Here is a 71001-nt window from a genome sequence, read left to right as displayed (position 1 = left end):
CGCTAGAGGTAGGTCGCCAGGTAGGCACCAGAGGTAGGTCTCCGGGTCAGCGCCAGAGGCAGGTCGCCAGGTCGGCACTAGAAGTAGGTCGCCAGGTCAGCACCAGAGGCAGGTCGCCAGGTCGGCGCTAGAGGCAGGTTGCCAGGTCGACGCCAGTGCCAGGTCGCTAGCTGGGACTCCATCAATTTGGCTAAGGCAAGTTGTCGCCTAGGTGGTTTTGGGTGTCACCCAATTGTTCCGAGATGCCATGTGTCATGATATTAGTGGAGGGCCAAATCTGTCCTCATCAATTTCCCCCCACTCCCGAGTTGAGATCAGCTCAGTGAAGGGAGTAGATTTGTGCTTCGTTGTAGGTCCTTATGCCTGTTGCCAACATATTTTGAGGTCGGCATAGGGGTCCTTGATGCTGAAGGCAGTTTGGCTTCCCCTTGTGATATGTGCATCGATGTTGGAATTTAAATAGCGGGTCGGTGCCACAACTGCATTGTATCAGTCCTTTAAGGTGTTAGTCGTCCACTTCTACGATATGCCACAAGGAGCTCAACCTGTGGGGGCAACTTTACAAACTGCAAGTCGCCAGCTCGCATGGGAACCTTGAAAGGCTCAACCCACAAGGGCGATTTTAGTCTGTTGGTCGCTGACTCCTACAGAAGCCACAAAGGGCTCGACCTATAGAGGCGACCTTGCGAACAGGGCTAACAAGGCTCATCCAGGCTGATTACGTGTGTCGCCAGGTTGGCGAAAGGAGGTCGCCAGTTCGGCGAAAGCAGGTCGCCAGTTCGGAGGCAAGTCTCTAGGTCGCCAAGGTGTCAGAATTTTGTCAGTCTAGTTTTCTTCTCAGCACCTCAGCCTACAGACACCTCGTCACCTCGGTAGGACTGACCTTCGAGGGCGGCTCCACAACCTGCTGGCTATCAGCTCCCACATAAAGCATGGAGGGCTCGATTTGAAGCGCGACCTCACAGTTTGTTGGCTATCAACTCCCACGGGAACCACAGAGGGCTTAACCTGTGGGATGGCCTCACAGTCTATTGGCCATCAACTCTCGCATAGAGCACATAGAGCTCGACATATGGGGGTGGCCTCACAGTTAGGGAGATTCTGTTAGGGCAAGACTACGCGGACTCGTCTGGGTTAATCATTTTGCTTCTGCCCCCCTAGGGGGTTCTTTCGATCAAGCGCTGTTGTTGTTATTACTTGAGGCTCAGAGAATCGGGTGGGAAAATAGCCTTTTTATAGCGTATTCCACAGACGACGCCAATTGATGATGCACATTTCGGCAGCTCCCGACTGGCAGGTGACTCGGATGCTTGGCTGAATAATCCCTACCTGGAATGTGGCTTGGATACCTAGCTGAAAGGTTCCTACCTGGAAGATGGCTTGGACGCCTAGCTAAATGGTGACGAGTTGGAGAGGTGGCTCTGACGCCTAACTGAATGGTGACGAGCTAGAGAGGTGGCTCTGATGTCTAGCTGAGTGGTGATGAGCTGGAGAGGTGGCTTTAATGTCTAGTTGAGTGGTGATGAGCTGGAGAGGTGGCTCTGATGTGACCTGCAAGGACATAGTGTCAGAGTGCCCGGGTCGCCTTACCCGGGGTGGGCACTCTGATGCTTAAATTAGCGAATCAGATATTTTAAGATAGCTAAATGTGAGAGAACTGGAGAGCTACGAGAACTAAATTGCGCATCTCTCCCCTGGAGTTGGAGGTAAGGCCTTTATATAGGCATTGTTTGGCGTGAGCATCACGCAACACGTCCGGGATCTCTAGGAGGACATGCTTAACTGCTCTGAAGTCCTCAGAGGTAGTCGTGCACGTAGGCCAATCTTTGCGCCTTACTTGGTTTCTCCCAAAACATTCGGTGTGAGAGCTGATTTCCGAGAGACCCAGGAGTGATGGGATGCATGCAGAAATCGACGACGAGCATGTCTCGTAGGTCGCCAGCTGGACCTCAATCAGGTCGGCAAGCCCTCGAGGGAGGTCGCTCTCCACGTCGATGTCGCTTCAGCCAATACTGACGAGGTACCACAGGTCGGCCCTAGACAAGGTGCTGCTAGCCGCCTTGAGTCGTGGACAAGGTCACTAGCTAGGTTTCTACTAGGTTGTGGGTGGCGGCAGGTCAGCAGGTCGGCAAGTCGGCGGTGGAGGCAGGTCGCCAAGTCGGCAACAGGGGCAGGTCACCAGGTCGGTGCTAGAAGTAGGTCGCCAGGTCGGCACCAAAGGCAGGTCGCTAGGTCGGTGCTAGAGGCAGGTCACTAGATCGGCACCAGAGGCAGGTCGCCTGGTCGGCGACAGTGCCAGGTCGGCGACAGTGCCAGGTCGCTAGCTGGGACTCCATCATTTTGACTAAGACAAGTTGTCGCTTAGGTGATTCTGGGTGTCACCCAGTTGTTCCGACATGCCATGTGTCATGATGTTAGTAGAGGGCTAAATCTACCCTCATCAAAATCCATATCTATTGTTAAATTATTAATACTTAAATCATTTCTTATCATTTCTACTTATTCATCATTAGGGCTCTCCACTCACATAAGCCTCATATGATAGTAATCTTGGGTGGCATGGGCCCAAAGGTTCTCAAAAGCTATCCTCAATAATACTGGACATCGATCTCAATACCTAGGCTTTCCCAGCATATAACCCTTGTTAGACAAGAAGTCGGTACCTTGGTTTCCTATACAATATCTTTGGGAGACCTTAACTTCTATGCCATTTGCAGTTATAATGTTGCATCCAAGACTGCCAGTCTTAGTCAGCAAGTCCCTTTCGCTAAGGCAATCTACCATAAACTTGGAAATTGGAATCTCCTTTGAGCCAAATATAGGTGAAAGGACAAGTTTATGGTGATGGCAAATGATGCAAGAAAAATCTGAGAAAAGCTACCTATCCCCGATGAGACTCTTGATCTGCTGCAAATACACTACAGACGTGTTCCATACACATGGGACGCACTCTTGATCTGCTGCAAATACACTACAGACGTGTTCCATACACATGGGACGCACTCTTGATCTGCTAAATACACTACAGACGTGTTCCATACACATGGGACGCACTCTTGATCTGCTGCAAATACACGTGTATAATGAACCTGCATCTGTTGTAGACGTACACAGCTAATGACTTTGTTGTAAACCCAATGACTGATCGCCACAAGTTCTTTGCACGGTCTTCTCATGTGTGGTTTACTTAACAGAGTCCACCGTTAGGTTAACAGTGATATTAATTTACTTTTTGTTATTTCTCTTTTAATTTGTCTAGCGCAAAATTCTAGAGTTGTATGTTTTTTTCTTTCCATCCCATTTTCACTCTTCATCTCTTACTTCCCCCAAAACCTAATCCACTGGTTTTCTTCTATAGGAACTCAACCAAAACAACGAAGAACACTTTAATTAATAGAATCCAATCCCATCAATTCCATAGAAAGTCAGAGATCCATACTGATTAACAGTTGAGATGTTTTTACTTCTAATTGGGTTTCTAATCTTTATCTAATTGGATTTCTAGGCTGTTGTATAATCTTGTTTGGAATGTAACCTGAAGATAGACATTTGTTATACATTGATTCATTACATAAACACTTAGAACGTAGATATCTGTATTGGGTAAGTATTCATTGGATTTATTTGATTTCTAGGTTGTCGTATACATTGATTCAACCAAAGCAACCAGAACACCTTGAATATAGATATCTACATTGGGTAAGTGTTCATTCTACTTTGAATACTGGCATATTTCAACAATATAAGTTAAATGGATTATTTGAATATGATTTTCCCCTCTTTTGGCCCCTTTTGTTCCTGACAAATAATTATTACAAGTTTATTAAGACATAATTATTATATTATTGTGTTAAGACGCCTTTGTAGAGTAGCAGAGATCACCTATATAATCACAAACATACAAGGGGGGAGACGAATATCAATATCTGTATTCAAAGTGTTTTGGTTGAATTCGTACAAAAGAAAACCAGTAGATTAGGTTTTGACGGAAAGAAGATAGGACGCGGAAGAGATGAGTGAAAATATGATGGGAAGAAAAAAAAAACGTACAATTATGGGATTCTTGGGCTATACAAATTAAAAAATAAATAACAAAATTGTAATTCTAACAATGGGCTCTATTAAGTAAACCACACATGAGAAGACCACCAACTATGCAAAGAAGAAGTGGGCTATAAAAATAGATTGTATGAAAAGAAGTTCAAAAGTGCATCTTCTACAAAATTATCCACTTACTGTACATACCTAAATTTTACCAACTAGGTTATCGCCATTTTTTCTGAATGTGAACGGTATGGGTACCAAACTTCTCTTCGTCTAATGTGAAGTCAAGTTGTTTCTCCACAGACTTGAAAATAGCAGTTCGTTTTGACCTTAAACAGTATAGGGGAGAGACGTTAAAGTCCTTCCCATTATACATCCCAGTGGTGTCACTACCATCACATGAAGGAATATCAAACAAGCTTCCATTTGGAGACTCAGTCTGCTCCATAATTTTCTTCTCTTTCTCTTCTGGAGAACATAAACTGTTATTGTTCCTTACCGCATCTGTTTGCACAATTCTAGCATGGAGCAATGCAGCATTTGCTTCTCTCTTTCTTCTTCTTAGTATGGAAGGAGTATTTGGAAAGCTCTTGGCAGCATTCCTTAGTATGGATTCTGGGCTTTGACCATCCAAACCAGTACCTTTCACACAAGGTGGAGTGAAGAAATTGATAGGTGACATGACTGGACTAGAGTTGTATGCCTGTTGATTTGAACCGAAGGTGTTTAACATAGGATTTAAGGTAATACCACAGTTTTCCAGCTTTGGTGGTTCATAGTATAAACCAAAGGATGGAACCTCAAACTGCAACATATTTACATCCTTGTTGTCTTGGTCAATTTCATTATTGCTTCTATATTTCTCAAATTTGGGTATGAAATCAGATGCGACACAGCACATATCTAATTTTGATGCCATTGCCTTGCTTTCAGATTCATCAGAATCAGTATGCCTAGCTACTGATATACTTATTGAACTATCTGTACATGGGAATCTTTGTCTTGATGACTCCACATGATCCTTGCAATCCTTCAATTTACAAATAATTTCGTTTCCTGGGGAAGCTTCAACTGTCGAGCCCAGTCTTTTATTAGAACAAGCAGCAGGTTTTCCTGTATTTGATGGTTTAGATAAATCTTTGGCACCATTTTGGAGGCCATTCTTTGGAGCTGTTGGAAGTTTTCCAGTAGCCAAATAGAAATCCAACTTCTTCTTCAAGGAACTGTTCCAGTGGTTCTTTATTGAATTATCAGTCCTGGACGAGAAAAAGGCAGTGGTTAACATACAAGGTCCAGCTGATATTTTAATGAAGCCAAAAACTCCTGATTATCATTCAATTTTGTAAACCAAAATAATTGTGCATTCAGAAATTACCGAGTAAAATTAATCAGGGTGGTTAAAACGGTAGCATGTAAAAAACAAGAACTTAGAAATAAAAGGTAGAAAATATAAGAAGTTTTTAGGTTGTTGCATAAAAAATATTTTGGAAAAAAATGCTAAATACCCATTAAATCAATCAACCAATAGCATGAAACCATTTGATGTTGCTGAAACTCTCGTGTTATTTGATTGCAAAGCACCAAGAAAATGTAATTTATTGTGTTTGCTTATGTACCCTAGTTTAAGGTTTATATTTGTCTATGATTATCTCCACTGATAGGAAGTTGTTGAACAAATTATATGACAAGAAACCATTTGAAAAAAACTCTAGGTTCTCTCTTTTTCTCCCTTTTTTTCTTCAGAAAAAAAAAACTGTGAAAATACCATTTAAATAATATTTTCTCACTATCCAGAAAAAGTGTAGACAATTGAACGGCTGGACCTTGAGAATGATTTTATGTATAGAATGGCAGATCTCCTAGGGTAGTTGTATTGCTAGAACATAGAGATAGGCCATCATCACAGTACCTTATATTCCCTTTACTGAAGAGCATCATTATAGGTTTAGAAATACTACCTGCCAGGTAAGAGTTTGGCTATTTCTGCCCATTTATTCCCATGTATTCGGTGAGCATTCATGAGTGCAAGTTCCTCTTCCAAGGTCCAAGCATCTTTTTTTATCATTGGGTCTAAATGATTGTGCCACCTGAAAATGGTTCAAATAATTAGTTTTTCATTTTGTTGAGTACAAGCAGCAAGCTATAGATGAACCCAAGTGGTCACAGTGATGAAAGAAGCCCTAGTTTCTTATCATCCTTATTCTATTGTACAATCACATAAATCAATAACAATCTGAATTAACTGAAGTTCAAAAATCTTGAGATAAGAATTAAAATGTATAAGAACAATCAAAACCACATTCAGCTGAAAAACTAACCTCTCCCGACATTGTTTTCCTATACGACCTGGCAAGGATTTTGCTATAATAGACCACTTTGTAGGCCCATACTTCGATACCAGTTCAATGATCTTATCATCTTCCTGTGAATCAAATAAGGAACAAAAATTTAATACCCGACTTGCAACTTCATAATAATTGGGAATAGTGGGAGTGAAATCGGAAACAGACCTCCTGGGTCCATGGGCCTTTAATAAGCTCTGGATTAAGAACCTTTTGCCATCGATGCAGACATTGCACCTCTGATCTATCAGGAAAAAATTCAGCTGCATAAACATGAATAGTTAGTTAATCACAAAACAAACTCCCACTACATACATGTGTATAAACAAAACATTACAAGTTTTGATATGGCCACAGGATATGTGTTATATATGAAAATGCCAAGCAACCAAATTATCTTACAGAGATATCCTATACTACATGATTTTTGTGGATATTTCCATATTTCAGTTTGTTTTTGTTAGTGCATCATGTCAGCAACCATGAACAAGCATTAGGTACTATGCCTGCCGGCCCTGCCCGAGATTTCTCCTTGTTTTTTAGTGTTGCATTGATTTTGAGTTGTTCATAAAGCTGCTACTTGTCAGCTTATCTTTCTCTTGCATCCGTAGTTCAAACAGCTGTCAACTATCATGTGTCTTCCTCATTTTCAAGGTTTTCACAGGAATATTTATGAAAGATTTCAGGTTGTATGAGTTTTCCAAGTAAAATACAGATATCCATTAGCTACTCATTTATGAAGAATTTATAGGCACATTAACACACACACACTAACTGATGTTACAAAGTGTGACTATCATGCCAACTTGTCTACCGAGGATATGAGTGCTTGCACAACACAATATGCTATAAGATTAATTGAACTGAACTCTAATGTCAATGCCATGATGCATGTATGAAATTGTAAAATACCAAAAGAATTGGAGTGCCCATCTGCTTGTTATCAACAAGGACAAATTAACCCTATAACTGGTAAGGGATTGAAATAATCAGCAAGGAGATACAAAAGAGAGCCACTAAGAAGAAAAGAAAAGAAAAAAAAGGACATCCAATGTCAGGTTTGTAAATGTCATTAAACAGGAAGGGGTCCAACCTAAATAATGAATGAAGTCAAGCAAAGTTAAATAAATCCTAACTTAAACAAGTCAGCAATCAAGATTAGTCAAAACAACTAAACAGATGGTGGAAATCATAGAGAAGAATAGAACAAACCTATTCTCTTCCAACACTTCCCTTTAAAAGATTCAACAGCTTTTCTTAACGTCTCATCCTGTAGTGCATGAAGAAATAAGGAACAAAGTCTATGATTCAGAAGATAACAATGAATGCACAAGTGGCCCAGTGGAAGGCATTAGCATGAATATATAAAGACATCTAAAGCAAACTTAAACAAGTGATTAATTCATCCATATAGTGAAGAACTGATCTGGACCTGCCTCACCATAGGCTGTGTTTGGTTTGATAGAAAAAGAAAGTTGAATGAAAGTTCTGAAGGGTTCCACAAAATTTCTTAACTTCCCCTCAAATTTCAGTTTCTCTCTTATTTTCTATCAAACCAAAGACAATCATACTGAATCAAACTAAGAGGAATGATTGTGCCATCAATTATATCAAGCAAGGAGGAAAGTTCTAATAATTATGTGGTAGAAACTTCTAGCTGGCCTGTGGCGCAGAACAGTTTACATGTCAAGATAAACTGCTCACCTCCTCTGTAGTCCACCCACCTTTTGCTCGCCTTATAGGGCCAGTTGTCCTCCTGCATGCAATGTTAATTCATAACTCATAGAAATCACAAAGTTTCTGGAATTTGTAAAAGATGCATTAATTGCTAAAAAGTTTTTGAATACAGTATCAGCACATGATGTTATAATAAACCATAGAGGAGGATCGTTCCTAATAAGAGAAAAGGAACAAAAACCATTATTATTTAATGCTATTTATTGTTTCCAGTCAACTAAATCGATTTCTAAGGACATGTATGATGTGCTTGAAATGATATACAGTGATGTAAAAATGTTTTTCCAGCTTGAAATGAATGACTTAATTGAATCAAAGATAGCCAGGTTAGTTAGTGTTTCATTTTTTTTTACTTGAGCCCATGACACTAATTGACGATGGGCAAACTACTGTCAATTTGTCTATCAATAAAAAACTATAGTCAATTTTGTTTGATTTTAAATAAAACCTAACAGACAAATATTAACAGTAATTGAGGAAGAAAAGTAGTCATTTCTGATAGTAAAGAGAACAAAGAACACTACCGATGCGATGGCGACGTTGAAGCAGGGCTGCAAATCCCCGGAGACTTCGGAGCGATGTTACAGCTACCCTCAGAAACAGAAGAGTTCGAAGCAGCAGTTGACTGCTTGTTCTGAAGACAAAACTGCTCATTTTTCACCTCAATCATCATCTTCTACGTCTCTCCAAAACCCAACATCCTAATAAAGATCAAAACCGAAAAGACAGCATTTAAGACTATTGAAACTTTACCAGCAGAATTCTCATGTTAATAAAGTCCACTTAGTTCCCAGAATCCCTACCATGAGCAATACATCCTAAATCTCAATCGCCAACCAACAAAAAGGACACAGATCTTAAACTAAAGCAGATCAAACAGAAGAGCAGACACATGAAAAGGATAAAGAACAGAGAATTATAGTGTTTTAGATCAAGCAACAACAGAAGAACGGTCAAACTACAGACAAATCAAAGCTACTTGAATTTAACAAAAAATTGCTGTGAAATGATCCAAAACAGCCAAATCTTGAGAAGAAGAATCAGTAAAAAGAATTAAGACAACCGAGAACTAAGTTACCTCCGGTTGCAGAAGAATGGCGGGAACCGAATCTGTGCTCATCGAGAGACAGAAAGAGGAAAAAAAAAGTTCGAACCCTCGAAGAAAAGAAAACTGTGAAAGCTTTCTTTCAAAAATCCTCGCCCGTTGAAAGAGAGAGAGAAGAAGGAACTAAAACGATTTTTATTAAAAAGAAAGAAAAGAAAAAACAGACTGACCGACGTTTCCGTTTTCCTCCGTTAACGAAACCTCGAGCCGAGCAGGCGAGCACGAGCACGGCCCCGGCCCCTTTACATCACGTTTTTCTACTAACGGCTCTCGACGATTCTTGTTAATGTTAAAGGTTTGAAGCTCAAACGGGTCGGATCGTTTAACTGGTCGAGGGTGCTGTGCATTAATGAGGAACACATGTGAATACATTGTTTTGGACGGCTCCGATTCTTTCCCAATTTTAATCTGGTCCTTGGATCAGGAGATTATTTGTTCTGGTAAAAAGTGCACAAGTAAAAAATAAAATGTGAAAAAAATCTACTCAGTTTGAATAGTTGAGACTTGACAGCTACTAATTACGATCGTTGATGGCGTCAAAATAAATTATGACCGTCGAGAAGAGATTTGTTAATGATCCAGGATCATCAAGACTCCATTTCTTCATCAACGGCGTACATTGAGTCGTTGACGGGAGCGCCTCTTGTACGGTCCATACAGTTTCTAGCTTCTTTTCTTTCACGTAATCGGACAAACTTGAATCTCGGGTCCCCAGTCCCCACGATCCAAGAAGTGGTCTGGAGCCGCCATAGTCCATACTCCATAGCTCATTGCGCGGCCCATGTTCGGAGGATCTGGCCCAATATTCTTCCATGAGTCCAATGCGGAAAAAATAGTGCACTATTGGCCCATTTCGTTTGAGGTCCATCCAACGGTAAGTCCACTTCCAAAAAGTAAGGTGGCAAATATCGCGGGTCCTAGAAGGTAACCATTGGGCCTAATGGCCTATAATAGCCTAACCGGAGAGGTTCTCTGACAACATAAACAAGCATCCAATGGTTTAATGCATAATTTATTTCAGAAAGGGATGGAATATCTTTTCAAATTAAAATTGAGCTATGGACATTGTACAAACTCATGTGGACAAAATCAAGAAGGAAAACCAGCTTCATTGGGTGCTTCTGATTAACAAATAAATAGATTATGTTTTGGAGAATATCATTTTGGCTGGTAAAAAGTCATTCAATCTTCTAGTTGGTTAGTTTATCCAATTACTCGCCAGGCCAGACCCGAAAATAAATACATAATATTATATATTATTTTAAATGAGTATATAATTTTAGTAGACCTAAATGCCTGACCCAGGCCCGGCCCCGCCCATAATCACTCCCAGTGCTGAACTGCTGAGCAAGGTTTAAGTAATAATGTTGCCATTTTTAGGCTGTCCACATTTTTTTGTTTTTGATTTTTGTTTTGTATTACATATTACACATTACAGGAAATTAAAGGGTGGAGTAAGGATTAAAATGTTAAACCTTTTACGTATGGATATTTTGATATTGAACGATTTTAAAATGTTAAACCTTTCAGATGATAGTCTCCATCCCACCATCTTAATACTCATCCATACCTAATTTTGGATATTAGGAATTTTAATATTTTAATCCTTGAATGGACCATGGAAGACAAAGTAGGATACACTACATGAGGTCCACCTCATTTACCGCGGAAAAACTTGCAGTTGCATGGGTTTTGTTCCATGCCTCCATATTCAAAGGGATAACCTGATGATCATCTCAGCTAGTAGGTTACCCATTGGCACATTACGAGTTACAAAAGTTTTGGTGCCATTTTTCATGTGCTGGAGACAGAGAAGAAGACATGAGGACGGGAGGGTCGGATGTAGTAGGCACGTTAGGTAAGTACAATGAGTGTATGTCACAGTTAATGTGACTTTCATTCAAATGTTTTTATTTTGTTAGACAGAAAATTATCTATTATTTTATTATCTTGGTCAAAATAATTAAAAATAAAAAACAATGAAAAGAAAAATGTAAATGAGTCCCAATTCCCAATACGTATAAGTTATCATTTTTTATTGTTTTTATTTTTAATTATTTTGACAAAGATAATAAAATAATGGATAATTTTTGTCTAACGGAGCAAAAATGTTTGGATGAAAGACACATTAACTGGGGCATGTGTCACACAGCTATTACGTGCTCACTCATTGTACTTACCTAATGTGCCTACTACATCCGGACCCCCAGTGTGACACATGTCCTACTTAATGTGCCTTTTATCCAAACGTTTTTGTTCCGTTAGACAAAAATTATACATTATTTTATTATCTTTGTCAAAATCATTAAAAATAAAAACAATGAAAAAGGAAAACCTAAACGTGTTGGGAGTTGGGACTCATTTACGTTTTCCTTTTTCATTGTTTTTTATTTTTAATTATTTTGACAAAGATAATAAAATAATAGATAATTTCTATCTAATTGAGTAAAAACGTTTAGATGAAAGGTCCATTAACTGGGACATGTGTCATACAGCTATTACATGCTCACTCATTATGCTTACCTAACGTGCCTACTACATCCGGACCTCGGGAGGACCACTGACCTTATCACAGAGAATTTGGAATCACACGGATTTGATCCTACATCTCCATATTTGTTGAATGACCATCTTAGCTACAGGTACATTGGAATTACCAAGTTTCGGTATCATTTCTCTATGTCCATCTTTGCAATGCTTGTGTGAAAGATGGACTGAAAAACCACTTTTACTTGAACTTGTAAGTCAACATTTCAAAAATGAATAGAATTTGAAATGCATGGTGATTGATAAACTGGCTTCATTCTGTGTTTAAAATGAATATATAGGCTGCGTTTGGAAACGATGCAAGTGGAGTGTAAATCTCCATTCAGGGTAAATTTGTACTCTGGTTTACTTTTGCCTGTATTTGGCAACATTATGCATTGACAAATGACAGATTAACGCATATTTACATTGATAATAAGATGTAAAAATACATCAATAAAAAAGAAGAAAATTTGCATTCAAGTGGGCTTTTGATTAAAAAGTAAAAAGCATTTGCTTTATTGAAATTCATTCTTGCATCCAGTATAGCTAAAAGTCTGTTTGGTAAGAAGATAAATTTGTCAGTACAAAACTAACTCAACTTTATAATTTATGTAAACCTTTTGACACTCGATATATTTGCATTCACATTTATTTGCTTTGTTTCCAAACACAATTAAAATTTAAAACATCAATTTTAACTTTTAAAAATTTTCCAATGATACATACGAAAAGCCGAGAAAAGAAACAAATTTTATCAAAGCTCTACCTCCTACCAGCTTAGAGTGCAGACTTCTAAAGGGTTTCTCCCTCTTTCCTTTTTCCAAAACGATAATATCTCTTGGGACTGCAAAACAAATCAAAACGATAATCAGATTCTCTGCTTTCAAATGTCGTAAGTTGCTAAAGAAATGTAGTCAAAAAATTATAATACAACCAAAGTTTCAAAACTTAAGAAATACATAAAAGGAAAAAAAAATCCCAAGAAAAGGAAGCCAACTCTGGAAACTTTGACTCGACTGGGTTAGACTTGGGTATGGTAGTGAGGATGAGTATGTGTAGTCACAGAAATAATTGCTTGAGTTGACCAAAGACGGCTAAACGATTGCAAGCTATTCACCTTCATTTTCTTCAATTCTTTTAAGACATAATTGGTTAAAAGTCCTTTTTGTAGAAAATGTTTATGTACAATTTATACTAATTAATACTTTGGCAATACTCCTCCAAAGTTGAACTAGGTGTTTTTAGTTCTAGAACATTATGCTTGAATTCAGTATCATTGCCACTTCCACTTCAAGTAGAGAGAGTAAATGGTATTCTATGTCCAACACAAGCATGATTAATAGACAGCATTTAAGTTTTTAACAGTCATTAATAGATAATAGTCACCTAATTTAAATTTGTGGCAGACTGGCAGTATAAAAAGCTGCTTTATGGATATTAACACCTATGCATGGTGGCACTCCATCATCTATAAAAAGGGTATTAATCAAGATGTTTTTTGCATGATTTTACATAAAATTCTCTTATTTCTTTCAATTTAAATTAATTTACTACTTTGTAGAATGTTTCTTTTCAGAATCCTCAACTTTATTAGTTGTAGTTATTCACGTGAGGTTCTTTTATATTTTGGAAACAAATTTGCATGCAATCCAATAAAAAATTTAGTGGCATTAATAGAAAGTGTAAGATTTTTGTGGTTAACCACTTGATTTTTTGAAGTGTAATGCAAAAATCGGCTTGGAGAATTGGCATGGACTTTGACTGGTTTAATCATGTAGAGATCACATTGGCGCCTCACAAAGGGCGCCTCACAAGTGCCCCTCAGCATCCCCATGGGCCCCACCTGTGTATTGGGAACATCTTCCCATGTTAAGTATAGGAGATGTTCCCAATGCATGCTGAGATGTGCATGTGGAGCACCAATGTGATCTCCGTTGTAGAGTTGGGTTCACATTGTATATGATATGTTTGGGTTATGGTTGAATTGCCCCCGGGTGTCACATGTCACCTCCGCGGCTGTCTTATCACTTTGGCCACGTCGGCACCACGTCATATGGATAAAGCGCATGGATGAGGATAATTCCGCTAGGATTAGGTTTTATCTCGAAGACCTCGATGGGCAACTTCATTCCAACAACCCCGGTAGCCTCATCCGACCAAGACACGAATCTTTGGCTATAAAAATGTATTTTCTACTCAAGGTAAGAGACCCAACTTTTGACTTCCATACTGTCCAATATTCTCGATTGACTTGAGCGTTGGAGTACCAATTCGGGAATAACTCCTCGGGCCTCTGACTACTTTCTTGGTTTCAGATCTTGGAGTGCGGTTTCATCTTTCCACCTTGACTCCACCCAATTGGTAGGATCATCTGACTATGATCTCGATTCAAAAACTACTTCGAATCATCATGTTAGATAAACAATCTAGGTCATTAATTTTTCTGGGTTATCGTAGGGTCACTTTTGGTTGTAGGATTTTCCATCATTACACATATAAGAAAGTTGACCCTTGCATGCTAAATACGCCGCTTGATTTTGGTTTCTATTTATATAGACAAAGTAAAGATGTTCACAAGATAACATAAGTGACAAGTCTTGGCAAGTAAGTCTGGTGCAGCTATTAGTGTCAATGGACCGGTTTTGGATTGGAATCCATCCAGTCCAAAATTAATTTGGACGGATTGGACAGACTAGCAAGATATATTGGATTGAATTAATTCGGTCCAAAATATTTATGAAATTGGATTGAACCTGATCCGTCCATAATAAATTTATATTGGATTGGATTGGATTAAGCCAATATATAGTCCATTGAATAGGATAAGAATATAGGTGCGAATTTGAATAGATTAGATGATCCATTCATTGAATTGGGCCGGTCTAAGATATTCATTGCATTGTTTGGACCTGATCATTTATAATGGACTCACATTAGACTAATTGGATCGAACTAAAATTCAATCCAATTGACACCCTTAGGTGCAGCTGCTTCGTTTAATTTGTTGAGTTGACTTCTGTTGTTCAAAAAATCAATCAGCTGAAGAGAGTTACCATAAATAATGAGCTTTCTAGCATTGTTCTAGATAACTGCATTTAAGCCTTGAATTTCTGCATCATAGCTTTTGATGGCTCAACAGGGATCTCCTTCAGCAATTGTTGGACCTCCACTGGAGCATTAGAGGATGAAAGTTAGTTTTAGCTGCATGACTTGAATTCAAATAATATATGAGCCATCTATTTGGAAGATGGATAAATCCTTGGCAATGGGATTTGTGAGGGGATATGCTTCTTTCTCGTTTCCATGAGAGTGATACTTCCACATACCGGTAACAATATCTTTGGGAGCGGTAGTGGAGTGTTCCAACATAATTTTATTTTGAGTCCTCATAGAATGTATAACACGGTGCAGCCTTTGCCAAAGTAGTATTTAGCCTTGTGTGTGGATAATCTTGCTTTTAGATTTCTCCTCCACCAATCAGATAAGATTTTGTTTAAGCTCTTGGAGAGTTTTATGTGCTTGGCACCACCAATAAGATGATATATATATTATTTGGTTTGGCATTGAGAGGGCTTTCGTTTAGAAAGTATTTCGGTTTAATGGTGCGGCTCCATAAGGTGTGGGGGGAAGAGATGAGTCTCCAAACTTACTACCAAATATTGCTTTATTCATGATCATACTTTGGCTAAAACCTAATCCGCAGACTGATTTGTGTTGACAAACCCTACTCCATTGAATGGTGTGTTGTGTTTATTCGTGTCTTGATTGCCACCATAATTTCTTCACATTCTTATAAATCTGTGAGTGAATGCTTTGTGGCAATTTTATTGTCTGCATGGAGTATATAGGGATGGCTTGCAAAATTGATTGAACCAAGCTAGTTCAACCTGTCTGTAGAGTAATATGGAGTTCCATGAAATAACTTTTGCTGAGATTCGATCAAATATGTGTTGATGTGTGGATATTCTATCATCTCGTACCCCAATTTGAGCTCCAAGATATTTTATGCTTTATAGTGGCTTACGAATCTTGAGGATATGAGAGAAGAATTTTGGTGTTGCCTTGAGACATTATTACTAAACATGGATATCAACTTCACTCAATGCTCACACCGTTCCAACAGCCTTTCTCTAACTTTGTATTGTGAATATCTTCTATGAAATAAAGAACATAAGTACCGAAATACTTCTAATGCAAGGCTGTAAAGGGTGTTCCAATACTGACTGAAGTTGAACTCTTAGGGGGCATTCTTTTTTTGGATTTTGAGAGGGGGGAAAGTTGTTTAATGGGATTTTGGTTCTCATTGACCAAGAATCTCATGTTCTTTTTTTAAATTTATGTGGGTACCTAGAAAAGTTTATTTTCATGGGTATCATCCTAGATGGATAACTAATTTTCTTATTTAGGGGAAAAGTTGCCAACACTTGAATGAGACAAAAATGCTCATTTTAATAATGAATTTTTATGGCTAAAATGGATAAAAAAACATGAATAAATACACTTACCCATATAAATGTTTCCCAGAAAAAAGTTACCCAAATAATTATATTTACTTGAATATATAATTTATAAAAAAAGGAACGGAGCTTAAAAGGGGGATTTCTTATAATTGACTTATTGACCTGATAATTGCTCAAAAAAGTGAGAATTCGGCTTAATGCTTTGACTTGTATACATTTGTCCGCAAATAGTAAATGCGTGATGCTCATGCCATTACTATAGATTATAGCACCCTCTATGAAATCCATCATTCTGCTGCTAAAAGTTGAATAAGCACTTCCATATGATAAGAGAGGATCCGTGTATAAGCCCCTATAATGACCATAGCAATTTCCCCCAAATTTGACATAAAAAATGGGGTGGAGATTATTAATCGATTTGGAAGGGAATGGCTATAGGTATGTATCAATTTGGTTTGTTAAATTTGTCAATCTACCTGGAATAATCAAAGGAAATTATATTCTAAAAAGTTATTATTTTATCATTTAATTGAATCCAAAAAAAAAAGACAATATCTTTGAATATGATTCGAAGCTTCAACTCAAAATTCTTAACTACATCTCTAAACACGTCCATGCGTATGCTAATTTTATCTCGATATGTATCCAAATATCCATGCGTTTTCCATAATCCATACTCAGAACCTTGATAGATTTGTGGACATTTTTGTCACTGCTCTCCCGAATTGGCCCGGCCGCGCAAACAAGTGCAGCAGTCCGGACTAACATAAACTAATGGGTCCTGTATACGATGCAACCAGTTGTAATGCAGCAGACGAGATAACCAAGACACTACGGCCTACCTGGATAGATATCATCATCTCAATACGGGTATGAATGATTTGACTTCCTCCCAGTTCCCACTTTGACTTGAATTCCATAGGATCAAGTTTTTTACTTTACTAGAAAAAGTGAAAAACTCATTTTGCCGATTGCTGATGCCATGACAGTTGGCTGCGAGCGTCGCATGTCTCTCTGCTTTTCTGGATTGCTTTGCTCGGTGGTCTGTAACGCGTAGCTGTGCTGTGCTGTAAATTCACGCCTTTCCTTTTGGTAAAATAATAATAATAATATAATCTTACTAAAACACCCCTTGACATGAGCAGGGCCCACTGCTTTCTGCATCACGTACTTCCCAGAAAAAATTGGATATTTTAGTCATTTGAACACGCGCAGATTGTCATCCACTGGCCTCCGCTGCATTGCACAAAAAAACAAAAAAAAAAAAGAACCGCGTAGGCGTAGCTTACTGTAATAAGCACCTTTTGGCTTTTGCCATTTAACATCTTACACGTTCCCAAGACCGAATCCAACAAGACACAACGACACGGCTTTAATATGATCTATAGCCGCACATCTCCAACACGGTTGGTAGCAGAAGCGTCACGTGTAAGAATTTCCCTCCACCAACATTCAAAGTGGAAGGATCCAAGTCCCAAGTTCCAACCCACGTATGCTATGGTCAACGTAGTCCACGAAATGGCAATTCCGCTCCTTTTCTACTTTCCTTGAGTAATCAAATCGAACGGACGACATTACCGTCATTTCTCATCTCTTTCATCCATTTAACAAACAAAACCCACCCCTGAGGGCCCTGATCCCCTTTACCCCATTACTCCCCAGTCTCCATTACTGCAATCTTTTCGCTAGCTCCTCCCTTACTCCCCACTTCCCCAGACAACCTGCAACCAAACCCTATCTGCTCGCCCTTAACTACACCAAATTCTGGTTCCTTTTGTTGTAATTTTTCCCTCCGAACTTCGAACATGACGAACCTTGCTAAAAATCCATCTAAGCTATGGCTGTTCCTTCTATTTCTTGTTGTCTCTGGCTTTCTCATAGGAGACGCTACCGCTGATTACTCCATCGGTGTAAACTATGGAACCCTTGCTAACGATCTTCCACTTCCCTCCCAAGTCGCGGCCTTTCTCAAACAGAGCACCACCATCGACAAAGTCAAGATCTTCGACACCAACCCAGATGTTCTCCAGGCTTTCGCTAACACCGGAATTGCCATCACTGTTTCCGTTGGTAATGGCGACATCCCTGCATTGTCGAAACTTCCTGCTGCTCAAGACTGGGTCGCCACTCACATTTCCCCGTTCCACCCACAAACCAAAATCAACCGGATCGCCGTTGGGAACGAAATCGTGGCCACCTCTGACAAAAACCTCATAGCCCATCTACTCCCAGCTATGAGATCCCTCCACGCCGCTCTCGTAAAAGCTGGAATCAAAGACATTCAGGTGTCCACACCTCACTCTCTCGGCATTCTTTCAACATCCGAGCCACCGAGTACGGGCCGATTTCGACGTGGCTACGATCGAGTTATCTTCGCTCCAATGCTCCAGTTCCACAGGGAAACAAAATCGCCGTTCATGATAAACCCATATCCATACTTCGGCTTCTCCCAGAAGACGTTAAACTACGCACTCTTCAAACCCAACCCCGGCATTCACGACAACTTTACGGGGATAACGTACACTAACATGTTCGACGCCCAGATGGATGCCGTTTATTCGGCGATGAAGAGATTGGGTTACGGCGACGTCGATATCGTGGTGGCGGAGACAGGATGGCCATCCCTTGGGGACACGAACCAGCCGGACGTCAACCTCGAGAACGCCATCTCGTATAATGGGAACCTCATCAAGCACGTGAACACCGGCAAAGGGACGCCGTTGATGCCTAACCGGAATTTCGAGACATACATTTTCTCGTTGTTCAACGAGAATCTTAAACCAGGTTCGACCGCCGAGAGAAACTTTGGGCTGTTCCGACCTGATTTGACACCGGTTTACAACGTCGGGATCATGCGTGGACAGGTTAGTCGGTGACTATCCTTTTACTTTAGATTTTTGCTTCAGCCGTTTCTTTTTCTTTTTAGCCGTCAGATTGGGATACATAGGGAAAATTTCCAATTAGAATCCTGTACAGCTGTACTTTGTGCCTAGTGTCATTCTGCTTTGGTTGTCGAACTTAAAATCCGACAATCAGTATAAATAGCATTTGAAAAAGACAGTAAGTCATTTAATTTTCTTTATAAACCATCTAAACGTCAAAATGACATCCGCCGTGTACTGGTAACATCTCCCGATTTTCTGATGATATCATCGAGAGATGTTCTCAATACACGGCGTGGATGTGCTGTGGGGACTGATTTGAACTCTTAACTAACTAGTTACACGTTGGATGTTGAATTTTCGCATTTTAAAGTTCGAATACCAAAATGACAAGGGCAATATATAGGTACTAATTGAGAATTTTCCCTATATAACGGTAGCTCACCTTGCACGGTTACCACCAATGTGATATCATCAATAATCCTCCGTTAACTTTAAACGTGGCGAGTTTGTCGCCGAATATCTGCAATAGTATTTCTCCTCTTCGTTTTGTCGTTTTGAAGCTGACTATTAATAAGAGCTAATACCTAATAAAAAACCCCAATAATAAATCAGTACCTGCTGAGTTGAGCTGGTATCACGTGATTCATCGTGCATGTGAGCCCGACGACCAATGTCTTCAGGTGTTCAAAAGTTCAAAACAATCTGTATCGTACACGTTTCATTGAATGGGAGAGCGGTTTATGTTTTTATGTACACGTTTTTAAAAAATGTTGCCACTTGGCGTTCTATTTAGGCAAACCATTGACCAAGTGTGGTTTAATTGGTGCAGTCAGGAGGTCCGACGCCAACAACACCGTCGGGTTCGGGAAAGAAGTGGTGTGTGCCGAAAGCGGACGCGAGCGATGGAGCGCTGCAGGCGAACATCGATTACGTCTGCAGCTTGGGAGTGGATTGCAGGCCTATCCAGGCTGGTGGTGATTGCTTCAACCCCAACACCATCAGGTCTCATGCATCCTACGCCATGAATGCTTACTACCAGACCTCCGGTCGTCACGATTTCAACTGCGATTTTGCCCACACCGGTGTTATCACCTCCTTGGATCCCAGTACGTTTTATTATTTATTTTTTCGTTACCTAAGTGTTCGTTCTCTCTATTTTTCTCCTCCTTATATGGTAATCTGTGGTTGCAGGTCACGATACTTGTCGATATATGTATTGAGGTAGGAAGGGAGATGGATCCTATTGACTATTGTCGGGAAAAAGGTTTTGAATTTTGATAGCTAAAGTATTAATTTAAGTTAGATGCTTTGTTTTTGTCATTTGTGTTGTTATACATACATGACTTGACTTCCCCTGTTTTAGGGGGGGAGTGTGGATAAACAACGCAGCATTTAGCAACGGCAAGGCTACCATATGTTATTTAATATGAAAAAATTGAAGGGAAAGTGACCTATCAGTATCACTGCTAGTTTTATAAGTTGATGGTAGTGCGCTGCCTTTGAGTTTTATTACTAGCTAGAACTTAGTAGTTTGGCTTGCTTTTTTTAATTCATTAAAAAAGAGTTAACTTGCTTCTTTGGCCTGTCGTCAATTAAAATTGATTTGCGGAGAGTAAAACTTGAAGTTCTAATCTCTTATAGTGAGTGTGCTTTTGTTTCTTACCTTTGTCATCTTGATTTTAACTAGACTACAAGACTATGCTGATGCAGAGTTTAATCTCTCTCTCTCTCTCTCTCTCTCGCACACACACAGACGCATAATTATGTTTGTGTATTATATTGGCTGATCAAACAGGTAATAATCTTCAACAAATATAATTTAACTCCCTCTCCTTGTTCCTCCACATTGGTTTGGTTAGAAATTAGGTTTTCTTCGTTTTAACGTGTATACATATCAGCAACTAAAACCATTTCTCATCAGGGTGTCTTCATTCTTCAACCCAGCAGTCAGACTGACTGCTCTAGCTTTGAGTTCGCATCTGCACTCCCTTCCCTTGCGATCCCTCCACATGGGCAAACCAGCAATGGAAATTTAAAAGCAGTTTAGGTGATGTAAAGAAAGAATTTTTTTTCTTATTGTTTGACCAGTGACAAGGGCGTGCTGCGACCATCGCTCCATAGGTTCCCTCAATGGGTTGATCGTCTGTGGGAACTGGAGGATATTGGGTAGAGGGAATGAGGTGTTAGAATGTGGAGGATTCTGATTCGATGAGTCGGCTGCTAGATTAGTTTTTGCTTACACCCAGCGGTCAGGTGTTAGTCTTCAACCCAGCCGGCTGACCGATTGCCACTACAGTTGCAGCAGACATGCTCTAGCTTTACGCAATCCGTCCGTCTATGGGTTGTTGATTCTCAGCGGAAAACTAGAGGATATTGGGCAAATCATGATTTATAGATATTGATATTACAAATAGAATGTGGAGGATTCTGGTTCGACCAGGATGGGAGCATATCCAGATTGTTCTACCAGGATCTGTTGAAATTATTTCTTAGAAACTATTATTCTGCTCCAACAACAACAGATCGCGGCTTCAGTCAGTGCAAGTCCGTTTCGAATGGGGCTTGCACTGACTTCCTATCTCCATTATCTTTCGTATAAAATGGGAACCACTTCAATTTATTTCCTATTTGTTTTTCACAAAAAAAAATAAAAATAAAAATAAAACCACACTGCAACAAACTGAGCCTTGTATTTAAATCAGAATATGTAAGTTTGCTGGAGGTTAGAGGTGTAAAAACACTTTGCCTAAGCATGAAGGTGTATTTCCACATGCAACTTTATCTAATGTGACTTGTAGGCAATGGGACACAACTATAGGGGAAACCCCCATGGTGTAATGGCAGCTATATACTATGATCTCCATGATTGTAATGGTGGTTCGTTTTCTCCGGTAAAGAAATTGGGTGAGTTCTGTCATTATACAAACATGCATTAGCAGGTCGTGTGTGGATTTCATTGTTGTTGTGCAACGACACACCTAATATCTGAAACCGATTGGCAAATAGAAAAATCGAAAGAAAAAAAAAAAGAGAGAGAGAGAGAAATCCAAAGAACGCATAGAGATTTATGTGGTTTGACCTTATTGCTGTTTAAGGGAGAAGGAGAACAAATCCACTCTAACAGACAAAGTACAAGAATGAACAACCTTGCTCAAACCCTAGTGTCTTTTACAGCCAAAACCCTCTTTCTTGATCTGTCTTTTCCTTGTTGTCAACCTTCAGGAACAAGATACATTATATATACAGTACCCAAATACATAACAATTGCATTGGTTCCATTACTATGCTTATTAATGGACATAAATCACTAGCTGCAATTTTAACCTGGAATTGGATTTTCTAGTTAGGCATTGGCATTATACTTTGCCTGTTTTGCATATTGATTCTGCAGGTCATTTTGATCTTCTAACAGGGGCACTTGGTGTAATTGTAAAAATCTCAGGCTGTCAAAGCGTGAGGCAAAAAAAAGAAAATGCCAAAGGTTAGGGCAATATCCAACCCACCCCTCCTTGAGATAGTTGGGACAAATATTGGGTAATGGCCTTACAGCTTTTTGATCTTGTGATTTATGTTTTGCATTTAATGATGTTTTACTAATAATCAGAATGATTTTTGCCTAATTCAGTTAAAATGATTGCTGGAGTGATCTATCTCATAATGGTTATAACTAGGGGTGGATTCGAGCCGAGCAAAATAGTATAAGGCTCGAGCTTGGCTCACCAAGGTTGTACAAGGCTCGAACTCGAGTTTGATTTGAGAAAAAAAGGTTTTATAAAAACAAAAAATTATATATAAAAAATAATTTTTATTTGATATTTAAAAAATTATGAATTATAATATATATATATATATATATATTTGAACTTGGCTCGTTTATTAATCGAGCCTGTAAATTGGGTTTGAGTTCGGTTTGAAGTTCGGTTGAAATTAAGCCGAGCTGAGCTCGAGTAGCTCGTGGACACCCCTAGTTATAACATGAACATAATAACAATTTGAAGAGAACAAAGAAAATTTAATAATGATACAAGTTCTATTTAAAGTATTAAATAAGAAGTTAATCAACAAAGGCAAAAAAGGCAACTAAACAAACACAAAATTTAAAAAAAAAAGCTATTAAAATAGAATATATATATATATATATATATATATATATATATATGAAAACCTAACCTGCCAAGAGAATATCAGAAAACCACTTAGTTATGGTATTTCTCAAAATTTGTTATTATTATGTTTGCTATTCTTTTCTGTATTTTTAACCATTGATACAATGAATCTCTCTTGCACATAAATTTTTTCAAAGAAACATGTACAAACTGCAATCCACATTGCTTAGATGTGCATGGTGGCTATTCTTGCATAAGATCAGATAGTAAAGATATTATCATTGAACTAGTTGTTGATCTATAAAGCATTCTAAGAGATCATGTAGGTCCAAACTACAGTTGCTTAGATGTATAAACTGCAATCCACATTGCTTAGATGTGCAGAGGGCTATGAGGTCACATTGCCCTCCTTGATCTTGCTTAGTGCCTCCACTTTTATATTCAGAAAAACAAAAGAAAAAGAAAAGAAGCAGACCATCTGAAGGACATTATACATCTAAATGCGTTTGGTTGGTTTTCTTAAGAATGTCTTTACCAACATGGTTGATTTTAGTTTCGGTCATTTCAGAAACCAAAATCAACTATAATCTCCAAAACTTGAACCATGGGTTCCAGAAATTGTTATGGAACCTGAGGCTTTTCAAAATTGAAAATTGAAGCTCCCTAAATTTGGAAACGAATTTCCATCTTGGTGGGTCTTACTATGTCTCTGCTGATGTAATTTGTGGACCTGTTTGAGAAAAAGAAGAATAAATTCTATTTAATTAAATTTAATGAATAACCAAACTCTGGAATTAAGCGTGGGCTCCAGATTTCATAATTAAAATGGCTTAATGACACCCCAAGTATCACTCAACTTGGGAAAAAAAAGTACCCTAATAGCTTTGGAATTCTTTACAAACACTGTTGAATTAGGGCTAGTGTGCCTTTTAAAGGAAATAACTTTAACCTGACGGAAGACTAATGGGTTGTCATATGAGGTAAGACAACCTCATCTATCCCAACTAGAGAAGACCACTTGTTTGTTTCTTTGACAAACTTCCACTTAGATGGCCAATTGGCCACGCCAGGTGGGTCACCCATCTGCAGCCCAAGTTGTCCTGCTCATTCACATTATAACTGGAGTTTTATAGACCATAATTAATTTGTGCAGATCAAACCAATTAATTAATTAGATGGATTGTAATTGTGTTGTCTACAAACATCTAATAGTTATATATATATACTCGGGAGAAATTTGATTGAATCTTGACCTGGGTAGTTTTGTAGAAGGGCTAAAGCGGTCGGTCCCAATCCGAATCAAGTTAATCGTCTGTATCATTTACATCTGTATGGAATTAAACTAATGAACTCATCTTCCAAATTCCAATAGCATCACGCTATTCCTTTGTTCTTTGATTTATCTAGTATGGCATTGCAAGTTTGCAACAGTACTGAGTTTGGAGGAAAACCAAGAATCAAGGAGCTTATGCAACTCCTGTCTTCTTTACACTACCTCTCTCTCTCTATAACCAAGACAAAGGTGGTGGACATGTCTTTTCATGTGATTTCCCCTTCTCTCTAACGCGAAGAAAATCAAGAGTTGTATAAATTAAACCCGATTGTTTAGCAGCAGCAGCAGCAGAAGCAGTCCTGTGGAGTTGGTATTTGATCACAATCTGAAAGTGCCTAGGCCCCCACCTGGGCTGAATAAGATTGCACCATCCTTTCAAAAGAGGACTTGCATTGACAATTAATGTAACACTTTTGGGGTCACCCCAAGAATCATGGTCATCATCTGTTAAATGGGTATGTGCATATGCACATGATGATATGAATAACCAAATGCATGATGGACATAGCTTATAGTTGGATACTTGGATGCACATGGACATAAGTTAAAAATAAATATGAATTGGTAGCAACATCATCATTAGGCTTTTCTATTTAATAACCTTACACAAAAAGAAGCAATTGGCAATTAGTTGCTTAGACTGTGGTTGAATGCAAATAAATTAATTTGTGCTGATGCAAAACTATGGCAGTGCAAATGATTTGAGTTTAAATTTTGATCTATTTTTGTTTCAAATTTTAGCTTATTTTGTTTGATTTCAGTATAAATGAAGTAAATTAAGACATAAAGCAGAATAAAGTAAAACCCAAAAAGCAAAATTAAATGAGAATTTGCATTTTTTTCATTTGCAGTTCTATGCATTTGTACTAATGCAAATAAAATTGCATTGCAACCAAACACAGCCTTTTATGGATAACTTTGCTCGTCCAATTTAGCAGTACAATTAATTATTGATTCTCAATATTTTTGTTCAGGCCTACATTGTTTTCAATGCAATTTCATTTGCATTGGTGCAAAATTGAAGTATATATGAGAATGCAAATGAATTGACTGCAAATTTTGACTTATTATTATTTTAAGTTTTGTGCTGTTTGTTTGCATTGTAAATGAAGTAAAATGTAACTTGAAGCAAAGTAAAAGTAAAGCCCCAAGCAAAAGTAACTAGAATGTACAGTACTCTGCTATACATTTGTATTTAATGCAAATTAAATCAATTCAAACAAATGGAGCCTTAAGAAAATAGTGCATCAAATAACATTGCCTAATTTATTAATAATATAATAATTAATATTTCGTTTTGCATGTTTATGTTACAATTTTGCAAAGTAATTTTGTATTTAATATGGTTGTATGTAGCATTTTTCATCGCTTGTCCTTAAAATTCTGAACCCCCCCGCCCCCCTTCTGCTATACTGATCACTATGATTTAGTGCTTAAATTAAAAAAAAAAAAAAAAACAAAGTATTATGAGGACTTCCAAATTCCAATTAGCACCTAGGGTTTAATACATATGTTCTTTAAAGTATATAAGGTACAGGTATTTTATTAAAATACACTGGTACTCAAGAATGCCAGACTACACTTTCTTTTTGGTAAAAGAATGCCAGCTGACTAAATTAAGTTATTTCAACTTTTCAAATCTTAGTTTTAATGACAGAAAGAACATACAGAACAAACAAATAAGTAGAACACAAAAACCCAGATCTTTGATCAACAAAACAGCAGCACCCATACCAGACTATCCATCACCAATGCCAAAGAAAATGAATAAAGAAAAGTAGAAAACAAATCCACATAAAGTAGATTAGCCTTACCTTTGACCATAACTTCTCATTACAAAGGAGAGAAACAGCATGCACCCACCAAATAATATATCACCAAAAGCCTTAGTTGGTGTGTCATCAAACAAAACAAAGACATCCATGGCTACCCGACATGCTATTTCATAGAAATTAGAAAGTAGAAACGTCAACTACCCAGCATGGAAGAGAAAGAGAAAAAGAAACAGAAACAGAAACACTCAAACAAATCCTCGTCGGAGCCTGCTTTCAAGCCGAGCTCCGACGTCAAAGGACTCCGTTTTGGCGGTCAATTCATCGTCAAATCCTTCACTGTCCGACGGGCCTCACCTCTTGAGCTCCTGCGCCTCCTTGCTCTCCCACCGCCCAACCAGTACTACCAGAACCACCAGCGCAACCACAATCACAGCAAGCCCATCAGCACCAGCCACTCCTTTCCGTCAACCACAGCCTTTTTGCCTACCAACTTCACCATCTTAGCACACCATGCGTGGCACACCCTCACGCTTGGCCTCGGTACAAAGAAGTCTAAAGTAATAGTCTTTGTTTTTGAATCCGTGAGCCTGAAATCCGGGGTTGACCGTATTTGGCCGCCTGAGATTCCCCTCGGAGAAGTGAACCGGAAGCTGATAAGGGGCCTTGCTGGGTGTGAGATGGCTCGGTTCAAGTTTAGAAAAGGATGCATTACCTTCTATGTATACGCAGTGCGACAAGTGGGTAGCACAGGGTTCTCATGTGCAGATGATCTCAGAACAATTATAGAGGCGGTAGTTGCACTTCAAGATTTCTTGGATCACACTGCTATGCTTGCATTACCGAAGCAGAGGAGCATCAATTACCCGCCTCAGGTTGCCATGGCTCACTAAGGATTCTTCTTTCCCTGTATATCTTTTCTTCTTCTTATTTCTTCACTTTTTCCTTCAAGAAATTTCATCCCATTTTCTTTCTTTCATGGAGCGGTGGGGGATAGGTTTATTTTTTGTGTTCTTTAATTAATTTTTCTTCTTGGTATTAATTGGAGTCTGTATGGTGGATAGAGAGAGAGAGAGTACTTCATGTTGATGAACAGTTAATTATATCAGATTTTTTTTTTTTCTTTTGGTCTTTCCTTTTCTTTTCCCTTTCCACGTTTGAGTGTGTCTAACAGCTCATTTGCAGCATCTATGCGCTTGACAAGCCAGGCCAGGGACCTCCATCTTTAATGTTTAAAGGCGACGGTAGTAATGTGGTTTTGCTCGTCGTGAAGGGTATGGCTGGATTCAGTGCATTACTGAAACCTTCTCTGTTTTCTGATTTTTAATTTGATCGACAAGAGTGTCACGATGAGTTTCAAATTTTATACATGTTATCACTTCATCCATCAAATGGAAATGGGGGCCTTCTGGGTGTCTCCAAAATGATCCAGCCCCTCTGATTCAATATGCTTTTCTTTTATTATCTGGATAATCAAAGATTTTATAGCATTCAGTACACGTGGCCACATATCAAGAGTACAGACCACCCAACCTCGAGCAGCGAGTGAGCTTGCACAAAACTTTGAAGTTCTTCGGAATTTGTAGCCGTATTCTTTACCAACTAATGACTTGTTGTGCATTTTACACATCTTTCTTTTATTAATTAAATGTATTGATTATACTTGAGGGACCAGGGTGGGATCTCACTCTGAAATCAAGATATGTCAAGATTATCGATCGCCTTTCCTTCTATTAATTTATTTGTGTATTGTATGTAAGTTTCGCATATGTTATATGTCAGAAGCTCCATCAATGTCGTCAGATAATGTCGTCTGATGAACTCCAGGAGCCGTTTTCAGTTGATCCTGTTGCTATGCATCTACAGGGCGGTCCATAGTCTCCTGATGATGAAGTCTCTATTTCTTGACACAGAAGAAGAAAGGTGTAGAGACGATGGTGATGGATGGGGGAGATAGGACTACTCTCATGGGGGTATATGATATGATGACATGGTGAGGAAAGCTGTCTCGCATTATGCAAAGATAAAGGAGAAGGGGGCCAACCCTTCCCCCATCTGGCTTGAAAGCTTTAAGGACTTTATATGGTCTACAAAATGAAAAGAGAGGGAAGAGCTTTCTCCTATTTCCCCCGCTTTAATCATTCAATTTAAGTGGGGGCCTCAGTCTTATGCCTGCTTTGAATCATGGCCATCTCCCCTTCCTCTAATTTGCATTCAAGTCTTCATGCATGAATATGTATGTATGGGGGTGTGTATGCATAATGCATCATCCCCAACACCAGTGAATTGGTACAGCTAACAGCTAGCCTTGCTTTGTTTGCCATTGTTTCCATTCTTTCAGTTTTCTAGCAAAATACATGCTTCGCATGCATACATGAGAGGCCACTGCCAATGTTAGCATGTTAGGTTAATAAGGACCACCGCCACCATCACTTCAGTCCAAATTAGTCCCAACTACAGGTTAAACAAGTTGCATTACATAAGAAGGGCAAGATCTAGAAGAGGGAATCTAGGGCTTATAGCTCACCAACTGATAATGGATGAATAGGCAGTGGACTCATTCACCAAGGAGGAACTTTGGATTAAGAGGAAGAGAATGCTTTTTATATTGCATTGGAGAAGAGTAAACTACCAAGAATGTCTTCGTCTTCCTCCTCTTGTTTAAGTACATGGATGCCATATATATATAAACAAGTACGTGATGAATGATTCTAAATATCATATATAGTAGGCTTCCCCTTCATTTGGAAGGTTATGGTTCTGTATGTACCAATTACTTTTATGCTTTAGTTGTGATTATTATTTTACACTTAGGCTATCTTTGGTTTAAAGGAAAAAGTAGGGAAAGGTGGAATGGGATGGGAAGATATAAAAATTTAGCTTTCTATTGTTTGGTTTTACATGAGAAAATAGTAGGAAAAGTATCAATACAAAATAGAGTCCACCCCTGCGTTCCCATTTTTTCCGTCTCATAGGCGTCACCGTGATGAGCAGAGGAAGCGAAGCTCCACTTGTTGTGTCCACTGCTGCGAAATGCTGCTTGAAGACTGGACCTCATCATGGTCATTGCCATCATTTCTCTGCCTTCACCATACCTTCTTCCACCATTGCTGCCTCCACCGTTTTAGCTTTTACTACCACCCCCGTTAAAACCATACTCTTGCCACCATACCCACCACTGCTTGCACCACCATAACCACTTCCAAAGTCATATCCACCAATGCATCTACCTTTGCCACCACCGTAACTATCCCTCCTGCGCTTCCCTGAAATAAGACCCGTTGAGATTGGTCACCATCATCTGGGGTAATCACGGATTCATTGGGGCTGGTTGCCAGAAATAAGATCCTTGAAATACCTCCATCTTCGGCGGTATCATAGATTCAACCTTTTCTCCCTCAGCAAAGCTCCAAAGCCCTTATCCTACTGAACCATTTCACAGCTCTAGTTATTTGGGAACTCTCTTGAGCCATGGATCTGGTCTTTAACTTTGAAGGAAATGGCCAAAAAATTCATCAGAGATCCGACCGTTGGGATAGGTAGAGGTTGAAGAAGAGTCTCTTGAGCCTCTCTGTTTGAAAAGGCCCAAAATATTTTCGTACACCGGGGTCGCACTGTTTTGGTGCGATCCCGATTACATGATTTTGGGATCCCGCTTCCCATGTTTTTCTCTTCCCAACCCCCTATTTCCCTCAAAACAAATAAGAGAAAAAGGAATATTTTTGCATCCCCATCTCACAAACCAAACGAAACCTTACAAATATTGCATAGATTTTTCTATATTTCTCTTCCTTTCTCTACTTTTTCGTTCAAACCAAACACAGCCTTAAGGTTTAATTTGTCCAATGACCATGCAAGGCCTTCAATACTGAAATGTGATTAACTGAATACAATTGCTAGCTGTTCAACAGGCTGTACCAATTATAAGTCATAAAATATATGGGACCTACAACTATTCGACCCCTTATTATGTGCCCTATGTATTTTATTACTGATGTGTGGGATCTTATTATTGATTCCACAGCTCATGACACAGCTAAAGCATTTAAAATTCTTCACTATTTCAATATTAATGTGAGCTACAAAGTCTATCTTCATATGGATTTTTGGGCCAGTGGACGAAACGTAATTGTTTTATTTTTTTTTTTGAGTTCGGTTTCCGTGTGCAATTCCAGAGGATTCCATACCATATCCATATGGATATGAGCAGCGTTGTGGATAGTGGTAGAAGTTAGAACTGCCAATGAGAGGGTGGATTGGTGGGGACGTGGGGTCTGGGTTGATTCTGAGTGGAATAAAGGGACCAACTCTTATCCACTGAGAACTCCATTGGACAAGTTGATTTGAAATTGGGGTTCAATATATGTATAAAGAGAGATTTTGTTAAAAATTGTTCAGTTCATTTTTTAAGGGTAAATTACACGGACCCCTGTATTATGGGGTCTGTGACAAAGACCCCATGCACTTTTTTTTTTTACAAAGACCCCCCTATGCTTCGGCTGTTAGATAAAGACTTCCGTTAGGATTCTGTCAAATGACTTCGAAAAAGATTTTTATTTGACTGTTTAAAGCTTTCTAAATACTCAAATTATCCTTTTTTAATGCTTATTGTAAATGTCGGAAAATGGTTCATTTGGGCTGTTTTAAGTTGTCATCCATCATTGGGACTGAATTGGGAGTGATGGGCCTCCCGGGTTATTTATACATAATACCATTTTGGTCCAAATAGTGACTCCAAACTTAGGTAATAGTCTGACCCATTCGGATAAGACTTAGATAGAAGAGGGAAGGGATTAGGCATCCCCCTCCCGTTTCAATAGGTGGGGTTCACATGAGATTGTTTAAAATGAATGCAAGACTAGGAAAAAAAAGTACCAAGAACCCTCTAGGTGAGGCAACAACGAAAACTGTGGAATGGCATGAAGTAAAAAGGCTATTTAAAAGCAAATTATTAACATGGGAGCTACTCAAGCTAGCCGAAATCACATTTATCCATTTTCAAAAGAAAAAAAACAGAAATCAGATGAAGAATAAGAGAGATTCAGATTCGAATCAGATGAAACATACAGAAGAAGAAGAAGAAGAAGAAGAGATTGACTGCAATTTACCTCTACTTTTCACTTCTGGTATAAGCTTTCACTGGATCAAATGAAACAAATCGACTATATACAGGATTCACCGTTATTTTTATAAAGCAGGAAACTCTCAGTCGAAGGAGAGGCTCTCAATTTTTTTTCCCTCCTTTTTACTTTCATTTTCGAGGGAAGCGGTTTCCGACCGAAATGGAAGGATCCCTTTTCCTCATTTTCATGATTTTAAATCTCCTCATTTATTATCAAACCAAACAAGGGAAGATTTGGAATATTCTGAAATATTTCAAATTTTCCCTTCCTTTCCTTCAAACCAAACACAACCTTAATTTTCTAGTTTAAATAAAAGAGTCATTTTTGGATGAAATAACTTGTCAATTACAAGTAAAACTTGATCTAATTTTTAAAATTAAGTAAAAAACATAAAGTATTGAATCCCAAATGAAATAATAAATGATGTGGGATCCATTTTTAATATAGCCCCATACTTAATTTGGGGTCGTTAGTTAAAAGACACTTGGAAGCAAGCATGGATCCCTTGTAAGCAAAAACTTTAAATACATTGCGTCCAACCACACATTGGGAATATCTTCCATGCATATAAACTATAAAGGGTCAATTGGACCGGATTTGGTCCAATCCAATCCGGTCCAAATGAGTCCATTATAGATGGATAGGTCCAATCCAATCCGGTGAATACTCTGGACTATTTTGGACCAATCTAAGTCAATGTCTGGACTGTGCATTCTATTGAGAGTGGTTTTAATCTAGATTGGTTCTAATCCAAGTCTAGTCCATTGACACATGTATTCTTATCTTCTATAGGCTGGGTATTCATTTAATCTGACCCAATCTAATATAAATAATTCATTAGGGACTAACCAGGTCCAATCCAATCCAATAAATTATTTTTGGACCATTAAGTCTGGGCAGGTTCAATTCAATGTTTTATTGGTCTGTCTAATCCATCCAAATTGAGTTTGATTTGTATAGTGTCCAATCCAAAACTGATCCATTGACATCCCTACATCCATGTATGTTAAATTGACAGGGAGATGCTTCCAATGTATGATTGGATGCCTCTAGTTTCACCATGTTAGTAGAGTTTTTGCTTGTAGGTGATCTTGTCACCTAAAAAGTAAGGACTTAATTTGGCTGCATCAAAGAGAACTAATTGGGTCTTGATTAGGCTTAAAGCCTGATGGGTCCAGCCTAGATTTGGCAATCGGGTTGGGTTTGGTCGAGGTTGGGTTAGGCTAAGGCATTTTCGGGTCATTCAAAGTTAGGTAAACTTTTAAGTTAGGTTAGCAAAGGCTAAACTCCAACCCTAAACATTCATGTTAGGATTGATTCCATGGGTCAAATGAGTCAATGGTTCAATGGCTTGGGGCAACTAGTCTTTGTCCAAATCAATTATCAAAAATATGGATTAATTTAACCATCTGACTCGAATGATTTAAATAGTTTAATTGTTCGAAACTAACATCGATTTGAAAATGACAACCTAAAATCTCTTTGGGTTGGGTTCGGCCGCTTCTACCTTTGGTCACTAGATAGGAGGACCCTAACCTGCTTTTTTTGGGTTGGGTTGGGTCAGGTTCATAGGTGAGGTCAACTCTTTGCTACATTTGCTCCAACCCTTATGTGATCTGTAATATCCACATCAAACCATCCTTAAATTAGACTTTAGCGATTGATGCCCTCGATAGATCATGCTTTTTTTTATCAATTTTTTAAAAACTGATCCAGAACCAGGACCGTCTTAGTCATCGGTTTCTAGGTCAACAGTTTGATCATCTGGCTTGAACGGATTGCCCATTTTAACAAAAAAATAAAATTAAATTAAAATAAAAAACAGTCAAAAGCTATCGAACGGATCAACGATTCGATTGTTCAAGTCAACAGATTGTTGATCAATTCAATGATTTTTGGCCAAAGACCGGGTTTAAAGTAAAGCGGAAATGGTTGTTTGGACAGTTCCTATACCGGACAGTATGACTGTCCAAGTCAACAGAGGTTCGAAAACATTGTTTTTTCTCACTCACTTTTAATCGAATTGGGATCTGCTGACTACGTCTTGGTCACAACTCACAAGACACTAACCGGAGCATAAGAATGGCATTGGGGTGGAGACCATATTCCCCATTCCTAACCTTAACTTTAAAACAAGTCCTTGTCCTTGACCCCAATACTAGTCAATGATATATAGAAGTTACCCTCCATCCTTAATCTCTAATGAAAACAAATTCGAGCCAAGTCGAGCTGAATACTTAGCTATTCGAGCTCGGCTCAAGCTAGAGATTTGAGCTCAAGCTCGGCTCGGTTCAAAGTTCGCAAGTTTGAGTTTGTCTCATCTTGAGTTCAACTACAAACCAATTTTTTTTCTAAATAATAAAAGTATACATATGAAAATATTTTTTATTTTACATACAAAAAATTAAGAATTATAAAAATCATTTATTATTATACATATAAAAAATAAAAAATATACATAGAGCCTCTTGCAGCCTTGCATTGGGAATATCTCCCCATCAAATAATGCATATAAGTATGAGATATTCCTAATGCAAAGCTGTAAAGGCTGTTCGAACGGGCATTGTACTAATCGAAGCCCATCTCATTCCTCACCAGGGACTCAAATCTCCAAAGTTTTTTAATTAATATTTTCAAAAAATAAATTTACTTAAAATATATATATATATATAAATAATATTATATAACCAGGATTGAAGCGGGATAAGAACTTAACTCCACATCCCCGTCCCCGATTGAAGATCCCTATTAATAATTCCTATCCTCAATTCCTCTTCTCTCAAGTGCCAACGCAATGAGACCGGATCTGCTCCTCACACATGGCGATTCACACTGATCTCATACGCACATTCTAATATGCATTGGAAACATCTCCCCTACTACTTATAAGTAATTATTCACGGGAGATGTCCCCAATACACAGTGGATGTTCCTGTAAGGCACCCGTGTGTAAGAAGCAGATCCGGTCTCCAAGGTCAAGAGGCCAGGTATTGCCATTCCGTGGAACATCATGGGATCAGCTGTCCACTGAGCACGCTCAACAGGCGCTCTAGAGCCCATCTCATCCGTGCATTGGGAGTATCTCCCCATGATAAGCACGGAAGATGTTCTCCGTGCACGGAGGGGATGGGCTGTGGAGTGCGCCAAGTGAGCAGCCAATCCGATCACTTGTATTTTGGTAGTAGGCGATCCGATTACTAGGATAACTAGCGAGGGGCGTCCATGCTCAGCACGGGCGAGTAATGCCGAGTAAATGGGACAGTTAACTATAAGGAAGAAAAATAAAAGTACAGTGGGATTCAAATCCTGGTCTTTGCCGGAATGAACCAACTAATATACGAAAGAGATATATATATTACAAATAAATAAAATAAATACAAATTTTAAATGTATAAAAACAGACCCATCTTACAAAGTCATTAAGCATATAATTCCCCAAAACACATGCTATTCATCTTGTGAACCAACCAATTGTTTGTGGAACAATGTCTTCAACAACTGAAACTATCCTCAAGGGAACACTTGTCAAATGTGTTCCTAGAACCCCTAAAAAGAACATTTGGACCATCCCCACTACCTAGCTCATTATATGTTTCTTCATTTACATATTTAGAAACAATCATAGAAAGAGATTACCAAAAAAAAATTGCTTTCTTTGCACTCTTTGTCAACTCAATGCATCAGCAAAGTATGTGTGCGAATTTTATTCTGAGATTAACTTCCATCTCAATATTCCTATAGTTGAATGAATGCTTCGTGTATGTGTGTGAATTTTATTCTCTTTCTTTTCAGCTTTTATAGCCAATATATATTTGTGAAAAAAAAAAAAACATGTAGAAAAAAGTTACTTTTCCAGTAAACGGAAAATATATGTAGAGAACATATTGGCAAGCATATCTCATAGTAAGACTCAACAAATTTTCTGCAGTTCTCCACTGCACTAGGAGGAACTGTATGGAAAACGTTTTCCTACAAAGAGAAAAGCTCAAATTATAATGGTCCGCATGCAGCCACCATATAATAGCAGACAGGCAAAAAGGAAGAAAATGTAGAATACACATAAATAGAGAGAATCCAATAACAACCACTATAGGCTTCAATATATAATAAAAAAAAAATTGTTAAAAAACCTTGTCCCATACTTTTGAAAACTTATCTTCCCATGACATTTCCTGAATATCCAAATCAGATATCCTATCAGAAGTCACTGGTGCTTCAGCTTGGAACGAATGGTTGAGGGAGTTCTTATATTTCAAAAACCTTACTGCATATCCCTGAACTGGAAGTTGGAGATAATCCTACTTCATAGCCTTGAATCTCTCGTTGGTGCTACCTTGCCAATTCAGAGAAGAACTAAGATGAGAAGAAACTTTACCCAGTGATGTTCCCATACTCATGAGATTCCATGCTTTCATGACCTTGGTTTTCCCTCTCTCTCTCTCTCTCTCTACATGTCACTATCAACACCATGAACCACAATAACCATATTGCCAATAACAGAACAACTAACAGACGAACTGAAAACCCTAACCATGCACTAAACACAAAGCCATCTCCGCCGAATAACGAAGCCACTACAACCTCCATGAACACAGGAAACTACCATCGGAAAAGAAACGCAAACAACACCTACCAAGCAACAAAAAGACAAGAAAACAACAAAAAAAACAGAACCCATAACAGAAAAGAACTAACAAATCTGAGAAGAGCAAAGAGAAGAATGAGAGTATGCATTCCAAAGAAAAGGAAACCACCAAAAAAATAGAATTTAGAATAGAGAATAACAAACAAAACTGAGAAGAAAACCCCAATCAATCCCCTTACCAAAACCCTAGCGCTACCACATAAAACCCAAACCAACCGCCCAATCGAAATGCTAACACCACCAAGCCCAACCAAAAACCTTAAGCAATTGAACCAAGACAAGGCCCAACTAAAATTCTACCAAAACCCAATTGAAACCCTAGCCACACCTAATCGAGAGAGGGAAGAGGGAGAAAAGAGAAAGAGGGAGAGGGAGAGAAATGGAGGGAGGCAGCGAGCTGGAAAGACAGCCAGAGAAAATAGAGAGAGGAAAAAGAGAAGTAGCTCGAGAAGAGGGAACAAAGAAGTATGAACATGTGTAAATTATGCAGTTAAAAAAATTTCATTTCTCACTCGAATTGCCTTTACGTGCTGTCGTTAACAATCAAAGAGTGGAAAGAGTCTAAGAGAGGAGAAATAGCTCGAGAGGAGGGAACAGAGAAGTATAGACACGTGTAAATTATGCATTTAAAAAATGTTATTTTAGCTTTTACATGTTGTCATTAACAATCTACAATAAACAGAGAATGGGATACCGTTGCACGTATGATCACTCATCATACGTGCGGATACCATTTTCTCAAAACCACGAATCAACCAATCCTATTAATATAGATATATTAGATGAGAAATGTTCTAGATATTGCTCGCATTTGTGGCCAGCAGATCCGGACAATAATATAAAGGAAAAACAAATTAAGGTAACATCCGAATCCGCATATACTCCTCAGACCCACCTCACAACAGGTTGCTGCCTCACATTAATTCAAACAACTTCCACTAACCCCGAGTCCGGATCTGTATAATGATGCATAGCATTCGGATCTGTTCCTTACTGAGTGCATCACACCTACCTCACAGCATATCTTGGCCACACATTAGGAACATCTTATGTACTTGTATTTATTATTTATGGGAGATGGAGAGAAATATTTTAGAAATATTAGATGAGAAATGTTCTAGATATTGCTGGCATTTGTGGCCAGCAGATTTAGACAATAACATAAAAGGAAGAACAAATAACATCCGAATCGGTATATACTCCTCAGACCCACCTCGCAACAGGTTGCTGCCACACATTAATTCAAACAACTTCCACTAACCCCGAGTCCAGATATGCACCAATTGAGGGGATAGGGGGAAGTTATTAATGATGCATAGCACTGAATACCAAAAAAAAAGTCCATATCTGCTCCTTACTAACCACACCTTACACCTACCTCACAGCATGTCTTGGCCACACATTAGGAACATCTTATGTATTTGTATTTATTATTCATGGGAGATGGGGAGATGTTCCCAATATAAGGTGGGATGTCGTTGTGAAGTCAGTGTGAGGTGCGCTAAGTGAGGAGCAAATCCCAATTCCTTCCACTAACCTAGAAGTGTAAATCGGGTTGTGCCGCCCATAGCTTGTTACAGCATGGCACGCGGGCTATGCTAGGCCTGACACGATGGTCCGGCTTGTGTTGGGCTTAGGGTTCCAAGTCCATGGGCCAACATGGCCCAGCCTTCGGCATGGCCCATCACGACCCAACAAGGCCCCCAAGCCCGTAGTGGGCCATGCTTAGCCTAGTCGATAAACTAGTCGTTTGGGGGGTCCCCAATGGCTAGTTTTAGCTTTTTGGGTTTTTTTTTTATAGAAATACCCCCAATAACTATATAGGAGGGGTATTTATGTATTTTTGTTTTGGAGGGGAGAAAGAATGATACAAATGCCCCCAATAACTATATAACAGCTAGTTTGGGGGGGGGGATTTTGGGTAAAGTGATAAATAAATCTACAATGACCAAAATACCCTTCCCAACAACTAAGAAACATCTAGTCTTTAGGGTATTTTGGGCAATTGAATTATTTTCAATTCCTATAAATAGCCCTATCCTCCACCATTCTCATCACACTAATTTAACAATTCTCTTAATCTCTTCTCTAATTCTTATACTCTCTCAAGTCTCAATCTCTCATACATTCTCTGATTCTCCAATTCTTAACTTTATTGAACTTTTAATAAGAAGGCTTGCTTAACAGTTCAAGTATCTCAAGTTAGTAATTTGGGAGGCTTGGACTCTTGGAGTTAAAAGGTTTCAACCGTTGAAAATTAAAATCAAGTTGGGATTCTGAACCGACAATCTGAGTAAGTGCAATTAAATTAATTTTTATTTTTCTCCTCACGAAACCAATTCCCCAACATGTTCAGTGTCGACAATATTCAATCGCAACATGGTAGTGTTAGAACCAATATAGATGCTATTGATATTGATGGAACTTCCATCCCTAGTATTGATACTGGGGAAAGAAAAAGATCTGGCCATTTGGAAAATATTTAAAGTAGAGGAGGTTTAAGGGAAGGGAAAAAGAGTTGTTTGCCAAAAATGTATGAAAGACTTTAACTATTGTAGCAAGGGTGGTACTGACCATTTGGGTAGACATTTGCTCACCCAAACACAAACACAAACACAAATTAGGGGGGGGTGGTACTTTTAAATATTCTCAAGAAAAAATAAGGCAAGAATTAACAAAATACATTGTACATGCTGAACAACCATTTTTGTTAGCTGAAGATACTAAACTTGAAAAATGGTTACGTAATTCTATAAATCCACAATTTAAAAAAGTTTATAGGAATACTATTAGATCAAATGCTTTAAAAAATTTTTATTCATAAACAAAATTTAATTTATATGTTATCAAATATTAATTCTAAAGTTGCAATTACTTCTGATATTTGGACTTCTAAATTTAACATAAGTTATATTTGTGTTACCGGTCATTTTATTGATGAAAATTGGTTTTTAAATAGAAGAATTTTAAGTTTTACTAGGATTGAATGACCACATAATGGCCCAATTATTTCCACAAGTATTTAAAATACTTTACATGCTTATGGAATTGACAATAAATTATTTTCTATTAGTTTTGATGATTCTAGTAATAATGATTCAACAATAAAAATTTTAAAATCTCAATTAAAACCATGTTTAAATGGTAAATTATTTCATATCAGATGTGCATGTTACATCTTAAATTTATGAATCGGGATGCTTTAAATATTGTTTCTACTCATATTTCTAAAATTAAAAATTGTATTATATATATTAAAAGTTTTGGAGCAAGAAAACAAGAATTTATATATTTATGTCAAAATTATGGTTTAAAATATAACATTTTATATTAGATGTTAAACATATATGGAATTCTACTTATGCTATGTTAGAAAGTTGTATTTCTCACAAACAAATTCTTAGTGATTTTTATAATGCAAAAATGCCTATTGATATTATATTTGAGGAAGATTGGAAATGGCAATTTGTATAAGGGAATTTTTTAAACATTTTTATAATGTAACTAATTAATTATCGAGTATTTATTATCCAACTAGTTGTAATTTAACTTATCAATTAATGATGATTAGTGATTGTTTTGCAAAATATAAAAAGAATCCACAATTTAAAAGTATTATTGAAATAATGGAAAATAAATTTAAAAAATATTGGGAGAATATTTCTCCTCTTTATTGCTTAGATACAATATTGATCCTAGGATTAGGAAAGATGGTTTAGATATTTTACTTGAAACATATTGTGAAAATATGAATATTGAAATTGGAAATAAAAAGGAAGAATTAATAATTTATATGAATTTAAATTAATGGGGAATAATAAAAATTCTATAACTTATATAGCTTCATCTTCCACTTCTGAACTTGAGTCCAGTAGTGGAAGATAAAAAAACTTTTTTTATTTAATAAGTAAAACGTAGAAATCCACTACCTTGGCAACAAGTTTATTTACTGAACTTAATTTTTTTTACAAGCAAAATTTTCTACTTTAGGTAATTCTTCCTTCACCTCGGAGGGAACAAATAATTTTGATATTTTAGCTTGGTGGATTGAACATGCAAAAAATTGTCCAGTTCTTGCCACCATGGCACATGATCTACTAATCCCTTCGGTGTCTACAGTTCCATTAGTCTTGTTTTAGTGCAAGTACTAGGGTGTTGGACGACAAGAGAAGTTGTATGAATGATAAAAGTCTAGAGATGTGCATTTATTTTAAAGATTGTTATTCAAAATATCGACACATATCGGCCTGTATCGGCCGATACGTATCATATCGGGAGCACCCCAATATGCCCCTACAGAAGGTGTCTCGGGGTTCTGATTGGTTCTATCGATACTGCTCGATACACCCCTATCAACGTACCGGGCATAATGGTATCTAGAACCTTGTTAAAAATTGACTGGATACTGAAGATAGATTACAAGACAAATGAGGGCATGGCAATACACCTGATGTTTCACCTGAAGCAGATGATCAAAGTCAAGAACAATAGGAAAAGTTGATGAAGTCAATATCTTTTGTATATTCAATAGTTGTATAGCATTTTTTCAAAATACTGTACATTTTGTTTTAATTTTATTTAATTTAGTTGATATTTTTAATAACGTAATTTTTTATTTTCAATTTGTAACAATACTGTATTTTTTTATATTTTATTAATTTATTCCATTTTCTAATTTTCATATTTCATTCATCCAACCATTATATGCTTTGTATCCTTCAAATTTAAATGAAATAAAATTCCTATTTTTCTTCCAATTTGTTATTCACTTTGAGTCTTTATCTCTTTGACTTCTTATTTAGTTAAGTGTTTTTTTTTTCATTTCTTTGTTAGATTTCTTATTTTTTCAAAATAGTTCCCAAAGGAAAGTTAAATATTTTAGTTTTATTTAGCAAATAAATAAAAAAATAAAAATATAAAAAAACAAAAAAACCAGTCTAGCCCGATTCGGCTCACGCCCAAGGCCCGACTTGCGACCTAGCCTAGCATGGCCCAGGCCCGCCCGACCTAGGCCTGCGGCACGACACGGTCTCGCATAGGCTTGGGCCGTGGGCCATGCTGGGCCAACCCCTCAAATTATCCCTAGGGAGGGCAGCACAACGTAGGACGGCCCGTACACCTCTACACTAACCCCATGAATTTGAATTGGGAAAATTCTGATTAGTATCCTATACTTTGGGCATAGTGCCACTTTGGTCCCCAAACTTTAAAATGCGACAATTCAGTACATGAACTTTCAAAACATGACAATCTAGTACCTGTTGTTAACTCGTTGTTAACCAACTGTTAAGTAACATTTGAAGAAAACACAAATACCCTTCGAGTGTCATCTAATTTTCTTTATCAACCATCCAAACATTGACAAAAAATTAACAATCTCAAATCCTTGCCTCTTCTATTCAAGAAAGTTGGGGTCACCAAAATGTCCACTCAAACGTGACGCCAACTTTTTTGAATGGAAAAAGGCAAAGATTTGTGATTGTTAATTTTTTGTCAACATTTAGATGGTTGATAAAGAAAATTAAATAACACTTGAAAGGAATTTGTCTTTTTCAAATACCACTTAATGACTCATTAACGACTAATTAATAACAAATACTGGATTGTCATATTTTAAAAAATTGAATACTGAATTATTGCATTTTAAAATTTGGGGACCAAGTGGCACTACACCCAAAATACATGGTACTAATCGGAATTTTTCCAATTGAATTTTGAAATAAAAAACTGTCTTTACTCTTTGTATTTTGAAGTTTCGTGACGTAGAAGCTCGTGATACTGGCATTGCTCTAAAAATAGAGAAAAGTAATAAAATATAGAAAATTTAGCGTTAACGGCTTCGGAGTTTTTTCTCCTGCTCGTCATTGCCACCGCCAAGCTTCTGCTTTTTTATTCTCCTCCTTCCTCCTCATCGATTTTATTTTGTCTTTATTTTTCTGAGGAGGATTAGAAAGATTACTTTGGTCATTTCGAGGTGGATCGACTCAAGGAACGAGCAAGTTGAGGGAAGAGGAGGATCCTATATCTATATCATCACTGTGTCGTTTTGATCTTCCGAATTTGAAGGTGAGCTAATTAGTTCTCTTGAAGAATTCCGATTCTTACGGCTTCTTCCTCGATTTTTTTATTAGTAGAAAAAAGGATCGACAGTTTCTTTCTGATAATTTTCTTGTGTTGCATAAATTGGTTTTGTTTCAGAGAATTAGGGTTTTTGTTCGTTGTAGTGAAGATAAGGGCTTACTGTAACCTGAAATATGAACCCTAATTGAACTCTGTTTCATATAAATTTCTTTTATTTTTCGGGAATAGGAGTCTTGATTCCAGGGAAGATAAGGGCTTACCCGAAACCTAAAACTAAACCCTAGTTTCTCCAACTCAAAATAAGGGCTCTCGGGCGTGGAAGCGTAAACTCTGACCTTTCTGTCTCGCATTCTGTCTCCAGCGTTGCTCTTGAAATTTCAAAATGCCGGCCACAGCAGGTAGGGTTCGCATGCCCGCGAACAATCGGGTGCACAGTAGTGCAGCCCTCCAAACCCACGGCATATGGCAGAGCGCAATTGGGTATGACCCTTATGCTCCAAACAAGGATGACTCTAACCAGTCGTCGCAGCAAAAATCGTCGAGCGCTGAACCTGAGAACGCCTATGCTAGCTTCCAAGGACTCCTTGCTCTTGCCCGCATCACCGGCACCAATGCTGATGAGGCCCGAGGGGCCTGCAAGAAGTGCGGCCGTGTTGGACACCTTACAATCCAATGCAGAAACTTTCTCAGTGTTAAAGAAGATTCCAAGGATAAAGACCCAACTGCTCTTCAGACCACTGTTGCCTCGGGTTTGGATAAATTGAAAACTAATGGAGGGAAGATGGATAATAAAGCTGTTGTGGACAGTTCTGAAGAAAGCTCTGAAGAGGAGGATGACAGTGAGAGTTCGGATTCGGATGTGGATCCAGAAATTGAGAGGATCATTTCTGCACGGAATGGGAAGAAGGGTGGTAAGGTTAGGTCATCAAGTAAAAAGAAGGAATCCTCAGACGAAGGCAGGTCTGATTCTAGAGAAAGGAGGAAGAGAGGTAGATCAAAGAAGAGGAGCAGCAGGAAGAGGGACAGCTCTGATTCAGATGAAGATGAAGGTCATAGGAAGAGAAGGAAGGATAAGAAGAGTAGGAGAAATGCATCTTCAGATGAGGATGAAGGTCATCACCGCCATCATAGGAAGAGCAGGAAGGAGAAGAGGAGGAGGAGAAGTCATCGACACTCTTATGATTCATCTGGGTCTGAAGAATCTGAATCTGATGGAGGACGCAAGAGGAAGAATAGGAGGGCAGCGTCACCATCTGATTCTGATATCAGCAGCTCAGATGACTCTCGGGCTGGTAGGGGCTCAAAGCGCTCTGAAAAAAAGAGCAGAAAATAGCATCCTCAAGAAGTACAATGAGCCAGATGAGATGATAAAAGTTGATATTTCTCAGACTTGATGATTGTTATATGATAAAGGATTAATGATAAAAGTTGATTTTCTGTTCCTCTTCCTTTCTTGTTCACAGTTGGTTTTTGTATTAGGTGATCAATGCAATTGTAGTGTGATCTTTTCTTATAATTGCATATTAGCAGGTGGAATGGGCCATGTTCCTCTTCAATTTTACTCTTTATGTGATTGGCTATTGCGTCATTGAAATCTCTATTTACTTTGATAGGATTTGCTTTATACTCTTATCAGTTTTTAGTGGTAAAATGTACTTTAAGCTTTAATTGCATATGGTAGAAATGTCTAACATGGATGTGTCAACTTAGAATTTGCTCAAATTACTTTATGTTTTAATTTATATTTAACTGGAAGAAGTTGATTTGCAGTTTTATCATGTGTAATGTGTGTGATGGTTTGCATATTTCGGTTGATCTGTAGATTGGAAGATTGAGTCACTTGTTAAGATCGTCAATCTGTCATGATTTGGCGTAAAATTAAGGAGTTTTGTTTTGGGGGAGGGGGGTTGTATTGGGCCTACTGGCATGAAACGGAAGATGAGAAGATGAGGAACGAGCTTTTGGATTAATGGGAAGCATGGAGAAGTGCATTTTCCTTCCTCTTCTGGGGTTCTCGATCTAGTCTCCATAACCAGAAAGTGTCTTTTGGGCTGCTTCATTTACCAAAGATTTGTATATATGTTCTGCTTGATGGTTATATCTGCTGCATCTAGGAGCTGGTCAATTTAATTCCTTATGCCTCTTTTTAACGTGCGAAGGCAACATTTTCATTACAAACTGCGTATTGAAAGGGGTGACACGTTCCTCCAAGTGTATTAAGTGCTTTAATTGGTTCATTGCACAGGTTTTACTGGTGTTCTGGGTTTTTTGAGGATGGAAGAAAAATGCGCAGTTTTTATATCATCTGACTGGTAGAGTGGTAGTACTATTGAACACTAGATGATGGTTTGGGCTTTGGATTATTGGAATTTAAATGGTCGTCTGAATCCGAAGATGATAATTTTCTCTTTCTATTGTGTCAATGCCCGTTACCTTGTTTGACGAGGCTATTAGATTTCTTTTTCTTTTTCTTTTTTGGTTATAATCATGCAGTTTAGCTTTCTTGAGAAACAGTTCTTACATAGAAATATATGATGCACATAATGTCAATTACGCCTTCAGCGAAATGGCAAGTTCTTTTTTTGGGAGGACTTGGACTGGACTGGAATTTGAATGCCCGTGTGAAACTTTTGAACTCCTGGTTGTGGATAGGATTGCACACAGACAGAATTGCATATACTATGGATTCTCCTCGCTCAGTGCCACCAATTGCCAGTGGAAATCTAGGATTTTATTCTGGTTGGCCGAGTATGATAGTTTTCCGTGCTTTTATGATTTTATCGTTCTCTTCTAAATGACAAAATTTAACAAGGATATGTTCTGTGCTTACACAGATTTTAGGACCCAGAAAAATGCATTTTCACTCCGCCCTATAGCGATTGAAGTGGCAAATGCGTTTTATGTTGAGAGCATTAATTTACAGTAAAAAAACGTAAAAACATACAAGTAGGGTCTTGATTTTTATTGTAAACGCTTAAGTGACAAAACTCATATATATTGTTCTTAATGGGCCAAATCCATAACTTCATCCTCAGGATCCCAACAATGGAGTTCTCCCGCTCTCATGCTGATTAACAACTTAAAAATTCAGTTACAAAGGATGCTTTCTCCATGGAAGATGTTTATTCGCTTCCAGTTGCGGAGGGGTCACAGGCATGAAATGTAGTACAGATATCTGTTGTTTCTAGAACTTGCTTCACATTGTCCATGATTGCAGGCCCGTATTGAAAAACCAGGTTCTTGCACTGCCAAGAGAATTGAAAGGAGAACCGCGTGAGGGGTAATGAGTAATCAAAACCAAACTTTCAAACTCTTATAAAAGAAATTAATTCATCAATTTCATCTGTTTCTCTCCTGTTCATGTGTTCTTAGCTCTGTAACAGTTTATAGTTTCACATTTTCACTATTGTAAAACGGGGTCAAAATAGGGATTAAAAGGATTGGTATTGCCAGAAGAATATGCAACAGAAAAAGGGTCTCATCGAGGAGGAGAGTAATAGAAATTAGTGAGAATGAATAGATGTATGAATTTTTCTTCTGAATGAAGAGAGGTATGAACAAAAACGATTTCAATACATAGTTTTTTTCCTATATTCGACTGTATTATTCTATTTACAAATATGGGGGGGGTGGTGGCAGCCCTTGACACAAGATGTGCTTCTACTCTAGAATAACTAAATACTTCTTATGACTTGCCAAAAAAAAAAAAAGAATTAACTACTTACCTAATTTCACTATAACCAAAATGCTAACACCAGCTAATACCCACATGTAAAATGCTTGTAACTTTCCCGAGTCACATGGGATTGACAAGATCATGGTCTCATTTGATAGAGAATTGATTTATTTTTCGATATGCATCATAACAACTCAAACGGCCAAGTTTTGAGCTTTGATCCATCAGTAATAGGCATAAAGATAAGTGAAGAGATTCCAACTTCAGTTTCTCTAAAATCTAAAAATTTGCTAATAATATTCTTTAATCTATTATGACTCTCTAGACCAATAAGAGATACTCATATGGCAATTTTAAATAGAAGACTACAAAAAGCTAAAATTATCCAAAAATACAAGACAACAAAAATTCTGCCATGCAAATCAATGCTTTAAGAATCAGCTTGGATGGCTTGGTTGAACTAGGAAAACCAGGAACCAAACACCTCTCTGGTTCAACAGTTTTGATTAGTTTTGGTGGTTATGCAGTTAAACTACCCGGATAAGGCATGAAAACCGTGAACAGGACAGCTTTCTGGTTTGATGCCTGGTTCAATTCTCAAATCTTTGTTGCAAATATGCTCCTCCAGGTTACTTCTTCCATGTCTGCATCTATCATTCTGTGGACAGTTCAACTGATGGTTTCTCTCATCAGTTTGCATTTTTCCACCGATCAGTTATCCCTAACAATCTATGGCCACATCCTAATAGACATTTTTTGATTCTACAGAACATATCCATCACCTTGATATACTGCCATTGAAAGGGTTGCCCACATTGCCATTGCAGGCTAAAAAATTCCATTTATCTGATAGCTGGGGACAATCTGATTGGCATTGTCTAGAGTTTGTGGAAAACTAAAGAAATGGCTCCTTGATTGGCGAAAACCAGATCAAGACCAGTGAGGTGATGAAAAAATAGCAATGAAGTGATGATGTATCAAGCAAAATAAAAAAGTAGCATCTGAAGATCTTAAGATAATCTCGGAAAAGAAATTGTATACATTCCAACAATGAAAAATGAACTTGGAAATTTATTAAGTTCCTGAAGAGTTCTCACCTCTTTCAAATAGTTCTCCACTGCATCACATCCCTTTAGAAATATCTCGATTATGTCCAACTGAGATACAATACAGAGAGAATAAGATATTTCATAAAGTACTAAACTCAGCACAGAATGTCAAAATCAAATGGTCTAGGAACAAGTTTGTTCATGTTCTTTTTTCCTCTTTTATTCAGAAACCTCTTAATTAGATGTCATTAAGGAAATTATTGCTCCATTATCTAGATGAAAAGGTAAATACAATCCTCAGAAATGAGTTTTAATCTGCTGTGCGCATTGCTGTATAGAGTAAATACCAATCAGTGAAGATGGCTGTACCTCCCATCTGTATAGCTCTTGACTTGTGCAAAAGTTAAGGGGATGATTTAAGTCCTTTGCGAAACAAGTCAGAGCTAATAAAACATGGGATGCACAGTTGTCCATTGCTGGTTGTATGCATAGAGATGTGCTAAGTATTCTCTGCATGGCAGATCTGAACTTGGGAAGTTTTCTCCTCAAAGTTGAAATTTGAGTAATTTAGCCATTAGATTGCTTTTCCCTGCAAGGATTTTACCTGGTCTATGTAGCTTTGAAATATTGCCCATGGAAAAGGAGCAAAGGGAAAGGGGAAGGTTGGCTTGTTTGTGAACACATCTGGTACATCTTTTACAAAAATTAATTTGTTTAATGTTTACACATACCCTACAATATACATCCAACAATTCCAAATTAGGATATGATTGGTTGATAGGAAAATGTGACATGATTGATTGATTGTATTCAGATACTTTAGGAAGATGGTAATATTCTTTGCACACCCAAGAAATTTGTAAGAAGAAATCAAAACAACAAACACTGGACCGATACCGCATTTGGATACCAGCAGATAGTTATGTATCACAAATAGAGGACACATCTACCAGGACAAGTTTTAGTTTATTAGATCTTTTGATATCTATTTTTTTTTTTCTTTTGGATGCTTATACACCATCTATTTGGTTTTTAGGTACTATAAACTTAATTATATTTATTCTATTAGGCATTTCATGAATTAAATTGCTTATGCGTGAAACTGTAGACTTGTCAACCTTTTCAGATCTCTTGCAAGTTTGTAACACACACACATGAAATATTAGCACTAGTGTCACACAATATCAGCTCTTTTGTAACAGAAAGCACAAAGGTTTTTGAACCAGATATAAAGAGTTTTCATTGCTATCCATAATTCATTACTCTGTCTTCTGAGTTTATTCTAAGAGGGAAATTGTAGGATAGATTGCTATTTCTCTTACTACCCACACAGTAAACGTCCTAATCAATTTGATTAATCTTCTCCTTTATGATCTCTGTAGTGGCTAGTTTCAAGAATTTCTTAGTGCTGACATTACTTAATGGGAATAAGTGTTGACCATACTAGAATTAATTTATTTAATCTTTTATTTCCTTTTGGATTAGCTTTGATTACTGTTAACAGTATATTGACAGCCTCAATGCAGCCATATACAAGGATTAGTTTTTCTTATAATTGAACGATAAATGATCTCAGATAATCTTGATGTTTGGCAAGTTTAATCAAGTTTGATAGTATTATTTAATGCTTGAGCATGCCAAATTTAACTTTCAAAATTTAAGTTGTTTTTGGGCCCTATACATCACCAACCTGTCTTATTGTCAACTGACTTAAACAAACATATTCATGATTAAGTTTCTAAGAGTGTTATAGATCCCTGTCAAAGAATGCAACATGACAGACTATATATTTTTATGAAAATCATGAAGAAAAGAATGTTCAAGTACAGACCTGTATGTCAGGATCTTCTAACTTAACTAGAACCTCTGCCACAGCACGCTGGCACATAGCACAACTATTTTGATGCAGTTCTGGGGAAGCAATAATTCTGTGCCTACATAGATCCATCTTTCTGCAGAAGTCTAAAGGTTGTATCTCAGAAACCTCCAAGAAGAAAAGAGGTCCATAATGGTCTACCAACATCATGCACTGTCCGAACAAATTTCAATGGAAAGTTAAAAAGTAGAAACAATTTAGTGTAACGAGTTTCTAGATAAAACAAAGGGTAAACTTAGATCTGAGTCTCTTTGTACTTTCTTTTTAGGACAAAGGTTTCCTGCAAACACCTGCAGATGGTTGAAGTCTTACTTTCAGTTTCATCAGAAGATAACTTTTCTGGTACTGGGTTTTGCACTACACAGAAGCTTACAATTTCTGTTATCATTAATGCAACTAGGTCATATTCAATAACACAACATTGGAACTGGTCATGTTTACAGACATATAAGCTGTCAACATGGAGAATGTGGCCACATGTTGGATAATTGAAAGTATCTGTTACAGTCTCCATAACCAATGAATCAGCATGTTCTGTTGATTCTAACCATTAAGCTGATGGCATTCTCCTTCCTTTTTTACTCACTGAAGAAGAGACCTCTATGGCTCTATCGATGGCTGATATGATCTGGTTAGACTGTCAAGATCCTTAAAGACGGGACCTTAAAAACTACCTCAAATGCACATCCCTGAACCCCCCCTCAATTTCCATTTACCTTCTTTTTCATATATATGGATGTTTCAGATGGTTTGGGTAAGCATGCATGATGTGTTATCAAATTAATCATATTGGTGGGTTGATCTAGAATATAATTGTTAAGGGATACAATGTGAAAAACTTATCAGAGTCAATATATGGATCTCTTTAGCATATAAGAGAAGAGATAATTTCCCATTGTTACCTGCGGATAGAAGGCTTCCATCTTGGAACATGTCCCATGGAGGATATCCATGATCTCTGCTTGGGTCTTGTTTGCACCAAGATAGTACAATGCCTCTGCTATGAACTGTTCACACAAGCTGCAAAGTGATGCCTGTGCTGTGAACTGTTCATTCCTTGGAACTAGATGAGGTGGTTGAAATTTATCTTTGAGCTCCTGGTATGTCTGCTTGACTAAAATCATGAAAACAGAACTATCACTTCTTTTTCAAAATGAAAGGCAGATTCAACTATACGAATCTCTAAATGGTTGCAGCTCAAAACATGGAAACTTGGGAAACAGAGTAAAAGCTCACCAAAATCATCAGAGATCTCCAGGGACCTAGCATCAGCACAGACCCAACTAATGCTCAACACAAGAAGATGGAAAAGCCTCACTCTCACAGTCATAGTGCCTGGGGAAAATTAGTAAGTGCCCTACATGATAACCTCATCATTTTCAAATTAACAAAACATCACATTATCTCTTAATCTATTTAATTTTAATTGCGGGAAAGAATTTCTGCAACTCAAGAGAAAATGCTGTATGATCATCAGCTCTTTTTAAACAGTAAAAACCAACAGGCCTATTTACATTCAGAAAATCAGTGGCAGAATACAATCATAAAACCAACAAAATCCATAATTAATTTTCGTTTATCGGATTTCTGATGGCACCTACCAGTAAATTTCTGGGATTATAGTTATTTTCTTCCCTATTTGTCAACACATCTTCTGAGACCTGCATGATGTGTTTTGAATTGTTGGATACCACTTCTAGGTAATCCAAAAGAGGGTGTTTGGCAGGCTAGCAGCTGCTAGACGTCACCCATTGCAATTCTTCCTTTTTGTTTTCGGTAGAAGAGAAATGAATTGAAAACAACAGGAAAAAAAGGAGAGCCCATGCAGACGCAGCACATGGAAACACAAGAGAAAAAACTATCCCTTGCTCTATCCACTTCCAACAGTTCCGAGAGCCAACCAGGTGAAACCTGTAAGGATTCCCTCGTCTCCCGGAAACCTCTCTGAGAAGCTTCATGAGCAATGCCTTAAGCCTTAAATGAAGTGTTGAGACATATAGCAATCGCAAGAAGAAAGAAAGAAAGAAAAGACGCTTAAATGCAAGCACATGGAAACAACTGATGGTAGCTGAACAACTGAAACTAAAGAAATCAAAGACCTTTCGTGGTCTGAAACTGATCTTGAAAGTTGGAAAACTGAAACTAAATTGTATAGCTGGAATATAATGAAGAATACGCACGACTCTACTCAGACAGGAAACTTGAAGCAAGAAGATTTACCTTCCCGAAAAGAAAGGATTTTGAACTGGAGAGAAAAGGGAATCGTCTTCCTCCGGCGTCGTGGTGGGGTGAGGAAGGTTGTAACTGTAAGCAATACTTATTGGCTCCTACAAGGCAACGAGAGCCTGCGACAAGACAACAATACACAAAGCAACTGGACAATAGTGGCTAAGAGTATATAATTTTTGAAGAAATAGCTTTACTTGTTTGCCTAAGTGGGAAACTTGCCGCGTGGAAGCTTCATCTGTCACTTTCAAAGTTGGCACGGAGAGAGTAAGCTTGGCTTCATTCACTTTCTCCCTCAAGCCTTCCTGGAGAACCGTTGGCCTTAAGAGCACCTCTAGCTGAAGTTTCCACTTTCAAGTTTAGGATGCTATAAGGACTGAGGTGATAACACATGCAAAAGTATTGGCGTGAGCTGTCAAACTAGGATAATTTTTATCATAGTAGTTTGTGTATAACTAGGAAAGGTGGAACAAGGCCTGTATATAAATTCATTCCTTGTAAAGAAAAAACACAAGAAAAAGGAAGAATAAGATCTTTCTTTCTATTCGAGTTATCATGGTATCAGAGCATATCGGTCCGTGACAAACTCACCTTCCTGGACGCTGCGAATCTTGGTCGCACGGAGGCTGTTGGCCGCAACCAATCTTCGGTTGAAAACACAGGTATCGTTGTTCTCTTCTTTGGTCAAAGGAGGTGCTCTGCAAAATCTTGGTCGCCGGCGGTTGCTCTGCCAAATCTTGTGGTTTCTTCTTTGCCTAGAACTGACGACTCCACCGTGATCGCCGGTGGTTGGCCGCTGCTACTGCCGCTGCAAGTCCTTGCTGAATGCAAACCGCCTGGTATGAAGTTCACAACTGCCTGCCTCTTCGCAATCTGCCCTACAAGTCGGTCTCCGTTCTTCATGTATGCAACGACCGAAGGCGTCGTTCTCTGACCCTCAGCATTAGTAGCAATTGTCGGCTTCCCACCTTCCATCGCTGCCACTACTGAATTCGTCGTCCCAAGGAAAGCCATACCGGTCAACAGTTTCAGTTGATAGAGGCCATGTGGAGGATCAAGTCAATTACATGGGAGTTGTAACCCCATTCGTTGTCATACCAAGAAATGAGCTTAACAAAGTTATCGTTCAGAGCAATTCCAGCCTTGGCATCGAAGATGCGTGACCTGTTGTCACCCGCGAAGTCGGTGGAAACCACGTCATCTTCTATGTAACCCAAGATTCCCTTCAGCCTCTCCTTAGACTCTTCCCTCTTCTGCTCCGAGACGCCATTATCAAGGACACCCTTCGGCAGATACAACCATGTCCGATTCAGAAATCTCAAATCCATCTAAGGAACAACGATCCAACCCTACCCTCACTGAATTGACTACCAGAATGGTTGAAATCCTACATAGACCGACCCTGACTACAGAGACTCCTGCCGCTCAGATTGGCATCAAGTTGGACGGCACCAACTATGCTCTTTGGTCCCAAGTTGTTGAGATGTATATCTCTGGCAAAGACAAATTGGGATATATTAATGGCGAGCTTCCCCAGCCTCCTCAGACTGACCCAACCTTTCGAAGTTGGCGTACGGACAACGCTATTGTCAAGGGCTGGTTAATTAACTCCATGGACGTATCCTTGATCGGTAACTTTATTCGATTCCCTACGACAAAGATGGTGTGGGATTCTGTTGCTACTACTTACTTTGATGGCAGTGATACCTCGCAAGTATACGATCTCCGACGCCGTGTGACCCGCTTACGCCAATCTGGAGGGTCTCTTGAAAAGTATTATAATGATCTCCAAGGTTTGTGGTGCGAAATTGATTTTCGCTGTCCAAATCCAATAGAGTGTGCTGCGGATATTCAACGTTACAATAATCTTCTTCAAGAAGAGAGAGTGTATATTTTCTTGGATGGCCTTGATGACAGACTAGACAAGATTCGAGCAGATGTACTCCAAATGCATCCGTTTCCCACTATTGAACAAGCATACGCACATGTTCGTAGGGAGGCTATCCGACAGATGGTCATGATCACCAGTAACAATATTGAAACTCCAGGAGCTATTTTGGCCTCTAAAGGTGTTAAAACTGGACAACCTACTTCATCCTCAACGGGCTCTCTGTCTTTGAGCAACGGAAAATCTGGTATGTGCTCTAAATCTCGAACATCTTCTGGTGGAACTAAGTGTTCTCATTGTGGTAACTCAAAGCATACCTGGGAGAATTGCTTCAAATTACATGGCTACCCCGACTGGTGGCATGAACTCCAAGCTCGGAAACGTCAAGACAAGGCTGAAACTGGTGGTAATGCTGCGACGGTTACAGCAGAATCCCAACTTTCATTCACACCACCTGTTGAATTACTACAAGGAGACGTACACCTCTCAGATTTAGGTGACAATCTTCCCCACAACACTGTTGATAGCAATGCATGGATACTTGACTCGGGGGCTACCGACCACATGACTTATGATGCTACTGATTTTTCAAAAACTTCACCACCGAGACGGACTACAATTGCTAATGTCAATGGGGCTATATCTCCGATCACAAGAGCAGGAAATATGACCTTGTCACCTGCAATATCCTTAAAGAACACTTTGCTTGTTCCCTCGCTCTCCCATAAATTACTATCTGTTAGCGAGATTTTCACTGATCTAAATTGTGTTGTGCTCATCTATCCTACTTTTTGTCTTCTTCAGGATATTCTCACCAAGGAGATAATTGGGCGTGGTACTAGGAGGGGGGGGGGGGTGGGGGGCGGGGGCTCTACTACATGGATGACCTTAGTACGGGACAAGCACGTCATGCACATCATCAAAGTAACACCAAAGAATAACAAATTTGGATCTGGCATCGTAGGTTGGGACATCCATCATTCGGTTACATGAAACATTTATTTCTGGATTTATTTACAGATATGCAGCCTCGTGATTTTCAATGTAACACTTGCATCTTAGCTAAGAGTCATAGAACTATCTATCCTTTAAGTATGAACAAAAGTAAAGTTCCATTTGCTTTAATTCACTCTAATGTGTGGGGGTCATCCCTGGTAACTACGGTGTTTGGATTTCGTTGGTTTGTAATCTTTGTTGATGACTGCACTCGTATGACATGGTTATATCTGCTGAAACATAAAGATGAAGTGTTGACTGTATTTCAATCTTTCCATATGATGGTGAAGATTCAATTCACAACAAAGATTCAGGTTCTCAGGTCTGATAATGGCGGGGAATACATGAATCAACGGTTCCAAGATTATTTCCGGATTCATGGACTACTTCATGAGACCTCATGTCCACAAACTCTGCAGCAAAATGGCATTGCTGAGAGAAAGAATCGGCATATACTTGAAACTGCTCGTGCTTTGTTACTTGGAGCACATGTACCTAACCGACATTGGGTTGATGCTGTTGCTACTATTGTGCACCTCCTTAACCGAATGCCATCACGAGTCTTACATTTTAAGACACCATTATAAGCTCTTTCATCACATGTCTCTCTGCCATCCGTGTTGATGATTCAACCTCGAGTTTTTGGCTGTGTGGCATTCGTGCATCTGCATAAAAGTCAACACACAAAACGTCTACATCGCCACTCCCAACAGAAGAATTGTCCTCAAATCATATTCCCACCAGTGTTCAAGAAGCTTTGACAAACTCGAAATGGACTTAGGCCATACAGGAAGAAATGGAGGCACTATTGAAGAACAAAACATGGATTCTTGTTACCCTGCCCGAAGGAAAAAGACCTGTAGGGTGTAAGTGGGTATTTTCCATTAAATACAAGGCTGATGGGTCGATCGAGAGATACAAAGCGAGGCTGGTCGCGAAAGGTTATACTCAGACACATGGCGTAGATTATCAAGAGACCTTCTCACCAGTGGCCAAGTTGAATACGGTTAGAGTTTTATTATCTTTTGCAGCAAACCTTGATTGGCCACTGCACCAGTTCGACGTAAAGAATGCCTTCTTCCATGGTGATCTTGAAGAGGAGGTATACATGGACATCCCACCTGGTTATACAGCGAATTCCAAGACCAAAGTTGTGTGTAAGCTACAACGAGCACTATATGGACTGAAACAATCAACGCGGGCATGGTTTGGGCAGTTTAGTCTTGCGATGAAGAAATATGGCTTTCAACAAAGCAATTCAGACCATACACTATTTCTAAAGCACCAATGAGGAAAGGTAACAACCTTAATAATATATGTAGATGACATGATTATCACAGGGAATGATTCAAAAAAAATAGCAACACTTCAAAAACAATTGGCAATTGAGTTTGAAATGAAGAACTTGGGAGGGCTCAAATATTTTCTAGGAACTGAAGTTGCTAGATCAAGGAAATGTATATTTCTGTCTCAACGGAAATACACCTTAGATTTACTATCCGAAGTGGGACAGTTGGAGTGCAAGTCGGCAGACACACCAATTATTCAAACCCATAAACTTGGAGAATACCCAGACCAAGTACCTACCAATAAGGAGAGATATCAAAGGCTGGTTGGTAAACTTATTTACCTCTCACATACTCGTCCAGACATCGCTTGCGCTGTCAGCGTAGTGAGTCAGTTCATGCATTGCCCAAGCAAAGATCACATGAATGCTGTAATGCGAATTCTTCGATACTTGAAGTCCTCTCCTAGAAAAGGACTTATGTTCTAAAAAAATAATCATCTAAAGATTGAAGGCTATACAGATGCAGATTGGGCTGGAAATATCTCGAATAGAAAATCCACCTCGGGGTGTTGGTGGGAATCTTGTCACATGGAGGAGTAAAAAACAAAAGGTGGTGGCCTTATCAAGTGCTGAAGCTGAGTTTCGGGGAATGGCTAAAGGGCTTTGCGAGCTTCTCTGGCTTAGAAGATTAATGACTGAAATCGATTTCCCCCCAACCTCAGAGATGGACCTATTCTGTGATAACAAGGCTGCCATAGATATCTCTCAGAATCCCGTCCAACATGATCGAACAAAGCATGTGGAGGTGGACCGGCATTTCATCAAACAAAATATCGAAGATAAAATCATTCGATTTCCTTTTGTCAAGTCTGAAGACCAGCTGGTGGATATACTTACAAAAGCTGTATCCAGTAAAAACTTTTACAACTCACTTGGCAAGTTGGGCATCCAAGATTTGTATGCACCAACGTGAGGGGGAGTATTGGCGTGAGCTGTCAAACTAGGGGAATATCCCTTAATTCCAAGGACAATTCTTATCTGTAGATAGTGATCCCTTAAGCCAAGGGATAATTCTTATCATAGTAGTTTGAGTATAACTAGGAAAGGTGGAACAAGGCCTGTATATATAAACTCATTCCTTGTAAAGAAAAAACACAAGAAAAAGGAAGAATAAGATCTTTCCTTCTACTCGAGTTATCAAGAAGTGGATGCTAGCTTTTCTCTTTATCTTTTAGCTCGTCAAGTGAACAACCATGAGCATTGTTCAAATGCCTCAGAATTCCCACTCATCAAGGATCTTATATATCTCATTTAATTTTCTCATCAACGATCTAGTTCACACTTCACACTACTCATCAAGTCTGTAACAAGAGAGTTAAACTTGATCGTTGCCATTGCTTTCGGCCTTGGATTGCACTCATGCTGACTGCTGAGTAGCTTATTTAGGCCATCCTTGCCTTCAAATGGCGTAACAAGCACTGCAGACCTTTTTTTTTTCCTTTACACTGCCAATCTGATCATGCTGATCAGTTGTGTAGATCCTTTCTTAGGTGTGGTTGTAATTCATTGAAAATGGGTCCTATTTCAATATCTGCCATGTGGCAAGTTATGTGAAATTGTCAATTCTATTGTGAGTCCAAGTATGATATCAAATTAAAACGGTATCATACCCAAAAATCTGATAACCAATCAATTGGTAACCAAACTGATGGTGCGCAATCCGATCACTCCTAGCTGGCACTCGCGTGGCTTCCGAAGGGTACTTGAGATAAAGAAGAAGAAGAATCCCTGGGGGCTTACCCGGTGGGAACACTCCAACGCTTAAGTTAGTATTCTATGGAAGAAGCAAGGAGGAGGTGATGGCTAAGAGTGCAGATAACGCGAGTGATAGAAGATACCTCGTTCTTTGAGAATAGACTCCTTATAACAGAATTTCGTTGCATCAGACCCATTGGCCTCTGACAGGGCAGGTATAACCACCACTGTCAGCCTATCGCAGCCGTTACAGGTAGGGCTGAGGTGGCACGCGCGGGGCCATCATTGTAGGGTACGTGCCTGTCAGGTGTAAGGCACCCTCTAAAGGTGGTAGGCACGACGCTGCCTGATGAGGGACATGGCTGCTATCTCCAAATTTGTCGGGTATGGTGGTCGGGCAGGAGATCTTCTTGCGATATGCCGAATTACTCTTTCACGAGTTACCCTGTGCTGGGCTATCCCGTAAGCGGCGAGCTGCCTGTGGCAAGCTATGCCGAGCTAACTGACCCGAGGTGTTTTCACCTCGGGGCATCTAGAGGCGGGCTGGTGTGTTCCTGTCTAGGAGTGGCCTGAGATCCACTGGTGGGGCTCGGATATTAGGAGAGGTCAGGGGGCCCCGAGCTCGGAGGCAGCTCGGGGTGCCTTGGCTCCGAGGAGGAGACGCGGGCTAGACGGCTCCCGACGAGTAGTCTATCCCGCCGAGTTTTCGCACTGAACTCGGTGTGACTTTCCCATCGAGTTGCGGTTGTGCCTGTTGTGCTGTCACGCTGAGTCATCGCTTGATCAAGGTCACGCCCACGTGTACTCGTGCTACAAGGTCGGGCCAAATCACCCTCCATCAATTGCCCCCCACTCCCTGCGTTGGCGGTGTTGACCCAGCACAGGGAGTTCATGTTGCACCAGGTGGATTTGGCTTCGGCACTCATGCCGCTTCGTCACGCGTTCCGTCCAGTTGGACCGGTCTAGTTTCTGGCTCAGTCAAAAGGAACCCAGGTTGCGTTCAACTTACGCAAGGACGTCACGCGGTTTGGACTTCGCGGACACGAAAAAACACGCTAAACTAATTTCACCTCGAGGAACCCGTAGCCGGTTTTTCTGAAAGCCGTTGGATCGTCTTGATCGTGACCGTTAATGCTCGGGCGCAACGGCTATAAATAGTGGGGGACCCTTGGCCATTTCTTCACCACAGTGTCTCCAGCATCATAGTTGAGCTCCCGTCTGAGGTTCCTATCTCGGGTCTTCTAGCTCGGTTCGTTCCTCTAGTCAGTTCGCGTTTTCTGTGGTGAGTCCCCAAGCTCCTCTTTCTTTTCCGAATATCCTTCCCCTCTTTGTCTCATAATGTCGTCTAGCGTAGATGTAGATAGCCTCATCGACGAGCCCGAGGTGGGTACCTCGGCTCAGGGTGGCTCCTCTGCCGCCCAGCCGTTCGATGTACGTGCGGCTTTGGGTCGTCTGGCATCCACCTCCCACCTAGATTGGGTGCCAGATCAGTTCGGCCCTTCCACCATGACCCCAGAGAGGCTCCAGGACCTCATACAGAGGTTCAACCTCCCTGGGCAATATTCGTACAGTCTTCCTACCGGCAACTTCCCATGGGAGCATGGTCTTGACGAGATCGTGGTCTTCAGGGAGCAATTGATAGCCGGACTCCGACTTCCTCTTCACCCCCTGATTGTTGAGGTACTGGTGCACTTTAACATCACTTTGGACCAACTTCACCCGAACTCCATACGGAACGTGGTGGGGGCCATTTCCCTTTGTTTTGACTGATCTCTTTCCATTGACCTGGACGTTATCAGTACAATCTTGGCCATAAAGAAGAGTGCTTCGGGCACTCTCCCTGGGCACAGACGGTCTTACTATCTGTCTCCCCGTCCGGGTTTCAAACTCATGCATAAACTCCCAAGTAAAGTCCCAGCCTGGAAGCGGGACTACTTCATTGTTTGGAGTAGCACGGGGTGGCCCTTCCCTACTGACTGGAGGGTGGCCGTTCAAGACCCCGGTGTCATCCTAGATGGGAAGACCAAGAAGGCACTCCAGTCGCTAGCTCAGCTCGGGTTAAACTACAAAGACTTCACAGCCGAGGAGAAGGTCATCCAGGCCGGCTTGAGCCCGGGTAGGTTTTCCTTCACTTCGGCTTTTTGTTCACCTATTTACTTCAGGGTTACTAACGCCGAGCTTCACTGTAGGTCCCATGGAGGCGGAGAAGATTGACGGCCAGAGGTTATTTCGCCAAATGAAGATAAAGAAGAACGTGGCCAAGAAGGCACGTGTTGAGTCTCTGCCGGTCTCTGCCAAGGCTCAGCCTTCACAAGCTCCGGTTCCGGAGCCCAAGCTCCTTGGCGTTTTGCCCGTCATCGATCTGGAGGAGAACATGGTGCCTCAGGGACCTAGGACAGCGACAGAGCCCGCCATTGAGCCTGCCGAGACAGCTGCCAGAGGTGTTACAAAAGCCGCTCCTGAGGCACGCCCTGCTGGGGCTTCAGCCGGGGCCTGTTCTGTGGATGCCGCCACCGAGGCTTCTGAGGAGTCCGCCCATGCGGCAGAGATGACGGCGTCTAGCTCGGGGAGTTAGGGGGTGAAAGTATCTTGAACCCCCGGTGTAGTCTCCAGAAGAGCAAGGAGGCCGCGTACCCGGAGGAGGTCACAGAATGGGATGATCTCACTCCTGGTCAGCCAGTGCCCGGGCTGCTTCTCACTCCATGGTGGTGAGTTCCCTATGATATATTCTCTCCCTCTCTTTCTTTCTTTTTTTTTTTTTTACTGACTGGTCTTGCCTTCTTGTAGCTGAACTCCGCCGTATGTGCCTTGACCTTCCAGTCAGACCGACACCTGAGACGGGCTCTGGAAGCGGAGAAGTCATCCCGTGAAGCCCATACTAAATTGAGGGCAGCTCGAGGTCAGATCCACCGGCTTCAGAATGACGCCTCAGCTCAGAAGAGCTTTATTGAGGTGCTGTTGGCGGAGAAGAACGAGCTGGCCCGAGACAAGGATAGACTGAGGGCCAAAGTGAGCGGGTTCAAGGTTGACTAGGAAGCTTTGAGGCTCGAGGCAAACAGTCTCAAAGCGGACCGGGACAGCCTCAGGGCAGATTGGGATAGGGTCAGGGCAGACTCGAGCGCCCTGAAGCTTGAGGTGCAGGGCCTTAAGGAGGCCAAAGGAAAGCTAGAGTGTGAGGTGGAGTTCCTCCGAGCTGACATCAAGGAGAAGACAGAAATCTTCGAGGACTCCTTCCAGGAAGCCAAGGTGCAGGCTGTTATTGATTACGTCCAGTCGTCGAAGTTTGATGACGTGATGACCGAGGCCTACCGCAAGGGCTTCAAGCTCAGTCGGTGGCTGATCAGGCACCTCTACCCCGATCTGGACACAAGTGCAATCACCACTTCCCGGATCACCGATGACATAGTGCGTCAGTCGGTGGATGATCCGGACTCTGAGGACGAAGGAGCCGACAATGAAGCAGAGGTCGCCGGCCTAGTTACTACTCCCGAGGAGGTCCCTGGCAAAGACAATGAGCCTCCAAAATAGCTCGGTCCCTGTATTTACAAGCTTAGTCTTCTTTCTTTTTCTTGTACAAAAACTTTTGTAATGGAATTTTCATAATGAGAAGTTCACTTTGCCAAACACTTGTGTAATTTCCTTTACTTGCTGAAGTGGTTATTTTATTCTGAACTATTAGGCTATCAGGCTAATTACCCGAAGTGAGTGTTCCTCAACTGTTGTGACCCCGAACCGTATTCCAATACTTAGTAGGGGTAGCTTTACGCACACCGAGGTGAGTAACATAGTAGGGCACACGCCTGACCTGTCTATACCTGGGGCGGGCTATACATCACAAGGTTCATGTCCGAACCGCCTGCGCCTTAGGAATTACAAGTACTTAGCCTATGCTGATGAGGTGACTAGGCTTTATATGGTGTTGAGGTCTTTCATTAGTCCGATGTCTTAGCCCTTAGGCTGGAGGAGCAGCTTATAGTCCGTTCTCCTGGAGTCCGCCTTTGCTGAAGAGGCAACAGGGTCTTATAGTGCCGATACCATGTTAGCTTGGCATTTTGGCCCTTAGGCTCGGGGAGTGGCTCGTGGCCTACTCTGTTGTTACAGATAGTATTGTCTTAAGTTGACAATATTCCATGCCCGAGGTATTTGTTTCCCTTCGAGGGTCTCGAGCTCATATGTTCCTTCGCTGAGCACTTGTTTCACTCGGTAAGGTCCTTCCCAGTTGGACCCGAGCTTGCCAGCACTGGGCTCAGGTACCATAACTTTATGAAGGGCCAGGTCACCGACGTGGAGGTTCCGCTTCTTGACCCTGGCATTATAGTAACGAGCTACTCTCTGCTGGTAAGCTGCAGTCCTGATGTACGCGAGGTCCCTTACTTCGTCGAGGAGATCGAGGTTGGTACGTAGCTCGTCCTCATTCGTCTTATCATTGTATGCTTCCAGCCGCAGCGTAGGTACTTCGATTTCTGCTGGGATAACTGCTTCGGTGCCGTAGGTGAGGTTGAAGGGGGTCTCTCCTGTGGCAGTTTTCTCCATGGTTCGGTAAGCCCATAGAACACTAGGTATCTCGTCTGCCCACAATCCTTTAGCTCGGTCCAAACATGCCTTCAGTCCGCGGAGGATGGCTCTGTTTGTGACTTCTGCTTGACCGTTTGTTTGAGGGTGTGCGACTGAAGTAAAATTCTGTCGGATTCCCATGTCTTGACACCAGTTCTGGAATTTGATGTCCTCGAACTGCTTGCCGTTGTCAGAGATCAGTACCCGAGGTAACCCGAAGCGGCACACGATGTTCTTCCAAAAGAAGTTTTGGACGTTCCGAGCTGTGATCGTTACAAGGGGTTCGACTTCTACCCACTTGGTGAAGTAATCCACTGCTACCACTAAGAATTTCCTCTGGCCTGCTGCTGGTGGGAACGATCCAAGTATGTCAATGCCCCATTGTGCGAAAGGCCACGGGCTGGTGAGATACTTGAGGTCGGCGACAGGTTGGTGGTGAATATTGGCGTGCTTCTAGCATTTGTCACATTTTCTAACGAGCTCAATGGCATCTGCCTTCATTGTTGGCCAATAATACCTCTATCGAAGTGCCTTTTGGGCGAGGGCTCTGCCCCCCATGTGTCCACCGCACAGACCCTCATGAGTGTCGCGGAGTACGAGCTCGGCTTCGGTAGGTCGCAAGCAACGCAGGTAGGGGAGCGTGTAGGATCTCCGGTATAGTCGTTCATCTATCATGACGTATTTGGCTGCCTAGCGCTGCACCCTTCTGGCTGCATTGCGATCTGCATGGAGGGTCTCGTGTAGCAAGAAGCTCGCGAGCGGGTCAATCCATCTCGGCTCTGCTTGAACGACGGGAGCGACCTCCTCTGCCCCACCGAGAATGCTAGGCCGAGGCAGGTCTTCTATGTACACGGTTCTCATGGTAATATCTTTGGTGCTGGCTAATTTGGATAGGGCATCGGCCTCACCGTTCTCCGACCTAGGGATTTGCTTGATGAAGTGTGACTGGAAGTTGAGCAGGGCCTCTCTGAATTTGGCTAAGTAGGCGACCATGGTTGGCTCACGAGCTTCGTATTCGCCAGTGACCTGGTTGACCACGAGCTGGGTGTTGCTACAGATAACAATGTGTTTGGCTTTTACTTCTCTGGCTAAAGCTAGTCCAACTATCAATGCCTCGTATTACGCTTCATTGTTAGATGTTGCGAACTCGTAGCGTAGCGCGTACTCCAATTTTGTGCCATTTGGGCCATGCAGAACTATTCCTACTCCACTGCCCTGTTGGTTCGAGGAGCCATCTACGTGAAGGATCCTGGGCTCCTCATTCCAGCTCGCACTTGGCCTGATTAGGAGAGATGCCACATTGGCTGCTACCTCACGGCGCTCAGACTGAACTGGACTGGGAGCTTCAGGCTCACCTGAACTGGGGACCTCGTGCTCAACCGGCCTGGGAATTTCAGAGCTAAATGTGCATTCGGCGATGAAATCTGCTAAGGCTTGGGCCTTAATAGCAGTTCGCAGCTTGTACTGGAGGTCATACTCGCTGAGCTCAACGACCCACTTCGTCAGCCGACCAGAGACCTCGGGCTTAAGCAAGACTTGCCTTAGAGGTTTGTCGGTGAGGACGGTAACAGTGTGAGCCTGAAAGTACGGGTGGAGCTTCCGTGCTGCAATTACCAGTGCGTATGCTAGCTTTTCTATCTCTGGGTATCTCGTCTCTGCTCCCTGCAATACTTTACTAACATAATAGATGGGTCGTTGGACCCGATCTACTTCCTTTATTAGTACTGAACTGACGACTTCGTCGCTCACCGAGAGGTACAGTTCTAAAACGTCGCCCTCCTCGAGCTAGGTTAAGATCGACACACTAGCGAGGTATTTCTTGAGCTCGTCAAATGCGAGCTGGCAGTCTTGGGTCCATTCGAACCCTTTGCTCTTAATTGCCTTAAAGAACGGCAGACAGCGGTCCGCCGACTTGGACATTAATTAGTTCAGGGCGGCTATGCGACCATTCAACCTCTGAACCTCCTTCAACTTCTGGGGTGGTCTCATATCTAAGATGGCCTTAATCTTTTCCGGGTTGGCCTCAATGTCGCACCGGTTAACGATGTACCCTAGGAATTTTCCTGAGGTAACACCGAAGACACACTTGTTTGAATTCAACTTCATATTAAACTTACACAAAATTTCAAAAACATAATGCAAATCTTGAATTAACTCATGCGAAAATTGGGTTTTGATGACCATGTCGTCTACATAACATTCTACTTTTCTGCCAATTAATGGCTCGAACAATTTATTTACAAGTTTCTTTGGTGTACCTATTGCAAGAAACCAAGGCACACCAAAGAGAAGTGTTGGAAGCTGAATGGTAAACCATCGAATAGGGAATGGGGCTACCGAGGAGGACAACAGAAGAGTCAAAGTCAAGCTAACTTCACCACAAATCAGCCGAGCCAAGAAAAGCCTCCAGACAAGACCGAGTTCAATAAGGAGGAGATCGAAAAGTTAAGGGGGCTTCTGGGATCGTTGGAGAAACTTAGTGGTATAGGCTCTCTTGCAATCTCAAGTAAGTTTTCTATTCCTCACGGACTAAATGTCTCAGATGAACCTATTAGGGATTTATGGGTTATTGACTCAAGAGCCACAAATCACATGACTCACTCCTTACTACATTTTAGCACTTATACCCCCTGCCTAAGCAATCGAAAAATAGCCATTGCAGACGGTTCCCTTACTACCGTAGCTAGCCTTGGGGATATCCATATTAATCCATCACTTACACTAAAAAGTGTCCTTCATGTTCCAAAATTGTCCACTAACCTGATATCCATCCAAAAACTCACCCATGACATGAACTGTAATGTGCCTTGGTTTCTTGCAATAGGTACACTTCTCTTTGGTGTGCCTTGGTTTCTTCTTCGTCCGCCAGGTCCATCTTGATTTGGTTATAGCCCGAATAGGCGTCTAAGAAACTTAGCAACTCGTGCCCTAAGGCCGTGTCCACCAAGCAGTCGATTATGGGGAGCGGGAAACAGTCTTTTGGGCAGGATCGGTTTAGGTCGGTGTAGTCGATGCACATGCGCCACTTGCCGTTAGCCTTCTTCACTAGAACGGGGTTGGCTACCCAGCTCGGGTAATGGACTTCTCTTATGAAGTCAGTTGTGAGGAGTTTTGCGACTTCCTCGTCGACCGCTTTCCACCGCTCTGGGGCTAGGTTGCATTTCTTCTGTCTAGACCTGTTCATGGGCCGGGTAGCCCGACGGCCCGGCCCGCACCCCGGCCGGGCTTGGTCATATAATTAGGCCCGCGGGCCTGACCTCGGGCTTAACACAGTAAGCCCGACTGTGTTTCGGGCCGGGCTCGGGATTTGTCAAAAAAGCCCGGTCCGAGCCCGGCCTGGCCCGACTCAGTATTATATATTTTATAAAATATATAAATAATATAATATTTATTAAAATATATATATTTATAATTTAATATATATTTTATTATTTTCTTTATAATTTCAATCTATCTCTCTCTTTATTCAGCTGCTTCAACATTAATAATAATAATAATATAGGCTAAATTTCGGGCCCGGACCCAGGCTCGGGCTTCGGGCTTTTTCTGAGGACCGGGCTCGGGCCCAAATTGTAGGCCCGATGGTCGGGTCGGGCTCGGGCTCGGGCCTTAAAAAAATTTGTTAATACACAGTAAAAGCCCGGCCCGACCCGGCCCATGAACATGTCTACTTCTGTCTAACGGGCCTAACTACAGGATTAGTATTGAGCTTGTGAGTTATAAGGTCAGGGTCTATACCAGGCATCTCTGTCGCGGACCATGCAAAAATATCTAAATTTTGAAGTAAGAAACTTTCCAGTTCGGATCGTAGGGGTTTCTGGAGGGAAGCACCGATCTAAAGCGTCCGACTTGGGTCTGCTGCTGAAGTCAGAACAACGACTGTTTCTTCCGTGGGCGCAACTCGTTCTTCGCCTTTCTCCGTAGGCCGCTCCAGTTCGAGGTCGTCGGTCACCTTAGTCTTTTCCTTCAGGGCAGTGACATAGCACTCGCCGACCTATTTTATTATTATCATTATTATTTGGTACAAAGTTCCTTAAATATCTGCGACGGATGAAACTCTTCTATCTCGTCGCGGAGGTTTTTATAATTTTCGGTACTATGACCGTGATCTCTGTGAAAACTACAGTACAAGTTCTTACTTCTCTCGTTGGGATTCTCCCTCAGACGGGGTGGCCACTTCACATACGGGTTGTTCTTGATCGCCATCAGGATTTCGGCCCACTTCGCATTCAGTGGGGTGTAATCAGTTCGGTCCGCTACAGGGGTTCGGAACGACTGACTCGACTTTGCCCCCCGAGCTGCATCTTTCTTCTTTCGGCTGTCCCCTTGGCTGGAGGTCTCTCCTTCTGTTTTCCTCTTCTCGGGCGCGCCCTCGTCCTTCTGGTTGATCTCTTCTTCCGTGGCTATAAACCTGTCCGCGAGCTTAAGGAATTCGGTTATGGTCGCCGGTTGGTTGACGACCATGTGCCATTTGAACTCTTTATGTGTCACACCCTTCTTGGCTGCTGCGAGGCGTACGGCGGGGTCCAGGCACGGTATTTGCATGCATGCATCGTTGAACCGCTTGATATGGCCCCAGATGGACTCTCCCTCTCTCTGTACTATGTTGAGGAGATTTTCTTCAGTTCGCGGGCACCACTTGTTGGTGACGAAGTGGGATGTAAAGGCTTGCGCGAACTGCGCCCAACTTCTTATCGATCGGGTGTCAGGTTCCGGTACCACGTGCGGGCCACTCCTCTGAAAGTGGTGGAGAAGGCCATGCACATGCACGACTCACTGGCTCTCGCCAGGTGCATCTGCGACTGAAAGGCGTCCACGTGGTCATTTGGGTCAAACGACCCGTCATACTTGTCAAGAGGGGGGAGCTTGAAGTCTTTAGGCATTGGAATTGCCAGGAGCTCGGGAGACAGGGGGATGGAACTGAAAGGAGGGGAGCCTTAGCTTCGCTCGAGCTTACCTCTTCTCTGCCACCGAGCTCGGGCAGGTTGTGGGTAGCAGATCGGCGAGCTTGGCGGCGGCGGCTCTGCTTCCTAGTGGGCACCACATTCGTGCTGCTCACCTCCGTCTTGTCAGGAATGGTTTGTGCAGGAAGTAGCTCGGGCCACTGGTGATGGCTGCGGACAGAGGGATCCTGCTTGGAGTCTGCAGCCAGGATCTCAAACCGGTTCTCCAGGAGCGGGGTTTCGAACTTCGACTACCGAGGTGATGTAGACCTGGCGAGCTGGGGTCCTCCCGACCTGACCGCTCGTGGCGAGACCGGGGTAGCCAGTTTCTCTTGCTTGCCACGGGAGGAGGCCTGGCTCTTAGGATGGTTTTGGGAGGCTCCTTCTTGGCGAGAAGGGCGTTTGTCCTGGTGGCGAGACCTAGCTCGCTGTGAGGCTGGGTGCCGAGGAGGGAGCTGCGGTTGCTGAAGCTGAGGTTAAGGCAGCTGAGGGAATTGCTGCTGGTAGTGGTACTGGGAGACGTGGTGCAGCAATTGTTGCTGGTAAAGCTGGTGTTGCTAGAGCTGCTGCACTTGGGCTTGCATGGCCCGCATGCACTGCATCAAATCGTCGAGCTGATTCTGGCTGGTCGCCAGAGGGATGACAGTCGGTTCAGCAAGGGTCGTTTCAACAGAGGGAGGAAGGGAAACACCCACAGGCGCCGTTGCTCGCGACATGTTCAGGCTGGGGACTTCGTCCACCGAGAAGGGAATGGTGAACTGCTCAATGCAGACAGTGGGAACCTAGGGTTGTTCTCTGGCGTTATCCATCTCCATGGTACGTCCGACATTGCTTGAGGAAGCCATGAGTGCTGAGTTTTCAGAGAAGAAAGAACTGTGAAGGTTTAGAGGAAGGCTTTTAGAAGCGTTTCTCATAGACGACGCCAAATGATGGTGCGCAATCCGGTCACTCCTAGCTGGCACTCACGTGGCTTCCGAAGGGTACCTGAGTCGAAGAAGAAGAAGAATCCCCGGGGGCTTACCCGGCGGGAACACTCCGACACTTAAGTTAGTTTTCTGTGGAAGAAGCAAGGAGGAGGTGATGGCTAAGTGTGCATATAGCGCGAGTGATGGAAGATACCTCGTTCTTTGAGAATAGACTCCTTATAACAGAATTCCGTTGCATCAGGCCCACTGGCCTCTGACAGGGCAGGTATAACCGCCACTATCAGCCTGCCGCAGCCGTTACAGGCAGGGCTGAGGTGGCATGTGCGGGGCCGCCATTGTAGGGTATGTGCCTGTCAGGTGTAAGACACCCTCTAAAGGTGGCAGGCACGACGCTGTTTGACGAGGGACTTGACTGTTGTCTCCAGATTTGTCGGGTACGGTGGTAGGGTAGTAGATCTTCCTACGATATGTCGAACTACTCTTTCACGAGTTACCCTGTGCCGGGCTATCCCGTAAGTGGCGAGCTGCCTGTGGCAAGCTATGCCGAGCTATCTGACCTGAGGTGTCTTCACCTCGGGTCATCTAGAGGCGGGCCGGTGTGTTCCTATCTGGGAGTGGCCTGAGATCCACTGGTGGTGCTCGGATATTAGGAGAGGTCAGGGGGCCCCGAGCTCGGAGGTAGCTCGGTGTGACTTTCCCATCGAGTTGCGGCTGTGCCTGCTGTGCTGTCACGCTGAGTCATCGCTTGAACAAGATCACACCCATGTGTACCCGTACTATAAGGTCGGGCCAAATCACCCTCCATCACAAACCATTAGAATTCATTTAGCGGGCATCAAAAAAGAATAGCAAGAGCTCCCCTTAAAACAGGATCGGCCCACCATTCAGTATGTAGTATGTACAGCTTGTTGAGCTATGCATTTTGTCCCTACGTACGTACTGTCTGCTGCAATAAAAGAATTAGCAGGAGAAAGCAGGGATAATAAAGGTAGCTAGCAGCAGCATTACTACTAATAAGGAACCATCACCATGAGTAAATATTGATGGTGCAATTGTTACGTTGTACACATATAAATAAGATTACCCATTTCTTCAACAATTCAATTTTTTCTTCCTTATTCACGTCAAAATTCTCCTACATTTAGATGGTGATTTCTTTGGAATGATACACTTAGGGTTTAAGTCTTTGTGCTTTCAATTCTTTGTGGCGATTCGCTTTATGAATCTATTCCAAATTAATTTGAGAAAAACTCGAAAGTAATTTTTCATAGTGGTTTGTGGTGGATACGTAAGCCCGTAGACCACCACAAATCACCATTAGGGGTGCGAGGGCACAGCCCCCGCAGTGGTATGGATCCGACCCATATTTATCTTATAGGTCTGAACCGAATGTGAAGAATTATGTATTTCAGGGTTTTTTTTCTTTTGTACACAGAATCTGAGTTTTGTGAGAGACGAATGAGACATTGGGTATATTTGGGGCTTAGGATTTTCTGTAAGAGAACAACTCTATATTTCTTCTCCATTACCAATTTCATAATGGATTTCTTTTCCTCCTTCACTCATGGATGTAGGCTAAGCTGAACCACATAAATCTGTGTATTTTCTGTTTCATTTTGAGTGCCATTCGAATATGTTTTCTTTGGATTTTTCCGCAACACAAACCGTTCTAACAAAAGAATAAGTCATTAATATTAATACATGATGGATGATGGAGAGAGTTTCATCTTTTGCCTATCAAATTACTTTTCTCTTCTCATTCTCCTCTTCTAAAATTCATATTTTGTTGGGGAGGGTTAGCCCTGTTGTGTAGCCCATTTGCCTTCCAGAACAAATTAAAAATGTACCCACCATCCATCAACAGTGCTCCTCTGTCAAATATGGCCCATATTGAGTCCATAAAGAAAAGTCCATCAATACCCTTTTACTTTTTCATTATAATTGATTTGGTCTATCATTTAGACTCGGTATTAAATAGTGCAGTCCATTGTCTTTTATTGGGATGCTAGAACAAGTACAGATTTTTAGTGAAATATGCTATAATTGAAACTTCTACGAAATTTCTGCTTGTGGTTCGGTCTTCCGTCTTCAGCCTTCGGACCCCAAAATTTGCACCATCGACCATGACAATTTGATAATCCAACTCAATACCCTTCATATTTGACGTCAGTACCACATTCAACCAGCTACGGTCCATTTAAGTCGAGTTTGTGAACATGACTGATTTTGTTTGCTTGCTTATAGAAAATTCTGCTTCAACAAAAAAGTTCAAAAAAATATATAATAATAAGATTCTAATATGTTATGATGTATTTCTCAAAACTAAATAAAAACAGTTTCAATTTGATAAAAGAAATAGGACTGTCAACGGACTCCGAAGTCCGAAAGTCCAAAATCCGATTGAACATTTGATCTAATTATTTTCGATTCGATTCACCTGTTAATATAATGCGGATTTAACCTTCTGGTTACATTTTAAGATACATTGATTTTAAAATATAAAGCATATAATTATATATAAATACATATATATATATATAATAAATTTAATATTATATATATATATATATATATATATATATATTAGATTCTTTTTTTTTCCAAAAACACTCAGAAAGCCATCATTCATTGAGGAAAAGTCATTACAGAAACATTAGCTAGGCTGCTCCAGTCTTCAACTATTATATTATATTTACATGCATTATATGCTAATTCATGAGCAGTCCGATACACATACTATATGAAAAAAAGTAGGAGATATGAAACTCTTTGCTTTATCCGTTGAATAAACCATTCCTCCTCACCATCCATATAAAAGTTCTTTACCAAGCTTTCTGAGTCAGAAAAACAGACCAAAGTCTTGAGATTTAAATAGTGGGCATATTGAATGCCCTGCAGGAGGGTCCACCATTTGGCTTGGAGTGTATTTGCTGCAGCAACTCTTCTGCTTCCTGAGTATTGTAGAGCCATCTGCGGATTGAATTTGAATTCCTGTTCCTGCCATTCCAAATGATGGAATAAAAGAACCATCAATTAACATTTTGTATGTTATAGAGGATAATATATGCGAATGCATGAAAACTGGGTGTGTCTCTGTATTTCGGGCCTTGGTGGAAGAAAGCTCAGCATCAACTCCAAGAGTTTCGATGGATGCATGGTGTTTCTTCTATGAATTGCTGCATTTCTCATATATACTTAGTCTAAAGAAAATGAAGAATTTTGCTATGAATATCCGTCTCTCTTCCTTATTTAATACACTTAACCTTGTTTCAATCCATTCCATAATGAAACAGTGAAGCTCCTTATTTTGTACTTGTTGAGGGTTGATGCCCAAGGATGCAGTTATCCATACCGCACGGGCATAGGAGCATTCAAAAAAAAGATGTTGCCAAGTCTCCAAGGTCGTTTGACATAGTGGACATATCTTTTCTTCTTCATTCAGAAAAGCCAATTTATCTCTTGTTTTGATACCATTCAACCAAGCATGAAAATTTGGAATCTCATAGGTATATTGCATTTCCATATGAGGTTCCAAATTCGTTGCTGCTCTGACGTGGATGCTTGTGCTGATCCAAAAAATCTATAACCACTCTTTACATCATACTCACCCGACTTTGCATTTTTCCAGATTACTTTATCAACGAGATATGACGTGAGATAAT

General features: G+C 40.5%; 5 protein-coding genes across 11 annotated transcripts; 3 read left to right on the top strand and 2 right to left on the bottom strand.

Annotated features, from left to right (window-relative positions):
* Window positions 1–4059: 4059 nt before the first annotated feature.
* On the bottom strand, window positions 4060–9520 carry LOC104602460 (transcription factor MYB3R-3-like). Of its 2 annotated transcripts, none has more exons than XM_088898191.1 (8): window positions 9399–9520; window positions 8648–8824; window positions 8091–8142; window positions 7599–7656; window positions 6555–6649; window positions 6363–6466; window positions 6003–6131; window positions 4060–5300 (listed from the first exon to the last, which is right to left on the bottom strand). In XM_088898191.1, exons 2-8 carry the CDS (start codon window positions 8794–8796, stop codon window positions 4265–4267), a joined length of 1623 nt encoding a protein of 540 aa, XP_088754317.1. In that variant the 5' UTR covers window positions 8797–8824; window positions 9399–9520; the 3' UTR covers window positions 4060–4264. The 2 variants fall into 2 exon arrangements, with proteins under 2 accessions (XP_088754317.1, XP_010264452.1); XM_010266150.3 differs by lacking the exon at window positions 9399–9520 and adding an exon at window positions 9202–9355.
* An 8251-nt stretch (window positions 9521–17771) lies between these two features.
* Window positions 17772–20580, top strand: LOC104602461 (glucan endo-1,3-beta-glucosidase). The gene is made up of 3 exons (XM_010266151.3): window positions 17772–19081; window positions 19932–20208; window positions 20294–20580. Exons 1-3 carry the CDS (start codon window positions 18023–18025, stop codon window positions 20320–20322), a joined length of 1365 nt encoding a protein of 454 aa, XP_010264453.1. The 5' UTR covers window positions 17772–18022; the 3' UTR covers window positions 20323–20580.
* A 5453-nt stretch (window positions 20581–26033) lies between these two features.
* LOC104602462 (uncharacterized) lies at window positions 26034–27436 on the top strand. Its single transcript, XM_010266152.3, has one exon. It carries the CDS (start codon window positions 26523–26525, stop codon window positions 27204–27206), a length of 684 nt encoding a protein of 227 aa, XP_010264454.1. The 5' UTR covers window positions 26034–26522; the 3' UTR covers window positions 27207–27436.
* Window positions 27437–41835: 14399 nt separating this feature from the next.
* LOC104602463 (CAX-interacting protein 4-like) lies at window positions 41836–43718 on the top strand. 3 transcript variants are annotated; one of them, XM_010266153.3, is made up of 2 exons: window positions 41836–42147; window positions 42524–43718. In XM_010266153.3, the coding sequence occupies exon 2, from the start codon at window positions 42545–42547 to the stop codon at window positions 43493–43495; it is 951 nt and encodes a 316-aa protein (XP_010264455.1). In that variant the 5' UTR covers window positions 41836–42147; window positions 42524–42544; the 3' UTR covers window positions 43496–43718. The 3 variants fall into 3 exon arrangements, with proteins under 3 accessions (XP_010264455.1, XP_010264457.1, XP_010264456.1); XM_010266155.3 differs by having other exon boundaries at window positions 42391–43718; XM_010266154.3 differs by having other exon boundaries at window positions 41902–42147; window positions 42280–43718.
* Window positions 43719–44997: 1279 nt separating this feature from the next.
* On the bottom strand, window positions 44998–51142 carry LOC104602464 (uncharacterized). Of its 4 annotated transcripts, none has more exons than XM_010266158.3 (6): window positions 50984–51142; window positions 50000–50098; window positions 49666–49877; window positions 48719–48916; window positions 46936–46995; window positions 44998–45407 (listed from the first exon to the last, which is right to left on the bottom strand). In XM_010266158.3, the coding sequence occupies exons 2-6, from the start codon at window positions 50091–50093 to the stop codon at window positions 45285–45287; spliced, it is 687 nt and encodes a 228-aa protein (XP_010264460.1). In that variant the 5' UTR covers window positions 50094–50098; window positions 50984–51142; the 3' UTR covers window positions 44998–45284. The 4 variants fall into 4 exon arrangements, with proteins under 4 accessions (XP_010264460.1, XP_010264461.1, XP_088754333.1 ...); XM_010266159.3 differs by having other exon boundaries at window positions 50000–50120; window positions 50984–51141; XM_088898207.1 differs by lacking the exon at window positions 50984–51142 and adding an exon at window positions 50365–50945 and having other exon boundaries at window positions 50000–50120.
* Window positions 51143–71001: the final 19859 nt, after the last annotated feature.

Source organism: Nelumbo nucifera, chromosome 2 (assembly GCF_055504915.1).
Source record: "Nelumbo nucifera cultivar China Antique chromosome 2, China Antique-T2T, whole genome shotgun sequence".
Lineage (NCBI taxonomy): Eukaryota > Viridiplantae > Streptophyta > Magnoliopsida > Proteales > Nelumbonaceae > Nelumbo > Nelumbo nucifera.
Note: the sequence above shows the minus strand (reverse complement) of the source record. Positions and strands in the feature narration are given on the sequence as shown.

Excerpts from the sequence above, each read along its gene's own strand:
- LOC104602462 (XM_010266152.3), top strand. The coding sequence starts at position 26,523 with ATGGAAGAGAAAGAGAAAAAGAAACAGAAACAGAAACACTCAAACAAA.
- LOC104602460 (XM_088898191.1), bottom strand. The coding sequence starts at position 8,796 with ATGATGATTGAGGTGAAAAATGAGCAGTTTTGTCTTCAGAACAAGCAG. Across the intron at positions 8,143-8,647 it reads TCAACGTCGCCATCGCATCG|GAGGACAACTGGCCCTATAA; the intron begins GTAGTGTTCTTT and ends CATTGCATGCAG. Across the intron at positions 5,301-6,002 it reads GCCAAACTCTTACCTGGCAG|GACTGATAATTCAATAAAGA; the intron begins GTAGTATTTCTA and ends TTTCTCGTCCAG.
- LOC104602461 (XM_010266151.3), top strand. The coding sequence starts at position 18,023 with ATGACGAACCTTGCTAAAAATCCATCTAAGCTATGGCTGTTCCTTCTA. Across the intron at positions 19,082-19,931 it reads TCGGGATCATGCGTGGACAG|TCAGGAGGTCCGACGCCAAC; the intron begins GTTAGTCGGTGA and ends TAATTGGTGCAG. Across the intron at positions 20,209-20,293 it reads TATCACCTCCTTGGATCCCA|GTCACGATACTTGTCGATAT; the intron begins GTACGTTTTATT and ends CTGTGGTTGCAG.
- LOC104602464 (XM_010266158.3), bottom strand. The coding sequence starts at position 50,093 with ATGACTGTGAGAGTGAGGCTTTTCCATCTTCTTGTGTTGAGCATTAGT. Across the intron at positions 49,878-49,999 it reads GGAGATCTCTGATGATTTTG|TCAAGCAGACATACCAGGAG; the intron begins GTGAGCTTTTAC and ends TCATGATTTTAG. Across the intron at positions 45,408-46,935 it reads TGGAGAACTATTTGAAAGAG|TGCAAGAACCTGGTTTTTCA; the intron begins GTGAGAACTCTT and ends TTCTCTTGGCAG.
- LOC104602463 (XM_010266153.3), top strand. The coding sequence starts at position 42,545 with ATGCCGGCCACAGCAGGTAGGGTTCGCATGCCCGCGAACAATCGGGTG.